Source organism: Spinacia oleracea, chromosome 6 (genome assembly GCF_020520425.1).
Source record: "Spinacia oleracea cultivar Varoflay chromosome 6, BTI_SOV_V1, whole genome shotgun sequence".
Classification (NCBI taxonomy): domain Eukaryota; kingdom Viridiplantae; phylum Streptophyta; class Magnoliopsida; order Caryophyllales; family Amaranthaceae; genus Spinacia; species Spinacia oleracea.
In genome coordinates, this window is record NC_079492.1 from 8472846 (window position 1) to 8544934 (window position 72089).

Consider the following 72089-nt stretch of genomic DNA (forward strand, 5'->3'; position numbering starts at 1 on the left):
CTTTAATCTCTCACACTTTTCCATTGGGACATTAAAATTTTCTCATTTTCCAATATCAGAATTTTGATAAAAGTGAAAATATTATAAATAAACGTAATTTATCTTATTTAAATAAAAAAATCGAGAAATCTCGATGCAAATTAATTAATCGTTAAAACGCGTGAAAAATACAATACGTAAAAAACAAAAATAGACGGAGAGAGTATTAAACTAGAATATTAATCGTCGAAATTGTGTAACGCAAACTAAACGATCAAAATGATACACCGCGTGAAAGGGCTCCAAAATATTTCTCTTCCCCTTTTCTTCCCCCGCGTTTTGATTTTGTGCAAATACGGATTACTTTTGGAGCACGTTGTAAGTTTTCAACGATCAATTTATTTCCTTTTTGGGACAAAGTATTGCGTACTCTGACCACTTGACATCTAAGTATATATCTAAATATGGAAATTCCACTTTAAAAAAAACTAACAACTACTCAAACTTTGGACCTGATCACAAGATTTAAGTGAACTATACCTAAAAAAAATTAACAGCTTGTTACTAATTTATTTTGGCATGTTTATTAAAATTATTATGGGAAAAAAATCAAATTAGTGTCATCAATACATGCTGACCTTGAAAAATGTGATTTTAGGTCACAATTCATTTTTAAAAATATAGGATCATTTTGATTTAAAAAATGTTTACCATGTCTAAAAAAATTGATATTTATTTGTATAGTGATATAAACAATAAAGATCCCTTGTCTATTAAAAAGGGTTCTAGAGAAAATTATTAATTTTTGGCCAACACTAATATTATGTAGACTATACACAAGAATAATCTTGACTCAGATAATTGACTTGATTGCATAAGTCTAGTTGTCTAGCCATGCTCAGATCTTACGTTTCAACACTGCAATCCTCAAAGAATATATTTAAATATTAAAGAATATATTTAAATATTAAAGAATATATTTGACGGAGGAAGTATTTTATCATAGTCACTATATAAACAATAAAGATCCCTATCTATTAAAAAGGGTCCTAGAGAAATTTTTTAATTTTGGGTCAAACACTAGTATTATGTTGACTGTATACAAGAATAATCCTGACTTGAGAATTGACTTGACTGCATAAGTCTAGTTGTCTAGTAGGCCTGGTTATCGGGCGGGGCGGGTCAGGGTCGGTGCGGGTCAAAAGAGGGTCGGGTATTGAAAGGGTCATTTTTAGAGGGTCGATAATGGGCGGGTCAAAATCGGGTCGCGGGTCAATAACGGTCATTATTGGGCGGGTCAATAAACGAGCAATGAAAAATGAAAAACAAAAGAGCCATGTGCAAGTACAAGTAAATACGAAGCTATGCATGTAATTTTTTGTATCATTATTATTTTTATTTTCAAACTAATTGTAGTATAAGTTTGACCCTATAATGACCCTGTCCAATAAAGACCCTGTCCAATAAGAGCCCTGCCCAATAAAAGCCCTATTAACTTAACCCTAACCCTATATCCATTGGACTACCCTGTCCAATAACCAGGTCTATTGTCTAGCCATGCTCAGACATTACGTTTCAACACTGCCATCCTCAAAGAATATATTTGAAGATTAAATCCTCTAAAAACAATGCAATTATTTACCTGGTTATAAATATCTCCCACCCAAATTGCTTTAGAAATCAGAATCATAAGAACAAGGTCCAAGGTAAAGCCTTCAAATTTCTACAACCATAATGACTACTTCAGGGCGAGCAAAGCATGCACCTCCGTCGTACCCTCTACCTCAGGCATTACCACTCCCTCCCTCCACCTCCACCTTCGCTTCCAACTCCGACATCAGTTACAGTTGCATCTCCTCAGACTAAACTAGAACCATTCGTTGATCATTTTCGTAATAGGGGTAAGTACTTTATTTTCAACTAGATTCTAAGCCCGTTCAATGAACGGGACAATTATATAGTACGTGCTTGTTAAGCTGTCTTTCAAAATGTTAATTTTTATAACCAATTACTTGTTGGTTCAGTAGTAATTAAGACTGACTTGTTAGGGAGAACTCGTGTTCGATCCTCCGCAACAACAATAGGAAGGGAATTAAACCTATCCCGCCTGAATTTCTCCCAAATTCGAATTTGCTCTAAGGGTGAACCGGGTGCTAAGACCAAAAAAAAGTGTTAAGTTTTATCGAGGGCTTGTGATTTTAATAGGAACATGATTCATATAAATGTGAAATTTAAAAGTTGGAAAAAAATATATTAAATTAAATGGTGAATTAATATTTAGCGTTAAAGAGGGAGATATAGTGAAAGATGTTAAATAAATATATGAATTAAAAGGTAAATTGAATAAATAAATATATTGATGTTGAATGACAACATTAGAGTGGAAGCGGTGTTGAAGCTGTAAATTAATTTGCATAACAAAAAAAAAAAAATTGAAAGAAAAATAAATAAATAATTGATGAAGATGGGGTATGACATTTGTTATCTAATCCTCTATGATTTTCTTTTTTAAATAATAGGTATAAGAAAAAATACTGAAAGAAAAATAAATAAATTATTAATGAAGATGGGGTATGACATGCATGTGTTATCTAATCATCTATGGTTTTCTTTTTTAAATACTAGGTTAAAAGATGAAAAAACCAAATGGTTAAACCCCAACTTTTGGCTACTCCAATATTTAAATAAAAATTTCTAAAAAGAAACAAGGTCCCATTTATTATCAAAATATACACTTATTGTCTTTTTAATCATAATTTTACCAATTAGTAAACTAGAAAGATGCAAAAATATCAAAAATCATTGCTCGTGTCAAGCTAGAAGCGGTGGAGTACGAGAGGTAAAACGTGCATAAATATATGTAGCATAACTATGTTTTTTTTTATTTTATTTAGATCACATTCATTAGTAATTTTCAAGAAAATCCTCATGTCTTCTTTTTTAAATTTTCAGAGGCAATGTCTTCTTCTTCTCATACAACAAAATGTACCACCTGCTGCAATTGTGCGATTTCTGAGATTGCCCGGCTCAAGAAGGAAATCAGTAAACATCAAGAAGAGAAGCTGAAGATGGTTGAAGAGATTGATGAGTTGAAGTCAAGAGTTTTCACACACATTGTGAGGAAAGGAATTACTGGTGTGCATTTGGCTATTTGTGCCTCTATTTCTGTACTTTCAAGTGTTGTAATTGTTCACCTTATGAAGTACTACTAGACCTAATAAAGTTAATCCGAACCCAATTACCCAAAGTGAGTTATCAAAATTAGACCTCATTCCCATTTAAAATAAAACCGAACCCAATTACCCAAAGTGAGTTATCAAAATTAGACCTCATTCCCATTTAAAATAAAACCGAACCCAATTACCCAAAGTGAGTTATCAAAATTAGACCTCATTCCCATTTAAAATAAAACCGAACCAAACCTACATGAAATTGACTTGATCAGTTATTGACCCGATACCCTTTTAAAAAATAGCCCAAATCCAAAAACAAAACCCAAACTTAACCAAACACAACACCGTCACAAATCTCACAATTATTGACCAATTGTGATAAAATTATTACTATCATTCAAATACATCGTATTTACTATGTTTTTTTTTTTTTTTTAAATGACACAATTATTTAGATACGTTTGTCAATGCATAATTTCAACCCTTAAGACCATGTGTATCCTTGACCTTCGGCCAAATGAAAAATAATTTCTCTCTCATCCTTCTCCTTCTTCCACCTCATATTTCACTAACTTGACATACCACTTACTTAAATCTCTCATTTTGCTTCTACAATTTTGACTCAAGGTCATTAATTTCTCTTACCTACTTTTTTACTTTTACATATACTCCACTTGAAAAATTAACCTTCAAACATAATTGTTAATTTTAACAAACGAAAAAAATATGAAATTAAATTAACATTACATATAAATAAAAAATGTAACGTATAATCTTAAACATACATATATAACACAATGAAGTAAAATTTATACATAACTGGATTGTTATCATGCAAAATGAAAAACAAAAAAAAAATAAAAAAATTAATTACATGCTTGCATTCGTGGCAGGTTCACATGAGCTCAACAACTTGAAATATTTGTTACATGCATACAGTATATAATCACGGTACAAATTACATCAAATATTTGCATGCAAACAGCCGATGTAATCGCAAGTGGAGCAGAAGTCGGTCCCACCTCCAATTTTAATGCACTTGACCTTAGGTCACATATGCGACCCGGGTCAAGTTAATTAAATTTTGACCCTTGTACACTGTCAACATTGTAGTCATTTTATCCTGTCAATTATCACTTGACCCAAGCTATATATCAAGGTTGTATGTGCTCTAATATATCTCATTATGTATAAGAAAAGAATTATGAAAATTTAATATTCAAAAAATATTTTTTGAGACTAATCTAATAAGGCCCCACACGGCTATTTTTTCTTATGTATAAATCGCAAAACGAATTCAAAAAAACTTGTGTGAATAGTGTCAAAATCTCAATTGTGTATATAAATAAGAACGGATGAAGTATTTTGCTAAGTGAAATGTATTCTTTATTCCCTTTTATATGATGTCGTGACTACTATGATTATAGTAATGATAAAATAATGAGATTCTGTCTAAATATCCGGACCATAATACGAGTATAATTTTAGTATTTGTTGATAGCCTTTAACGATTTCATAATCTTTGCACCCATAATAAAATAAAACAATCGAATCCCCGTTCTCTCTCTAACTTCCTCTCCTCACTACAAAATAATCATTTTATAGAGACGAGAAATTTCGTCTCTATATAGTCCAAATCCGTCTCAAAATGATGCTTAGAGACGGATTTGAGACATAAATAGGGCGTCTCTATAGAGGGCGTCTCAAAAAAATTTGAGACGGAATTTTTGCGAACCCATTACAAACTTGAGACGGAATGTTTGAAACACTATGTACAATTTCATCTCAATTTTAATTTAGAGACCAAGTTTTAGTAACTCGTCTCAAGTTTGAGACGTTGATTGTATCCGTCTCAAAATCCATCTCTAATTGATGCATAATTTTGTAGTGCCTCCAAAGAAAACCCTAAACCTCAAAACCCTAACCGCCGCCACCATAAGCTCGCTGGTGGTCGTCGCCTTAACGGCCGCCGACGAGCTTGTGCGTCGTTTCTGTAGTAGTTTTTTGTTGTTTCTTTAGTCTAGTAAGGGTTGTGTTCACTCGGTTGAGGGTTGAAAGAGGAACCAAGCATTGTTTCCTCCTCCTCTTTGTTCGTGCTCCTCTCGTCGGGTTTGTTGTTTAGGTGTCGGGAGGTATTAGATATCGCAGGAGTTTCTTGTTCGGGTTACCGGAGTATCCAAGCAAAGATTTGATTTTGTGTTCAGAGGTAATTGAACAGGTCAGAATTTCAACCTCGTCGCCGCTCTTCCAATCCCACCCTTTGACCCGCCTCTGTTTATCGGTGAGGTAATTTTGGTTAGGGTAAGGGTTTGTTGTTGGATTTGGAATTGTTCGTCTTGGTTGTTTCTGTTTGTAGGTTTAGGGTAGTACCCTATGTTGGCTTGTTTTCCCGGTCCTTTCTAATCGTCGTCGTCTTGTTTTGTGTCGGACCACCCTGATCTTGATGGTAAAGGTGACCATCGCCGTCCTGTAGTGTCGACTCACCCCGACCTTGACGGTAAATAGTTTTAGGATTTCAGGTTGTTGGGATTAAATTTCCATTAGTGTGTGCATGTTCTCCTCTGCTTTGCTTTGTGGTAGTCTCTAGATTAGTTGAATAAGATGCTCAGTTTTAATGATGCATTTTGGGATTTTTTTGTTGTTTTTTGTTGTTTTTTCTAAGATTGGTCCGTCTAAGGTTGTTGACATAAGAGGTCACCTGTGCGTGTTTCCTGGTGTTATCTGGGTTCTTCTTAAGAAGTTATCCAGGTTGTAGGTGGTTTACCCCCTTTGAGGTTCAAATTAGGGGGTTTGTTGGTTGGTTTGGGGAGTTATTATGTGATAAAGTTAGTCTCTCCGTTTCTAATGCTAGTGTTAGAATAATGGAAATTATCTCGTTTGAGTTTGAGAGTGGGCCTAGGGGTAAAAGTCTTAGTTGTTTTAGGAAAGGAGTAATGAGTAACAAGAAGGGTCAGTGTCCTCCGGTTTGGGTTGTCATTTGGTCGTGGAGAGTAACTTTTGTTATTTCTCCCTTTAGGTTAGCGTTGAGGGTTTCTCTTAGCGCTTTCAAAAATCTTTATTTAAACACCACTCCTCATTTTGTGGGGGTTTATAGTATGCTAAACAAGTTGTGTGTAGACACTTGTGCGCAATACACAAGGTGAATCAACCTAGCCTATCACATTGGTTATCTTTCTCTCCTATCCTTGTTCCCCATGTTTTGCATAACATTAGTACCATCTGCTATAAAGGAAACATAGATGCATTGTGCCTTGGCAATATAACGTCATGTAAGTGGCATGAGCAAGGCGTTTTCAACAATTACGGGCTAAAACAAGAAGAGCACAGGGCCCTTACGTTATCTATTAATTCGGTTTTTAGTTTAATTTTTGTAATTTTTGTAAGACTTTTTACTTTATGCAAGTTTGAGCCTATGTCAAGTAAAAAAAAATAAAAAAAATTTGTCTATAACTACGTTTCCATCATGTATTGCCAAGGAAGAGAGGGGGAATTTTTTTTATAGTAAAATCAATTAAATACTCCATAATAAGTAGTCAACTCAATCACTCCAATACTGACATTATTCTAGAACAATTTTAGTACGGAGTAAATTATGAAGGAAAAAAACCTTTGACGGAGCAAAAAATGGATACTCTAATGGATAATTGTCAAGTAAAGTCCACACGAGTTGGCACTAGTTCCATCTTCAACAAAATTCATTGCACCTGCTATAATAAACTAGTCACGTACTCGTCTTCCCCTTTTCTTACCAAGTAAAGCTTGGCCTAACGGAAATGATTTTCACCAATTCTTATTTACAATACAATAAATATTGTACATCGAAGTAAAAATATGCTTAAAAGTTACCTTTATATATGTAAAAGTTATCTATTTTTTAGTAACAATTTTTTTTATTTTAATTAAAAATAATCCAAATCACTAATAATGTATAAAATTAATCATTTAACCCCTTAAATGTTTATCTATCAATTTTTTGTTATAACATAAAAGTTATAAAAAACTAGATTAAAGTTACTAAAAAACTGCATAAAAAGTTAACTTGGTGTACAATAAATCTATTGTACAACTTATGCGCACAAGACCTTTCAAAAGATTTTACCTTCAAAAGATTTAACTTTGGAGGAGAGTTTCCCCTTATCCTTCCCTCCTCCTCCCAAAGTAAGTACCTCGGGCCGGGTTAACCCAAGAGGAATTCCAGACCGGTAGGGGCGTAGGGTCCTTCATCTTATTTCTGAAAATAAATAAATAAATAAATAACATCCCCTTTTGTTCCCACACGTTTTAATTAATACTGGATGATATGTCAACTAGTGTCCTATGTGATCAGCCAAAAAAGTCTCCAGTACGAAAGTAGAAAGAAATTACACTTGCTCAAGGGACAGGGGAGACTTGAAGTTGACTTCATTGTTTCAACACAACAGATTAAAAAAATGTTTAAACAAGCTCAAACGCCTAATCCAGTTAAAAAGCAATTATCTTTAGAATCATAAAACCAAGCTGACAGTTTCAAATTGTCTACAACTAGAGAAAGGCAGGCACAACAAGAACGCAACAAATGGCGAGTTCACCACAAGCAGAAGATGTACTTCCCCTGCAATCTCAACCTCTACCTCAGACATTCCCACTCCCTTTACCTCCGCTAACACTGCCACCATTACCGACATCAATTACAGCAACGTTCCCAAACACTAGACCGGAATCTGGTGAGTTCAACCTCTCTATAAGACACAAAACTTTTACTGGAGGTTTTTAGTTGTGTCAAAGCAATAAATATTGACCTTTTTGCTGCCCAAGTACCAAGAAAAGTTTAAAAATAGTAGAACTACAATATCACCAACCAAATTATTATTTTTCATTTTTTGTTATTTTTCACCTGGAGTCTTTTCAATCCTAGCACAGTGAAGTAATACCAAGTAATTCAGATTCGGCCTAAAATTTCGAAAGAGCAGAATAAGGCTTCGTTTGGTTTGCTGAAAACGTTTCCAGTGCAAAATGATTTCCATGGAAAAACATTCTCTAAGAGAAAACACAATTCCAAACTAGTTTTCCTTTGTTTGGTTCCTTAAAAATAAATGGGAGAAAATGGTGAAAACTGAGGGGGAAGAAAGAAGAGGGAGGTAAGAAAAATGGAAATGTGGTTTCCCTCCCTTTCAAATGGAAAAAGTTTTTCCACCTTTGAGGGAGTTATGGAAAATTGTTTTTCATCCCTTGCTAAACCAAATAATGTAAAATGATTGAAAAGAGGCAAATTGTTTTCCATGAAAACGTTTTACACCCTACCCAACATAACATAAGAGAAGACGGGACGAAAAATACAACAAAAGGTTTGGCTGGGTTTTGACAGTACAATGAAAAGTAAGGAGCTTTTGTGGGGGGGAACAGAACCAACAGAAACCATTACTGCAGATGAAAAATAATAATAAGGAATCTTGAGTAATGTTTGGCTGCATCATACATGTAACAGGGGCTGAATTCTTGGCATATGGAGTGAGAATATATCGAGCAGCACTTAGAGGAGATTGGTTAGAAATAGAACGTGTTGCCAGTATATCTCCTAAATGGATTCGCTCAAAGATCACCAAAGGTGGGGAAACAGTTCTTCACATAGCAGCAGCAGCAAAGCATCTACATCTTGTTAAGGAGCTGGTTAATCTCATGGATGCAGATTCTCTTACTTTAGCCAATAAACTTGGTAACACAGCTCTATGCTTTGCTGCTGTTTCTGGGGTGGTAAAAATTGCAGAAGTGATGGTTAAAAAAAACAAAGAATTGCCAAACATCAGAGGCAGTCAAGATATGACACCACTCCATATGGCGGTGTTGCTAGGGCATCAACATATGGTGTGGTACCTTCTTCAAGTAACTGATGATGAACAACTGACGGACCAAGATCGAATAGGCTTACTTACCAGCTCTATCGACACTGATATGTTTGGTAAGCCAAATTCCTATAGCAATAGTGAAAGCAGATAACTCAACAAGGGACAATATTTACTAAAATTCTTCTCTTTGCAAGTACTCATGCTGAATATTTTTTACTTACTAAAACATGAAAAAACAAATGACATATCTATTGAAAAACGGTAGAATTAGGTAAAAGCAATTTGTTCAAAATACTAATTCTAACTTCTTTACCTTCTCTCTTTTTTTTATGATGTTTCATAATACAGATGTTGCATTGCATATTCTAAGCAAGCACCGCTACTTGGCCCTTCTTCGGGATGCAAAGAAAGAGACTGCATTACATGCATTGGCTCGAAAGCCCCTAAAGACTGCTTACGTTCAATTGAACATTTAGAAGAGGTTCTCATTGCAATGTAATTTTCAAGACACTTACCTAGTCAACATCGCAATAAGCTACCAACGGACTCATGAGCATATTAAATAATATAAATTTATTTTCAGGGACCATCGTAGATCAAGGTAAAAGCATGGAATCAGAAGTTGCACTTCACTTAGTACAGAACCTTTGGAATGAAGTCATCAGACAGAAGGAAGAGGATATATCTGCACTGATTGGCTACCCATGGCGGTTACTATTTGTTGCAGCTAAGCTTGGGAAGGTCGAATTCCTAACAACATTGATCCAATCTTATCCTGATCTAATATGGAAGGTAGATGAAAATAGGTACACTATTTTTCATATAGCCGTGAAGCACCGTCAAGAAGAGATTTTCAAACTTATATATGAAATCGGAGCAATCAAAGACTTGATAGCTACTTACAAAGATGAGAATGGAAATAACATGTTGCATTTGGCTGGTAAGTTGGCACCTCCCCATCGTCTAAATTGTGTGTCTGGGGCAACTTTGCAAATGCAACGAGAGATCTTGTGGTTCAAGGTAGTTCTGGATAAGTCTTCCCATCAATTCATCATCAGAAAATTCACAACTAAGTAACTAACAATTGTTTGGTTTGCAGGCAGTGAAAAGGATAGTGAGGCCCGAGTACATCGAAGCTGAAAACAATGATCATAAAACACCTCATACATTGTTTAGTGAAGAGCATGAAGGATTGAGGACAAAGGGTGAGGAGTGGATGAAGAAGACAGCAGAATCATGTGCTCTTGTCGCAACTCTAATAGCTACCATGGTATTCACAGCAGCCTTCCAATTACCTGGAGGTGTAAATGAAAAAGGAATTCCGGTCTTTCAAGAAAAGGCCTGTTTTGTGGTTTTTTCTGTGTCAAATGGAGTATCGCTGTTCTCCTCTACAGCTTCAATATTGATCTTCTTGTCAATCCTTACTTCAAGATATGCGGAAGATGATTTCCTAGTATCATTGCCAGTGAAGCTCATGAGCGGGCTTATTTTGCTGCTCATTTCAATAGCAACCATGATAGTAGCCTTCACAGCTACGTTCTTCATCACTTTCCGAGAAGGTATAAAGTGGGCTCCTACTCTTATCGCCTTAATAGCCTCAATCCCTGTTACCCTTTTTGCCTTACAGCAGTACCCTCTCCTGGTGGACATATATCAGTCAACCTACAACTCTCATCAATCTCTATTTGAATCAAGTATATCAAAACTTTTCGAGACTACTTCTACAAAGGCATCAAATAATCTTAATCTCACTCATCTCCGGTCGCCAGCCTCTTCTCCGCATGATCATGAGTATGCTCCAACGACAACATCCCTATCCCACTCTACAAATGGTCCAACCTTTTCTAGTTCTAATGGATCTCACTTCGGCTATATAAAACATACAACACCCTCACAGATAGTAAATCCCATTGCATCAGAACATGGTACTCCTCTTAGACAAAAGTCAAGGTCCCAACTGCGGTCCCAATCACGGTAACGGTCGCAAAAGTGGAATCTTGCGGATGTTACAACGCTCTTTACGACCATTCAGGGGCATTGCACTGTGAATTATTATATTTAACAAATTCCACTTTATTATTGTAATTCAAGAGTTTTGGAAAATGTCTTTTAGATATATCTTTTAGAGTTTAAAACCTCTGCTTATATAGGGCGAGGATCCCAGGTGTCCCCTTCTTAGGTGCGGTCCCTTTTCACAGTGTGACTCCTATAAAAATGAGAATGGGTATATAAAAATGAGAGTAGGGGGGGTGAGACTCGGGTTTTAAAAATGAGTTGTCATCAATCCCATGTCATCAATAGCATCTGGGTAAATAATTAGAACTTTTGGTTTCAACTATTTATCATTTGAAACTAGATTTTACGATATTTTCTTTAACATCCGTCTCACATGCCCAAACCACAATAATTAATTATCTCTTGTTTTGTCCTCAATATCTGCAGCTCCAACTTTCCTCCTAACATCTTCATCTATAATTTATCCTTTAAAGTGTTTCTACAACATAAGCATGACTAATCCCATTTTCTCAGTACGGTCTTTCTAATAACAGACACCACAAAATGAGGTTAAAAGAATCCAGCCCCATCAGCTTCACTTATTCATCCTCTGCGGCTTAATGTAGATATAAGGTATCAAATTTCAAAAACGTGAAGTTTAGGTTTATTTTAACCAGCTTTTGTTTTTCTAATTTGTTACCTCGTCTAAATCCAAATTGACAGGAATTTCAGCTTTGGATAGCTTGCGTGTTGTAGTTTAGCTGCAACATGCAGAGGAGACGTCTATATACACACTGAGGTAGAACCAGAGTGTTCTCAACAGTTGGTCTCCAAATTCAAGATATACGTGCTATAGAGTATAGACACACTGAGGCCAAACCAGAGTGTTATCTACATTCAGAGAGAGCTAGTAACATGGCTAAGTTTTAACCTATTAAGAAGCAGAGAGAGCTGGCGGAAAGTAATATGGCTAAGGTTTAGCTTTAAATATTAAGAAGAGATTTGGAGAAAATAATTTTGTTAGAGAATTGGCTAACTCACATTTCAGATTTACCTTCACTGGATTTTTGTGATTATATTGGTAACTTACCAATAAATATAACATCCCTTCCTTAAATATCGAGTATAGAAGACACAAGTACTAGTAATACGGACTTCTGTGTCAAAATGTTCTCATGATATACACAACCTATGGGAATTTCTGGAAACTATTAGTCATTTCAATGCAAGGAAGCTAGAAAGTAAAACAAACAAAAAAAGAAAAAAAAATAGTTTGTTAATTCCTCCTTTTTGGTGATTATCATAACGATGCATGCACAAAAGTATGTTTCTCACATCAATTCATGGGTCAGCAGCTTTCAGAAGCTGAGAAGCTTAAAATTGAAACCTTCGATAAATACCAGGAGGAACTCAATGAACACAAGAACCAATGGCTTTTTCTATTTCGTCAGTAAATTGAAAAAAGAGATTAAATAAATTTTGAGTAATGACTTGTATCTCATTCGTACGCTACTCAAGCAGAAACTATAGGTAGAACTCAGATAATTGAGAATCAACATGAACCCTACTATTTACAGATTGAACGGTTACTAGGATTAGAGATGGCAATGCACACCTTTCGGAAGAATTCTGTAGTTTCACAATGTCAGAGCACGGGTAGATGCAGTTTGATGCCACTTTTGGTGTCTTGAGTGGAATAAAGCTACACCTGCCTGGGCCAAACTTGACCATACACATCCTTTTGTCTGTATTGACGTTCCCACGACCACGGAACATCTGCAGTTGAAAAGGAATTTAGAGACATGCCTGAAACTAACAAAGGTCCGGTCGCCTAGACGCCACAAGGGCACAAGCCATCATTCTTGATAAGAAATTACACGAGAAGTGACCTTCAACAATAAACAAAATACGAAACAGAAAAAGGGAAAAGGGCAAAGGGCAAAGGGCAAAGGAAAGAAAAAAAAACTGACCCTGAGAAGAGTACAACTTTGGAGGAAGTTCGTAAGGCACAGGAAGAGGAACTACTTCAGAGTTAGAATCATCATGATCATCTCTTCCTGGCCAAGTCAGTGAAACTAGTTTAATCTTCCGATTTCTAGAATTTGCCATTGATCCACTTGTATCCTGCATTAACATCCCAAAATCAGAAAATACAACAACTATAACAATGTTGCAAGAGCTCCCGAGAACAGAATAGAAAGAAAAAAATACCTTACAAGAGCTCTTATCCTTCGTGCAAGAAAATCCAAAACCATTTTTGACAACAGTAGGCAAAAACAGCACGCCAAGCTGGGTCATTCAGACAGAATAAACAGCAAGAATGAGATACATAATCTTGTAAAGCCCATGATGAGTCAGACCTCATATTTCTTTTAAACTGTGTTGTTTTTTTGTTGTTTTTTCAAAACTTAAATACTCCCTCCTTTCCTTAATCATGTCAAACCACCAATACTGGGTACGGGATTCAAAAAAGGTCAGAAAAATAGATTGACAACAACTTGCATTAAGAGTTCATTCAGGGTATAAGCCCAAATACATAATGCAGTTATGCAGGTAATCATGTATCGGTTACAGTATCATATGTTATGTCTAAATAAACATCTCCTTAGCACTCGACGAAATTGCAAATACCTCATAGGAACGTATCATCAATTGAGAGTTATTCTTTTGAAGGGCTCCCCAAGCAGCTTTGCTGAGGTTTGATGAAGTTAGCAAGAACCAACTGTTTTGAAATGAGTGGCACTGGTCAGAACCCTATGGTACAATTATTTGTTGAAAGGAAATAAAAAACTAGAAAGAATCAGAGATAAGGATAAATGTTCTTACGCGATATTTTGACCATTATAACGAACAAATGTCTTTATATGGGGCATTGCACGGCTGTAAACAAAAGAATGTCACCATCACTGTCAACAAGTAACATAATACATCAGTGTCTTCAACCATAACTAATAAACAGGCAATCAACTAAAGGGACGGAGGGTTTAATTTTTTGTCGGGGTTCTTCCCCTAGTTTTGCACCCTAAAAAAATAACTAAAGGGGCGGAGGAAACAAAAGTTGTATCCATTTTCCCTTCTGAACCTAGAAAACGCTTCTCAATTTGGAAACTCTGGAACAATCTTGGTCACACTAAATGTGTCATCAAGATTTATACAGCGTGTGCATCTATCGATCAAGCAACTGTGATATACCTTTACTGTCATGGAGAGGGGATCTGACAGGAGGCACTATTAATTACATCAGACTGATGAGTAACATGGGAACTCCACAAATTTGAATTGATTTTTCAAGATCTTTTGACATTGTTGATAACTGACAAACTATTGCTTTAAATGAGAAGAAAGATCAGAAAAAAGGCATAGTCAGGAGGACAAACCGCTGAGCAAGCTAGAACTGTAAGTCACAGAGCTCAACATACGAATATGAAGAACAAAACAACCAATATGTAAAGCACACAAATCTATTAGACAGATCTTCTATCATAGGGTCGCAATTCAACTTAAAATTATACCCATGGAATAAGAAACTAAAATGTTTGGCAAGGACAACTAGGTAATTTTAACAATCCCATTGGTTACTGTAGTTGATGAACTTGTCAATATGTCCGTTTTCCAATCCTAATCCACAGCAACAATAATGAGTAAGAGAATAAGACACAGGGTACTATTCAAGAGAGACTCCCAGCACGAATAGACAAAAGTTCCCCTATGCCAGTTCAAGTCTGATGAGCTAAATGACACAGATAAAAACTTTTTTATATAAAATAACCGTCCCAATTATTTTGACATTTCATGTTAACCGACGGCCGACCCCAATCATTTTGGGACTAAGGGTTGGTTGTTGTTGTATAAAAAAAACCATCCCTAGTACTGTAATGTTAACCAAGCTTGGTTGGTGAAGTTCGAGGCCCATTAACTACGTTATGCTTGGGAGTAGGATTCCCTTATCATCCCGCCTCTCTTAAGCGTTGACCTGTGTAGATAGGTTGGCTGATCTAAGAGGTGTTGGTTTAGTAGGGTCCTTCATCTTTCCGATAAACAAAAAACAAAAAAAAAACTGGCGACTTACCAACCGTATTAGGGAGTAAGAACTACCAGTCACTACTACAGTTTTGACAACTAATACAGCTGACTGTCATTTCATTAGAGAATAAAAAAAAATAAAGTAAAATTTTCAGCTTCAAATTTAGTCAAGTGGATAAAATAAAAGATGGTACCAGCGACCCGTGTGAGTAGCCTTCCACTTTGCCCAGTATTTCTTCAGAAATTCCTTCTCCACATTTTTAATTGGACTTGGGACAGCATTTCCAGCTGCATAACCCTGAACCAGAAAGAAAAAAGTAAGTTTTGTAACATCTTCATAAAAGATTTTTTTTCCTATAAACCATTCAGAACCGATCTGCAGCAGTTTACAAGTCTCTAAAATAACCGGTATCACGATGCAATAAGTAGCAAAGTCGGGGGGTGGGGGGGTGGGGAAGGAGGTAGAGACTTAAATTTACCAGACTATCATTCCCGACAAATATTTTTCAGGCATTCACCTAGTCTTCAATAGAGAAGTACAACGTATTATTTTAAAGACTTCATGAGAAAGCACGTAAATTTTTAGCTAGGAACAACCATCTGAACTTTCCTCATTTTCTGTCACACCAATTAACGCATTCAACAACATTACTAGTAATTATGAAGTGTAACAGGGTTTTTTTAATACTCAGAAGAAACAGACATAAAAATGTACACGTGAGTCGTGACAAGCTCCTCTATAAGCATGTTGCACTCATAATTTTCTTACAGAACCATCAATAAATCATCAGTCACTAAAATGAAACCAAGTCATATAGACGAACTAGTAATTCGTCTTTAAGGAAAGGGTATAGATATGAGATATAAGTGTATGACATTGGGAGGCCCAAAAAACATCAAGTGGTTCCCTGATGTGCCTGAAAGTTTAAGGACTGTCCGGAGAAACCCTAACCTAAATACAAAACAATACCACTAATTGTATGTCAATGCTTAACAATAGATCCCCCAGACAACGGCATCACATGGAAATTGATTTGTTTTAAGATTGAACAAACTTTTGAAGGGCAAAAATTTGAAGAATACTACTCTTTACAGATCAGCTTACGCTATAATTTAGGGAATTTCTCCCTATTTCTACTGTTACTTGGTTGGAGAGACAAAGTAAACTAGTAGTCTACATGAACCACGAAACCAGTTAAATTATAACAAGCTGTCAAAAACAAGTTGTCAGCAAGAGAGAAAAACATAAACCCCCCGTCCCTATTTAATTGTCGCATTAAGCTTTTCACAGAGTATTTAGCGATTAGTAGATATTAGCTTATCTATTATATTTAATTGAATGAGAGAGGAAGCAGGTGGGAAAAAATATGTAATAAAATATTATTGGTCCATGCCATAAAAGGAAGTCTGACAATTAAATTAAGATGGTCGAAAATTGAGACAATTAAATTGAGACGGAGGGAGTAATACAAATTATGCAACAAGCACCCAAAACAGGTAAAGCAATTAAATGTTACCTCCAGTGACCATCTCACATCTTCCACGGTAGGCCATATGATCCGTGGTTCGCCCAAACCTAGGGCGGATTTATCAGCTGACAAGCCAGATGACAATGAAGTTCTTAGTTCAGTCATCCACTTCTCATCCAGTGAACCAAGAGAGGAAAACTGAACCAAAACACAACTTTAATGAGAACGGGAGACACTTTAAAGCAGCCATTGTCTAAAAGGCCAAATTTCAAATATGCAACATGGCAACCAGAAACTGTAGGTAGGCAACTGACATCACCCCGTCTTCTCCAATTTTACGACGACAGCACCTTAGTTTTAAAAAGCGCAAAACTCACTGAAGCGCAAAAGGGCCCTGGAGCTTAAGCGCAAAGCGAAAGCGCACACTTTTCATAGGCGAAGCGCTTCGCTTAAGCGACTTCGTTTCGTGCTTAAAAAAACCCGGAAAGAAATAATAAAATTTCAAAAGTTCAGAAAATATGGAGAAGAAAGGAAAGATGACAAAAAAAAAATCAAAACGATGAAAGAAAAATTCAGAATCCCACGGGAGAAATCCGACAAGAAGGCTAGAGAAATCCGGCCACGGGAGAAAATTGCACTAGGGTTTTCAAAAACTTCCCAAAATATTCGCTTCTTTTAAAAAAGAAATCACGTGATACATTAAAAAAGAAGATTAGAGTCATGTTGCTTTATTTTTTATAAAAAAGAAGGGCTTGATGTGCTCATGTGCCCAGACTACAGGAAGCGCATAAGTGCCCAAGCGCTAGGAAGTGCGCGCTTCCTGTATGTCGCTAGGCTTCGGCTGGCAGAAGCGTTTTGCTGTAAGCTTTCGAGCTTCCAGGGCTTTAAGCGCAAAAAAGCGCGCTTTTTAAAACTAAGGACAGCACATACCTAAACCAACTTCATCTTCTCCCAAAAACGGGAAAATGATTTTAGCATAGGAGGGTAATTGATTTTAAAACTAAGGACAGCATATACCTAAACCAAGGAGTTTAATGCACCAGCATGAACTAAAACTTCACTACTCTTGATGTAAACTTTGTAGATTATGATTGTCAATTTTCTTTTTATTTCGTTATTAGTTTCGTGTGATTCAGGTTATTCTTTACTTTTGAGATCTGTTGTATTAGTGAGATGGAAGAGCTTTTTTTTAGCTTAGTTATTTGTCACCCGTTCGCCGTTTGAATGTTTATTCACCTAGTTCACTCTGAACAGGGGCTGGGGTTTGGCCAATGTCTGAGCTAGGGTTTTGTTGTGCTCTTTTATCTTCTTTTTTTCGAATCTCAAAGCGTTTTGTAATTCATCCAAAGGATGTTTAAGGTTGTCCGCCTGGATTTCTCTTGCTAATCAAAAATGATAATTGAACTAAAGCTTCAAATAAGTAAGTTGAATAGTCCACATGTTCCCCATTGATCTTCCTACTTTCCGTTTAGGTGTGTTCTTCATTGATCTGCCTACTTTTTCTTTATTCTTTTTGTGACAAAATAATTCTTTGACCCTCCCTTACCCCATCATATAGGTTCACTTATATTATTTTTAAAAACCCATATCTCTAAACAACTTCCACTGTCCCACCCGAAATAAGTCAAAAGGGAAACCACTTTCCACTAACTCCTTTACCCCGGTTTTTGATGCTACAAGTAATTAGGAAAACTGAGGGAGTAGCTATTCTCCCATTACCTGATAAATTAGTGGCGATTTCTTAAACTCATCATCGAAAGTACATTGCTCTAGGATAGAGCGTAGCTTCATGTGACCCCACTTCTTTAAATTAGACCCAGAATGATATCCTGGAACAGATGCAATTAATCTGACCTGGAATAACACATACAAACTAGTCAAAAAAAAAAAAATACAATACACACACATTTAGTGTCAACTGAAAGAAGTCACAAGAGAATAAGTGTACAAGAAATGAAAAGCTGCGCGTGAAAATAAGTTCCCCGGGCTCTTAAACATTGTTAAAGTGAACTCCTGGGCCCCAAAAGGTAAATAGAAACATGGGAGAAGAATTTCATCTGATGCCACTTCCATGCCCGCAGCCCACCCACCTCCCACGAAACAAATTCGCAATTTTAAATTTTTAATCTCCCATTCCCAATTCCAGTCTGCAATTCCCACTAACAAACATACTATCAGCAGGATACAAGAGATCAACTGCCTGGATAATTGAAGAGTCTACAACACATTGAAGATATGACATTGTCTATACCAATAGTTGAGTACCACTTCTACGCAACCACATTATTTAGAAAAATTCCAAATTATTGAAACTGTAATGACTTTGATGACTAACAGAAGCAAAAATAAATAAAGCAATTTTAGCAGCTCCGAATAGGAATAAACTTTCAGAAACTATAATAAAATAATAACTAGGAAAATAGAAGTCAATAGCCATGTAAAGGGAATCAACTATACCGCGGCATTTCCATAATTGAACTTCTTAAAGAAGGAAGCATCAATTTTCAGTCTGCCAAGGGCTGGAAAATTGGCAGTAAATTCAGGCAACTGAAAAAATACAACACATGGTTTAGAATAAAAAAACAGTCTACATATGTATTTACAATGATTGGAAAAGAAAAGTGGAAGAGGAGAAAGAAGGGAAGTTTGCTGTCCTTTCATTTCTTACAGTTTTGCATGCACTAAAAATCTGTAATTTAACAACTAAACATATAAACAAATCTTCAAATTCAAAATTGAAGTTGTATTTACATCATGGAAATAGCTGCAGATATTTTACCTCTCAGCAAGTCATGTGGTGATGTATAATTAAACAGAAAATTAAGTCTATAAACCTTAAAAGTGGCTGCAGGTCTGTAGTTCAGAAAAAATAAATTCAAACGTTCTCATCTTGTAGACTGCTACTGCTTTTAGGGTAGAAAACTAATTACCATTTTACTATGAAAAAAAACATATGTTACACTATTGTGATTGTTCTGATGTTAGATTTAAGCCTTTATGCCCAGTAACAAAGAAACAGTTTAATGCGTCCAATGTGATTCCATCTTGTAGACGCTACTGCTTCAAGGTAGAAAACTAAGCACCATCTTGTACACAGTTTAATGCGTCCAATATTTTACTATTAAAAATTAAATGAACATACTTCCTCCTTTCAAAATTAGTTGACACATTTAATTTTGGCACTCACTTAAAGGAGGGGTGGAAGAGAAAGCTAATAGACAACATTACCCCTACCCATTACCAACTGTTACGGATCAGGTTACTAATCCCAAGGTTAGTGACAGTTACAGCAGATTAAGGAAAACCGAAATAAGGAAGGGGAAGATTAGGGAAGACGGCAGAATTTGTATTCCTTAATCAAGAGTAAGTAAACAATTACAAATACCCCCGGGTCGAGCAGTGTATGGCCTCCCAAAAGTAATGTCACCAAAACAAAGATACTGTTGGCTTTACAATCCTTCCCTATTTATTCTACTCTTCCACTAACTTCTTGTGCACAGAACGAAGCAAACTTCTGACAGCATCCTTGCATTCCCTTTGCTACCCTTGTAACGGCTTCCATTTCAATAAGAAAAGACCCCAGCAAGGTTTAAAATGATAAGAGTGGCATGCTGGTTATTTCGAGTGGCTTTTGTATACCTATTTTTTATGAAAAATAATATATTATTCAACCATGAAGAGGGTAACGAAAAGACAAATTACTGATTAATCCAAGACCTTTGAGTATCCCCAATTGAATAATCCTTTTAAAACCCTGCTATCTTTACCCGGAAAGATGAAAACAAATTTACTTTGTCGCACAGCAAATCACACGAGACAAAGCTCCGGATAAAACACAGCCATGTCGTTGAAATCAACCATATACTCTACATTTCCACAGCTTCTTTTTCTCCATAGACTTCCTAAACCCACATTCTGAATATGCAACCAATGATACGGAGTTAATATTCAAAGGACAAACCCAAGTCTAATTTTGCAACTGCTCCATAGATAAAAAGACACCTTAGTACTTTACTGTTCGAAAACTGTGAAAAAGAATCTTTGTTTGATAGGGCGCTACATGCATATGTCTAGTGAGATTTCGAAGAGTTCTGGCGTCCAATTCTGGATGTCATTCTTATTCATCCTCCCAAAACCTAGCGTCCACATGAAAGCCTGCACTTGAGGTATTTTCACCTTAGTCTGCAAACCTAGGGGGCTTAGTAAGAAGTAAAGAAGGTTTTTCATGAAAAGACACCCGAAAAATCTCTCATCCAAACTCTAGAGTACCTCGTTCTAACAAATGAATAGGCAAGAGATCACATATATAAGCTAGCTCCTCTACCTCTCGGTTATGGGGTGGACTCCTAGCATGTAAATCCTACGCATTCACGAAGCTGATACTGGAGCATTGCATTATGAACAGTAGATAAGCAAATCCAAACGAGGGAATACGTTGTTCTCCTATCCAAATTTCCTCCAAAAATCAAACGTGTTGACCACCCATAGCTTTTAACTTTGTCAAATAAGGGAACAAAGTTGATACTTGCGAAATGAACTTCTAAGGACACTTATGAGTCATCTGTCAGCACTTGAACCATTTTGACACATCTATAAGTACGGTAGAAATCATTGTATCAAAGAGATTGAGATTCTTGAAGAAACCACCACCACCTCTTCCCTTCAAGAGAATATTTTATGTGATCACTTCCCCAAACCCAACCTTCCTTCCTTTGGACGACACACCTATTCCCACTTCACAAAAGGATCTTTTCCCACCTCCACAGTCCCCTCCCCTCCGACCATAAGAAGTCCGTCATAAGCCTCTCAATCTCATGTGTAATAACAAAAGGAATTTTGAACAAAGAGAGATGATAAGAGGCTATACTTGACAAACATGATTGAATTAGATAATGCCTCCGAGAGAGAAATACATCTTCTTCCACCCATCTAACCTTTTTAATATCTTTGAAATTCTCCCAAAGACATCAACCACAAGGGTGAAGAAATGGTGATAAAGGACCCTGATATAATCCCCTATAAGAGCGGAATAACTCCCTTCACCAAAAATGAAGGTAGTGGACAATGGACATGCAACCTTTTATCCAATGTCTCCACCACTCCCCAAACCCTTTCCTTCCAAAAATAACATCAAAGAATTCCCCACTCAACCAGTCATAGGCCTTCTCAAAATCAAACTTAAAATCCACCCCTTCATAGCCTTGACAACGAGCACCATCCACATATTTATTGGCCATAAAAATCACATCTAGAATTGTCTACCTTCTAAAATCTCATTCATTCTGTTACAACCAAACGCGTGCCACGAACAATTAGGAACAAACCCTACAAATACAATGTAAAACAAATAGCAAAAACAATAATAAAGGACACAAGTGTTTATGACAAATTTATATTTCCTCCCCTCAACTAATATCTTATTATTAAAGACAAATAGTTTTTTAACCACCTAAAAAAATCAAAAAATTATTTTTTACCACCTAAAACATTAAAACTTATATTTTACCACCTAAACAAAAGTTAAAACTTGTTTTTACCACTGGCAAAAAAAAAAGATGGAAGTCTTTATGTAGGGCTCACTAATTCAATTTTCCTCCAATTTTATACACTCCCTCTGCTATTTTCTTTAACTCCTTTACCCTCCTCTCTTCATTTCCATATAATTTTTTTAATTTTGTGAATTAATGAGAGAAAAAATCATGTAAATTCATAAAAAGAATAAAGTAGGGGAAAAGAAGGGAGTTAAATACATGAAATCGTGGAAAAGGAGAAAAATATTAGATATATTACCGTTATTGTGCCCCTCAACATAACGGTTTTATCTATTTTTTCCATTTTTAGGTAGTCAAAAACAAATGTTAAATTATTATTTTTAGGTGGTAAAATACAAGTTTTATTTTTTTTTGGTGGTAAAAAACAATTTTTCGATTTTTTTTATGTGGTAAAAAACAAATTTCCCTATTATTAAGTTCCTGCAAAATAGTATAACAATCCCCCAATACATGATTCCTCTCACCAATGTATTTTCCCTCTTATTTTCTAGCTAGGCCTAAACCCGCTTTTATAGGCCAAACTAGAAACCCTCGTCTACTAGAATTATACTTGGTCCACAATACTAAATAAGTCTAGAGGTTATTACATACCAAAATACTATTAGTTTCCTAAATAAAATTCTACATAAAACTAGGAAATATAATATTAACAAACAAGAAGCTTAACAAACACAGAGTCTTGCGGAGTGCGAAAATCACTTTTTCTCCCATGTGAGATATTTATACTCTAATACCAATTTCTACGAGATATCTTAGTTTGACAATAACCTTTGCTTGGCATGTAACCAAGAGTCCGATTTTGACTCAAATCTCCGACATGAGTTATTGTCGATTTAATTAAGTTGCGCTTAATTCCTAACACATTCAGACTAAGAGACATTATAGGAACGAACCTCTCACAAACAAGACAACAACACTTATGTGAACATTTTATATGCTGAGTAAATTTAAGAAAGGTAATCCTTGACTTTTACTCATCGATCCTTTCTAGGTACCAAGACTATAGAATTTGGATTTATACAATTTTTCTACAAACCAACTCGTCATCTTTAAACTCGTCCCAACAAACCTTGTAGAAAGCCATTGAAAGATCATGGAGCCTTATCCTTGTACATTCAAACACTGCTCTTCTAACTTCCTCCTCCCCAAAGTACTTCTAGCCACTCACCTACATAAGGAAGAATAGGATCCCTATCAAGACCTTCATGGTTGTTAAATCCACTCCGATGAGAATCGAGTCTTACATAACTGGGGAGTCTCTCCGTAGAAGGTGTTTCAAAAGTCACTCCCCATTTAATTAATGGAATTTTGCCTCCTCCCAATCACAACTTTGTAAAGTAGTTTGACATCTTTTCCTCTAATATTGACATTGTTTCTCCCTTAAAACCACCTCTTTCAACTTTGCCTTTAGGTTTAAACTAGTTTGTGTTACCTATTCATAGCCAATACGAACTCGTATATCAGTTAAAGCAATCTCCTTTAAAAGACATCATTTCCCTGCCTCACATCTCCAAAAAAAAACCTCCTTATTCCACCCTTTCAAATTCTATTGAGGAACTTTAACTTTTTCATAAACAAAAGCCCTCAATCCTTAAACATGAGAAGTCTACCACTATTCTCCAACTTGGACTTAGAAACGTGTTCAAAATAAAAAGGCGACGTCCCATTTGACCAGAGAAGATTAAAGGAAATAGGAAATTATCATAGCAAGGGAAACTAGCCAAGGAAATACCTCTTGAATAAGAACAGGGTTCACCTTCAAACTCATCAGTGAGCAAAAAATTATTGATCTTGTGTATTGTGCATTGCTCATTTTGCCATTACTTAAAGAAATGTCTTGAATTTTACGCTCTCTATTCTCTAATGAAAGAATTAAACTCAACCATATAAGTCATACCTCCTGAACAACCCAATCTTCTTCCCCATTCGCACTATATAAATCTCCACCAATAATCTACCAAGAAGAGCAATGCAAGTGCATTTAACTCTTACAAAGCAATGCAAGTGCAGTTAACTCTTACAACACCCTATTCTCAATGACGACATGGACAAAAAACTAATGAAATCCACCATCTCACCTACCCCAAACGTCCAAGTTCTCTAGACACACCAAGCCGAGAAACATCCATAACACCTTTTCCTTGGATGAAAATGGTGTATCCCATCCCACAAAGAATCCTCCTGGAGTTCCGAGAAAAGGTAGAAAACCCCATTCCTCATCTTACTCCTCCCATAAACTCTTAAGCAATGAAGGATCAAAAGAATCAACTTTTGTGTCATCAAGTAAAATATATTATGGGAGGTCTAAATCATTACCTCTTTAATCAAGGTTTGCTTTGAACGACACCCTAAACCATTAACATTCACCGTTTTGAACCCCTTACCTTCTAGAAAGCTTTTATTTTAGGTAGAAAAACAATGGTAAATAGAACGTGGAAAACCATACAACAATTCAATACGAGTTTAACCTTATCTCCTCTAAGGGTTAAAAAATAACATGCCTGTCAAGCTGTAAATCAAAGGTAAATAGGAAGAGCTCCAAACACCAAACCCCTATAACATTCCACTCTACTAAGCACTAGCCATATGGCTAATACTATAGAAGATATGATCATTGTTTATTAACCAACGCAACCAAACCACGTCCAGAAATACACATGCCCATCATGTAGATGAGCGGACAACATTTTTATAAGAAGATTAAATATTATATAAACTTCCAAAAATCCCTTTGAAACAAAATATCCTAAACCATACAACAACCACCACCTATTCACCTTGCATTGAACGAAAAGATGATACTAGTATACTACACAGTGCACCTATATATGCACCTTAACATCAAATAGCACAAACAGTGGCGAAGCCACATTGGATCATGGGTGGTCACCGACACCCCAAATAAAAACAAAAAAGAAAACTGGTCTTGTCGGTTTTCCCTCACTTTACACTACTCCCTCCGCCCAGAATACTCACACCAGTTTGACAAGCACAGAGTTTAAGGCAATTTAATTGGCTTACTATTTAATTAGGTGTTAGTTGATAGTTGGGTATTTTTTTAATATAGTTGGTGGGAAATGTGTTAATTTTTTGAGGGTGGTAGAGGGTGGGGGTGACTTTTTTAATGATTTTTAAGATATTAGGAATACAAGTGGGACCTTAAAACATATGATATTTACATAAACATCCGAGACGGTGATAAGTGAATTATTTACCATATATTTATTCCCTTATTTAAACCATACAATCATCTTTTATTTATTATTTTTTGGGTCTTGAATTACTTTTAATAATTATAAATATATTTTTCTTAGTTTCTATTTTATTGTTAAATTAGCTTAATTAGTACTCGTTAATGCTACAGGTAGTAATTGCTCGAGAAGAAAACCGAAGCCCGTGGATTCATACGAGACACAAAACTAATACAAAGATATAAGGAGGAACATTGTGAAGGGAATTGAGCCCACTAACTCTAGCTTTCATCCAAATGAAGAAAACCCAACTACAGCAACACGTGGGATGTAAGTGAATAATCCCACTACATTCCAAAATTAGTGGAGAAAGCCCAATACCTAAAAATCAAATATGTGGGTTGTTGGAGAACGAAATCTTCTTACGAGCAGCAGTTTCTTTGCCTTCCTTCTCGACGCAACAACAACAGAATCACACTACCGATCTTCTAGTTCCGATATCTCCGGTCAAAAACTAGGGTTTATCTCATATAAAATTGCAGCCCAACCCCTCAAATACACATACGGAGAGAGAGGGCATATACGAGAGCCACAAAAAAATATCGTGAGTAATTGGGTTATTATCGGGTTCGAAATTGGGTAATTGGAAAAGGAGAAGACAGCCATTGGAGAGAGCTTAGTCTCGAATCAAGGTCAAGAAGGACGACGGCGAGTTACGGGGTCGAAGCCGGAGCTAGCTTGGGTGTCCTTAATCTGAAGATATAATAAGTTCTTCTTCTACTCAATTGTTCCAATTTCTCATCTTTAATTACCATGTTGCTTTGTCATATTAAGTGATTAAGTTCTAGTATGAAGTTTTGGTTGAGGTTTTACAACCTACTTGAGTGATTATTCTGTTTTAATTATGAATTGGGTTTCCTTATTTTTACTTTGATTAAATTACAATTATATGTTTGATTGTTATCTTTCATTATGTATGATTGTATTTGATTGCTAATTATATGATTTGGCTTAGTTTAGATCGTATAATGAGTAGCACGTAATTTATAATGGAGCCTGCGATCATGGTGATAGTATAGATTAGAAAGTAAACTCAATCTAATTAGCCTAAACATTTATGTGATTAGATTAATTAGGACTAATGATGTCTCCAAGTTTATATTGCTGCCAATTTCTAAATTATGCAGATTGCGACCATATTTGTGTAAGTTAGAGTGGTTTAGGATCAATTGGGCTTAGTTCATAATTGATTACAAATAAGGGAGTACCGGGAGTCTTTGTTACTTAAGTCTCTGCAGTTAGTCTAGTGGATTAAATTGGTTAATTCCTCAAGTTTGATTATTTTCAAAGATTAAAGAATCTAATCTGGTAGAAAAACCATAAACTGAATCGGTTAAGTTGTGTCGTCACTTTCTGTATAATTGTAAGTAGTAGTCATTTTTTTAGCCATTACCAAGTAGTGGTTCGTAGGAATTTCACAACCCCCCCCCCCCTCTTTATGTGAATAGGTAAGTATTTGTATATAGTTTATGTAAATAATGTTCAATTTAGTTCCACTGGTTAAGCTTTGATGTTCAGTAGATTAATAAGTCTCCTCGTGGGATCGATCCTTTCTTACCCTTTTACTATTTGTTAATATTTTTGAAGGTATAAGATAGGTTTTAATTTAATACGCTAAACGACACGTATCAGACGGCTTCATAACGGAAGCGGGGCGAGTATTTGGTGGAGAGAGTATAATTTTGCTAATTGACGACACCCCAACTTTAAGATCATGACCACTGAGCATAAGCACAAACTAGAGAGAACACATTTTTACTTGGCCACTGCAACTACGAAATGAAAGGTTATTTCCCAAGCCTTAACCTTCGTAAAAGGACCATTGCCTTTCAAATGAATCAGAAACTTTGTTTTAAAATCGCGCCTAAAAGCAAGAAGCGGCTCTAGGCGCAACAAAAACGCTCTACCCTGCACAAGCGGAGCAACTACAAGAAGCGCGCGCTTCTATGCGCTTTTACATAAGCTTCAGGCGAAAAAGCGGCAACCCTTAGGTGTGAGAGTGTGCTTTCTGTTTGAATAGTGACCGTTGCACACCAAATAAGGGGGCATGTGACCCTGGCCCCACCCCAATCCCTTAGCTTGGACAAAAAAGGAAGGATAAAAGTAAAAAAGAAAAAAGGCCGGTTGAAAGTGACAGTTTTTGGTTTCTTTTGTCATTTTCTTCTTTTAACATTGCTAGTTGTCAACAATTTGCCCTTTTTATGTTCTTTCAGATGACCCTTCCCTTTCTTATCTTTGTTTTTTCTCTTTTTAGTTTAGCATTGGATTTCTACTTTACACCATTTTTCTTTTTTTTTTCAACTTTTTGTTGTCCTTCCCCTAAAAGAATAAAATAACCCATTGTTGTCTACTCTACTTGTGTAACTTGTGGGCATGTGACCCTTTTTCCTTTAATTAAAAAGGGATCTTTTAACAATTTGCAAAAACTGTTCTTTTTAATTAAAGTTTATATCATATAAGATTTTTTTTTAAAATAATTGAAGGTGTGCCTCGCCTATGAAAAGCGTGCGCTTCGCTTTGCGTCCAGCGCCTAGGCTCCAAGGATCCTTTGCGCTTAAGTGCGCTTCACGCCTTTTAAAACTAAGATCGGAAATAAGGAAGCTTATTGGATTGGAAGTTTTCAATTGTTTGTAAAAGGATCATGAGACAAGTTGCCAAAATAAACGGCTTGCGAATAGGATGATCATAGAAAGAGGGAATCCATAAACCCCAACAGGACGTCCATGTCTTCTAATTTCCTATTTCCTACCTTAGTGGCTAAGATGTCAATGGAAGCCAAGCTTACTCTATATCACCCTGCATTAAAGGGAGTCAGACTTCACACATAAGCACTAACATCTTAAACAAATTGGATACCACCTTCCCAAAACCCAAACTATGTTCTTACGAGAAACTCGAAGTACAAGCAACAAGACGATTTCTCATTTCCTCGTCACCCTCGCCACCCCCCCCCCCCCCCCCACAACAATATCCTGCATATCTCTAGCTTTTTCGGCGTCCCTCCTTTGAGAGGAAAAGGTTAAAAAGAGGATATAAGAAAAGACCTGGTAAGAGGTATCCTCTTTCGAAGAAAAATATAGGCCCTCTTCCACACATCTAATGTCATAGAGACTTCTCAACTAGAAAATCATATCATCACAAAAAGAAAGAATCCTAAGATTAGCAAAAAAGGAACCCCAAGATACCTAATAGAAAAACTCCCAAGTCCCAACCACATAAACCTCAAAGCCAGATTAAACAAATCCAATACCGCAAATTAATGACCTAATAAGATTAAGCCTAAAGACCAATTGCAGGCTTCAACCCCTAAAGTTGAGTAACGACATTCTTGAACTTAAAAAGCCATCCAAGAAGTGTGTGTGTCACAGCAAGCGGGAAATAGCAACTACCCTTATCGCAAAACATTTAGGCCCTTAATTTTACCAAGCAACACCTCTGGAAAAAAACAACTATCAAGGACATCCACGACTACACTAAAATATAAAAGGAGACAAGGGGTCATATTGCCAAAGGACCCGCGACACACCAAACCAACTTGTAGGCGTTCCATTGATTACCACATAGGGTAAAGAACAGTAATGAGACTTCCCAAAATTCAAGGCCTCCAACAACTCCCAAGTCCCAAACCCCTTGTATGCCAAAACTCTATCAAGCAACTTTTTACTAACCTTATCATACGCTTTCTCAAATTAAGCCTTTCTCACATCAACAACTAACAACTACCCCCATCCCATTACCAAGGTAGTGCCCAAAATATAACAACTGTCAACCAATGAACTAGGCACCTTAGTTACCGTACTAGAAAACACCATCCCAAACTGATTTGCAACACCTTAGTCGTAATCGTTTATACATTAGTGAGTTAAGTCATAACCTAATCAGCCGAAAGCCATCTCGATTTCTTGGACCTATCCCTTATGGACAAAATTGGGGGAAAAAGGATGTCAGTATGTCACTCTTTCCGACAATATCAGTCTCAAAAACTCACCAAACGAGATATTTTTTAAGAAAAAGAAGATAAATATTTTTTGTTTTTGGAAGTATGAACATCATACATAGGTTCCTTCAAACGGTATCCTAAGGTAACAAAACCATTAGGATCAGGGACTTTCGTCCTTTACAAGACACTTTCTCTAATCTCCTCCACATAAAGTCCTCAAATCGGCACTCCAAAGTCCAGACAATGGCTTCATGAGATTTGGGGCTCAAATCCGAAACCCAATCATCACACAATCTTTAGCAATATCATAAAATCAAAAAGTTGCAAAAATGGACTTCTGATCCAACATAAGCTCAACTAATCTGCTTCAAAACCCTTAACTACAATCTCGATTATTTTTGGTGTGTAGACTTCGGTAAAGCATGTAAAATTAAATTCCAATAAAAAAGATTTTTTTCACTAAATGGGTAATAAATTCTTTGGAACTTTTATTTATTGTTGTATTGATCCTATCAATTGTGATCAAATGTAATAAAGAAGCAAATTAATACTTCCAACTCCAATGTAGATTAGGAAAATATAAAAGAAAACTAAAGGACATAAGACATGTATTTTTAATAAAAGGAGAAGGGGACAAAGAGAAAAGAGGGAAGAGGGAAGAAAACCCTCCCGCTGTTAGACAATTTTATAGTTTAACACTTAAGCATGACCAATAATAAAACAAATAATATAATATAATAGCAAGGGATTATATTATATGCACTAAACCTTCCACTTAGCACACAAAATTAAGAAAATATAAACCTTTAGAGCTTGTAGATAATCAATAAGATCACTTTCAAATGGACACCCCTTGCTTGCCTCATTCTGATCTTTCCAAGGGAAATCTTGCATCCACAAGCCTTGACTTTTATTATTCCAATCGACATTAATCAAGTTTGCTGTATGCACAATGACCCTCACTCCTCGAGGATACACAAGAAGCATAGCCTTCGAATGGTGTGTCCCGTACGCGATGGGTAATGGGGGTTTGTGTAAAATCCAATTGCTGGGTTTGTTCCTCTACAAAGAAAATGTATCTGATGCTGAGTAAGTACGTCAACTAGATACTCAGATTCCAGATCTGGAGCATTATAAGATATTAGTCCAAATATTAGTCCACGCAACATACCTTCATGTAATCAGCGGTACCGTCACTTTCTCCATGAACAACTAGCACCTGAGGAACTTTTTTAAGCATTGGGCATGCTACAGAATAAAACAGAAGATGAAGACAATAAATGTCAGGAAGGGCTGAGCTGAAAAGAGTGACGTAGCAAGTAGTACTACAAAATAGAACACATTCAACAGTTGGGGGTACCCAAGGATGAATAACAAGATTTCCATATTAAATCCCAACCAGAAGTCAACTAGGATTTCACTTGAAAACGGACAAAACCAAACATTTGGATTCTATGAAAACAAATAAATAAACATTAGCTATCTCGTACGATGAAATGCTCAAAAGATCTAAGACTAAAAATCACCAGAACCCACAAGCACAGAAAAACCAACAGTTGTAATCAAGGCTGCAATAATAGTCAATGAGTTACAGAGACGGCATTAACAGTGTTAAATTTTGCGTCATGGTTGCCATGGCCTGAATTGAAAAGTTGGAAACGTTCACTTCAACATCATACGAGTAATATAAATATTAAAATATATTTTTATAACATACGATTATACGAATACTTGATAAAATCCTTTCCAGCATGCTAAAAAATAAGTGGCTGTACATTTATAGTGACTATATTTTGAGTCGGAACTTAATGTATCCATTCAAAAGTGTCAATCATGTAAGCTAATGTGGTAACATAGCCTATAATTAACATTGATGTGTCATTGTACGACAGATGTTATGGGATAGGTTTTAGCAACAAGGAAAGTCGAAACTCCTTTACAGAACTGCCTTTATATGTAACTAAACAACCTTCTACATAATCGCGTACCCACAAGCACCTTCAAGAATATATCTTTCCCTGTAAAGTAGCAACTGCAGACTCTAATGCAGCAAGGATTACTTGAAGAACAGGGAAGCTGAACGATTAAAAATCAAACCTTTTTCAAATCCACAAAAAGATTTTTTTGCAGGGGATTATATATTTAGATGTAACTGTGTAATTGTGTATGAATTGAATTTTCGACACCCCAATAATTATTCCAACATAAAACAGCATAGAGGCAAAGAGACAACAACGACAACTCAAATACTATTCCCCACACAACAGCATTATGCACTATATGACCTGATTCTACTATAAGTCTATAACAACTTAAAAGCGAGCTTCCTGTCAACACCTTACGCTCCATAATAGTTGATCTGACAAACGGCACATTCAAAGGAGTGAATTTATCAAGGTTATTACCAGATAACAACCAGTCTATGTCCACCATGTAATTTGAAAGTACAGCAACAAGCACATCCCCCTAAATAAAAGATCAACAACCAGTCAGTCTGATAACTTCATGAATCACGAAGCACATTTATCTATTCAGGAAATTCATCCAACTAATATACGTCCTAGTTCACTTTGCATGCTAAGACAGATGTCAAGCACAAAAGTGAAATAAAAAAACAACATGAATGGATGTGCCTAAATATATTTTCAAATGATTTGATAGTATTTTCTCCTAAAGCTCATAATAAATAATTGAACAGAGACTCACTAGATCAGTCAAATAATGTTGAAGGCAATTACATTTTCAATCCAGGTTGTCAACAACATCATAAATTCATAAATTCATAATCTCATTAATCTACAAGGACCTTTGCCTAAGATCGATCACTTATTCCTCAAACACGAGGCAAAAATAAATATTCAATCTACAAGGACCTTTTCCTAAGATCGATCACCTCAAACACGAGGCAAAAATGAATATCCAATTACTCATAATTAAATGTCAACCTTGATCAAGTGCATTCTAGCTATTCATGTCAAAAATGTCTTTCATGCAAACCATAACACGTGCAGCTCAACGTTCATAGTACACATTACCTCAATCACATTGTCAATAGATACACAAGAGGTGTTCGCCCATTCTGGTAACCCTTGTACTTTCATAAGACGAAAGGTTAAAGGCAATACATCATCGGATACATGGAAATGACGTATCGCCTCCTCGCTATTCCCAGAGACTGAAAGATTTTGTTTTTTTGATTCAACACTTACATTATCTATATTTTCTTTTAATTTTCTCCCAATTCCATGCGGAAGCTGTACAAATACACAAAGCAAAAGAGCAGGTAAGAGACAACTAGCAAATTACTATGCAGTTTGCAGGTAAAGTTTTCTTAAACATATTTATAAAAGTAATTTAAAAGAGTAAGGAAAAGAGAGGGTAGGAATCACTAATGTCAACCACTATACTTTACATAAAGAAGTGAACTTCTGTCTCTCTTTGCAAAGGCAATTTCTCTTTTTCTGTGAAAATGACAGAAGCCACTAATATCCAGCTATTCAATAACAAGTTGATAAAAAATATCAAGTCAGCTCAATCGTCTTTCTCTTGACTATAGTCCTCTTGAATATTCTTTTTTTATTTGTGTACAATTATAATGTGAGTTTTCTTTAAAATAATTCACTTATAGGAATTTATCTTGTTAAGACCCAATGAATCGCTTGAACCCCCAGATTCATACTGGAATTTCAAACAAAACCTCATACCAAAAGCTTCGACTTAAGCGAATACCCATTTTTTACTTCAGCAATTTCCTATAATTTAATGCATAACAATTTTCGCATTGAATCCATAAATGTCTATATTTTATTTTACTTCCTCAAAAAAAATGTCAATAATTTTGAGTTATATCAAGATTATTAGAACTTTCCTTCTAGTTAAATTACTAAGGGCGATTTCCATTTTCAAGGAAGAAATGATTAGCCTAGAATATCTTGATCCACTACAAAGGGAATTACCAGATACGAATACAAATACAGTTGGAGATCAATAAGCCAAAAGCTTTAAGAAAGCTATGGTAAGGTCAGATTACAGGAAGAGGACGATTCAGTCTTCTGAATAAGTTCCCTTCCCGTCAGTATAGGGCGATCTGAGGAGAAATGCCATAAGAGGAAGGGGAGAAATCTATGTCATATTACTATGCTCAAGGGAGAACACAGCTGACATCTATGAATTGGAGTTGGGAACTAAAAAGGAAGTTGACGAATACAGTGAGCAATATATGATGTGAGGATTCAAACAGCAGAGAGTACCGTTGACTGTTCTGTAGAAGCTCCAGCATTCAAGTCTTCTCGTGCTCTCTTCCTGCCATCTCCAACATTTGTACATTCACTAACATCTTCACTCCTTTTGCTAACAGCGCCGGGGTTTCTCTGATTACTTAAAATTTCATACTTGAAATAGTGACTCCCTGGAATCAACTCCAAGATATCACCATTTCTAAATGTAACTTTTTCCCCAGAATTCAGTAACTTCCTCTGATCACCAGAATTAATCACCACAGGATTCATTCCTTCCTGCCAGGTCATTCATTAAAGATCCAAGATAAGAATGAGCAACAATGTTATTTGGACATATTATTTTCAATTGAAAAGTTGGCCAAAAGTGATGGTGTCTAATCCTCGGAATACAAGTGCCCTATTAAACAAATACGGAGTAGTGTATAGAGAAAGTCCTTCAACATAACTTAAATTGACCCTTCAATAACTTCCCAATATCTCAATGAATAGGGCACAGCTTAACCAATTCTGATTAGCCAACTTTCAAGGACTTACATTACCACTTGCAAACTTCAGCCTAGAAGGAAAACACATTGTCCTCAAAACTTCAAACAACACATTAGCAGCTTTCGCTGAACATTACTGATACCATCTCTTGCATTCCAAATAAGAGAACACTTGAGAATGCTAATCATAGTTTCGCAACTGTCCAATTTCTCCTTTATACTTTCTTTTCTAATGTTTAATAATGCACATAATGTAGAGTGAGATTGCACATTGCAAACGGACCTTCCCTCTTGAAATTAAAAGCTTACACTTCACGTAAAAAAACTACAGCTGTTTTGTACTTCTAAACGAAATGTATCATGCGTAGCTATTTGCTTCAAACTTACATGTTACGAAGTATAAGCTAATATAATTATTAGCTTAAATATTCGCCAATCGCCACAACTTCAATTTGTCCAAATCCGAATGAAGGTCAAATATTCATTTAAATTAAATGAAAAATTGAAAAGTAAGCTTCAACTTCAGTATTTTAACATTGCATCAATAGCGATACAACTCATACAAGTACTATCAATTTTCTAAATAATGACTCATCATAAGTAGATAATTCCAATTTCCAATCACAAGCAAAATTCAGACAAAATGCACCAAATGAAACACGTAAATGAGAGAAGTTCAAAAATTATACCACACGCAAATCAGTAGAGCCACCAGATGAAGCGGACAAAATGAGGTGCTTGCGACTGAGTCTTTTATCAGTCACCGGAACATTATTACGCCCTATCACATTATCACCTTCAGAAATCGGAAATTCCGGCAACGATTTCTCCTTCTCCAGGTTCTTGTTCAACGGAACCAGAATTCCTATCTTCAAACACCAAAAACGTCCCATTAAATTCAAAATTACGAGGAGAGAGAGAAAGGGTAACGAATGAGAGATACCTGAGAAGACGCCATTGAAGAAGCTCCGAAAGCATGCGAGTGGAGAGAAGAGATAATGGAACCCTAAGAGAGAGAATAGTACAGCCTCAGAACTTGAAATTACTCAGTTGCCGCTTTGCCGGTGCAGTGGCAAGCTTTTAATAATTTAATCGCATTTACAAGGAAAATTCTTCAGTTACGTTATTTCCGCGCCTTTCTTTCAGAAGCAGGCCGGTTTATTTTTTGTACGTTGAAGCGTAACGGATGAACATTCACGTCTAGTGGCGTTTTATTAAACACTATAGACCCCTGGCTGGAGCCGGAGCCGTAGCTTAACAGTTCCTAGTCAAACAGGTCTAAGGGAGGAGATATTTTAAACGGAGTAGGATCAATCTTATTTATTTTTTTGGACGGATTTGTCTTATGAAAACTATGTTTATAGAGAAATTCAAGATGCACCTCAGCATTGACGATGGTGTTAGGTTTTATTTGATTTGGTGTAAAACATTCGAAGGAAAAATAAATTTTCCATGGAAATCTTTGTTGGAATTTCAAACTAGTTTTCCTTTATTTGGTTCCTTACAAGAAAATTAATAGAAAAAGAAAAGTGGGAGAAAATGACTGAAGATTGATGGAAGAAAGTTGATGAGGTAAGGAGGAAAGATGGAAAAGTGATTTCGCTCCATTTAAAATAGAAAAAAATTTACCTTGGAGAAAATTATAGAAAATTGTTTTCCATTTCTTAACTGCTTACCCATTTGTTTGTTAGCAAAGTCATTAAGTCAATGCAAAAAATAAACAAAAAGTACAATAAGACCACGTTTAATAAGATAGTGATTCATGTACAAAGAAAAAGCACAATAATAAAACAAAAAGGAGGACAAATTAAGTAAAAGAAATAAATAAAATAAACAAACATCATCTTCATTTCTAAGACACCATCATCTTCAGCAGTTACGTTCTTTCACCATCGAGCTTCCATGGCGTTTATTTTCAGAGCATGAAGAAATAACAACAAAAACATAAATTAAGGCTCGGAATCAACACGTAAGTCCTTCTAAAACAAAAGCCCCAACATATTTTATCTTCTTTCGCCTTCCAGGAAATTCAATCGCTAAAACTAGGGTTTTTGTTTGGTTCGTGAAACATCGCGAATTGGATCGCCGGCGAATCGAGAATCGGTACAAGCGAACCGGTTCGCGGTTTGCGGGGGTTAGGGCGAACCAGGAAACTCAGACCCCAGCCCCCTTGAAAATAAATTCTTTTCTCTAGTTAACGGGGTTGGGTGTAATCTATCAGTTGTTCATATCTAGCTTTTATGAAATCACTATATCTCTCTTCATTGTCTGCTCTTGTTGGAGTGAGTTCTCTATATGTTTTCTTGGTTGAAATCAGATGTGACTGTAGTTCTGGATGAAAAGCCTTTATCACCCATTTGTTGTGTAGCTCCAAGATTGTTCAGTATATTCTTGTTCTTTGGCTGTTGTGTGGGTAAATACTCTGAATTTTCTATCTCTTATGTGGTTGCAACTGAAATTTATTTGAAATCAATCATGTGCATATTATGATATTCCTAATAAGCAAACAGATCATGTAAATGCTTGAGATCTGATACTTTCCCACCCCCAGTGTTGGAAGAGATGACCCCAGTTTGCCCATTTGTCAAAGTTGCTCGTCCTGATGATGCCTCTTCAAAAAGAAGTGGTGAAAATCAATGTAAACATGCTTCAGAACATGAGAGTAAAGCTAAAAATGAGTCTGTTGCTCCTGGCGTAATTGAGCCCAAGTGTCCTCTTGGATATGATTCTCATTCGTTTAAGATTGGCCCTCTCAGCTGTGTGCTATGCAAAGCCCTTTTGTTTGAAAGCAGCAAATGCGTGCCATGCTCCCACAAATTCTGCAAGTAAGCTTAATTTATTTGCAGCAATTAGTGTTTTCAGCATCCGTGTTATAGAGCAAGTATCATAAGTATTATGTTACTGTATTCTTTACTAGGTTTCTTATTCTTCTTGGCAATACAGGGCATGCATTTCACGCTTTAAGGACTGTCCATTATGCGGAGCTGATATTGAGAAGATTGAATCTGATGAAGAAATTCAACAGCTTGTTGATAGGTTCATTGATGGTCATGCCAGAATTAAGAGGTCTCCTGCCAGTACAGATGCCGGAGAGGAAGTTAGCAAAAATAAACCTGTCATTTATGAAGATGTCTCACTAGAGAGAGGTGCTTTTCTGGTTCAACAAGCTATGAGGGTAAGTTGTGGTGGTTTTTGAAATTTGAATAGTTAATTTAAAAGGCATGCCAATAAGCATGGAGGTGAAGTTAATGAACTCTTAAGTATAACTGCTATCATTTGAAGAGAGTTCAATCATGTGTTTTCTGTTGAATTTGTAGGCATTTCGTGCCCAGAATGTGGAAAGTGCCAAATCCAGGCTCTCACTTTGTGCTGTCGATATCAGGGAACAATTAAAGGAAGCTGGTAACAAGCCTGAGTTGTGCTCACAACTTGGGGCGGTGCTGGGAATGCTGGGAGATTGTTGGTATAATCTGTCTCTATTTCTCCCTCTTCCCCCCAGTAGAATTTTACTATGTGCAAGGAACAACTCTTTTACTCATCTGGATTGCTCATCCTTTTAGCGCCATCAGAACTTTAGAAAGCTACCTCAATATGGCACCTTAATGATTTATATTCAAGTATTGCAAGATATCAATGTTGAAGTAACCCTTCATACAACTTAACTGTTTGAGATGACAAGTAAAAGGATCGATATCTAGATATTTGATGGGTTAGATTTACATATAGTTTAAGGGAATGTAACAAATGCATCACTGAAGTGTTTGACACGACTCACTTAGGCCCTGTTTGTTTTGAAGGAATTTTTTTTATCAGAAAATGATTTCCCCATTTTCCTTTGATTGTTTTGTTAAGTGGTGGTAAACAATTTTCCCAAGGTGGAAAACATTTTTGTTTTGTAGAGAAGGAATGCGACATTTTTTTATCTACTCCATTACATTTCTTTTTTCACCTCCCACAGATCCTTTCCACTTCCATTTCCTTTTTCTCCATAACTTTTCTTCTAAGGAAACCTAGAAAATTGTGTTTTCCCTTGAAAATTATGTTAACATTGCTGTTGAAACAAACAGGCTTAGCATTAACTTGTTTAGGAGGCTTGGTGACTTCCATTCTGTGTTACTTCGACCCTCCTATCTTGGGCTCATACCCGTGTCGACCCAACGCGACACTGATCCGGGTATGGAACAGTGTTTTAAAAAGCGCAAAGTGCACTAAAGCGACATGTGTCCTGGAGCTTAAGCGTAAAGCGCGAGCTTCATTGAAGTGAAGCGCACTTTTTGAGAATTCAAGGTTTCTTTACCATTATGAATATATATCTTTCTAAAATAACCACAAAACACATAAACATCAGATTTTCTTCCCTATTGCTCCTTGTTTTAACAAAATAAAGCATATAACATAGTGTGTATCATGTAATATCCACTAGGAAACAAGTATACTCTGCTATTTTCAAAAGGATATGTCATCTTTTTTTTTTCTTTTTTTTTCTTTTCTTTTGGATTCTTGGGCCACTTTCTATTGTTAACAATTAATAGGATGTGGTCCAATAGACAATAACAACATATAAAAAAAAGCTTTTAACGTGAAAAATTAAAAAAAAAAAAAAGAAATTCAATGAAGCTCAAAAAAGCGCGCTTCATACGCTTTTTGCGCTTCATGCGCTTAAGTACGCTTAGGTGCGCTTTTTCACAAACGCTCCGCTCATACCTAATTAAGCCCTTTGCCCCTAGAGCTTCGAGCTTCAGCGCTTAAGTGAGCTTTAAGCGCCCTTTTTGAAACACTGGTATGGAATCCGTACCGGATCCTTGGCCGGTCAGTCAAACATGGCTGGTCAGCCCCTGTTTTAAGAAAATTTCCAATCTAGTTTTAATTAACCCTAGATCTGTTTAATTAGGAATAAAATTCACTTTGTTTTTTGTTTCATGTCCCCATACCCGTGTCTAAAATTAGGACAGGGTCCCCGTGTCTTGAAATTTTAACTTTACTCGGCCCGACACTCGAATCCTTACCCGTATCCGACACCCATACCCAAGTCCGAGTAACATAGCTTCTGTCTCTTTGTACTTGTGCAGCTTTGTGATAGGGGAATGATGTAGGGGTGAGTATTTTCCTACTATTTTGACATCTCTGTTAGTTACAGATCTTAGCCTGGTTCAAGACATTAGTATGGGTACATTAGGCCTATCTTAGAATCTGAAAGTTTTTAAATCTATTTTCATTTTACGCCTTGTTTTTCCAAGATTAGCTACATATTTTATGGTTTCTTCATCAGCAAGCATTTTTGTTGATCTTCTGTTATGTTTTGAACAGTCAGAAAAATGGGTAGTACCATATAGTAGTAGAGTTTTAAGTTTTGGACAGAGAGATTGCTGGTACTATTACTTGAGGAATTGCAAGTACTATACGCACTAGTTGAAGACCTTAATCAGGCTTTAACCATCTGTGTCGTATTTAGCACATGACCTCCAAAAGCTACCCACTGAGGGAGAGCACCTCCGTTAGACGTGTCTAGAGAGGCTGTATCCCCTTCTTTATCAGGTGCCATTTCCTGTACAAGAGGATGAGAGTTAATGTTATATTTTTTGGCTGACAGGAAAAGGCTGGGCACATCTTAAAGTCCTAAACATGGGTCATTGAGGGTATTATCTTCTTTGTTATTTCTTCCAATTTATTACAGATTATGTTGTCATCTTTCTCAGCGTCTGTCCTGTGACTCCTGTCTCAATTTGGCCAATTTTGTTGCTGGCTCTATTACTTGAAGAGTTGTAATTGTACTCAGCACTTGACTTCCTTGTTAGCTTTTTCTTTGTATACTGAACTTGTTGTTAGCTTCTTTTTCTTTAGCATTTTTAGAAGAATACTGACATATAACTTATGTTTATAACCTAAGAAATATATTCTAAATTCACCAAGCTTTTTGCAGTCGTGCAATGGGAGATGCTGGATCTGCCGTGAGCTACTTTGAAGAAAGTGTTGAATTTTTGTCACAAGCGCCCCCCGAGGATATGGAGGTGATATATCACGTGACTGCTGCATGTTAATTTGTAATTTTTTACTGTATTAGAAACTAATAGATAATGAATGTAATCTTTGGCAGATTATACACACTCTTTCGGTTTCACTGAATAAAATTGGAGATTTGAAGTACTATGATGGAGATCTGCAAGCTTCAAGAACTTATTACCTTCGATCTTTGGATGTTCGTCGTAATGCCATGAAAAGTCATTGTGATTCTGCTTCTCTGGTTAGCTCCTGTTTCTACCTATTGAATATATTATGTCATTGCTGCTAAGTTTATTGAGTTCCGGAGTCCTAATATAATCTCTTTTGCGACTGATGTTCGTAGTGAAATAGGAAGGCAGAGCAGGTTTTCTTCTCTTATCTGGTGGTATAGTTACAGGTTTATTGTCAAATGTTGGTCAATGAGTGTTATCACAATAATTATTTGTGTATTAATTTGTACCCTGTCTCTATCCTTTGTTAGATGTTCAATGTCATGAGAAGTGAGAGAAAGTTGCCATTGGTCATGTTCGATGAAATCTCGAGTTGAGAAACATAAAATACATTATGGATCCAAACTCTGTCAGATTTCTGGCCATCTGGAATGGACCAAAATACTTCCGAGAGATCTTCTGTTTACTCCTCAGCTAAGACTGTTTATATGGTTGAAGCTTTAATAAAACCCATTCTCCAACAGAAAAGTTCCTTCAGACCTGTATTTATCAGCTTGTGCCTTCATTCTGTATTATACTCTAGTCAAATGAAATTTTAGTGGTCATACTTTCCCTTCTTTTCCATTGGAAACAACCTATCTGCAATTTCAGGGGTAAGGTTGTGTATGACCAACCCCCCTTACCCCGCTTGGTGCGGGAGCCTCTTTGAAAGCAATGGGGTAATGATGATGAATTATTATGATACTTTATTTTCTTTGCATGCTCCTGTGACCCTGTCCACAATGCTGAAGACTCTTCAGCTAAATAGGGCAAGTACAAAAGTGGTGGCTGATTGTAGACTACCACATAAGGAGTCATCTGAATAGCAGCCACAAATACTATCCTTTTGGCTTTTCTCCACAGATACATCTCAAAAGGTCTCTAAACACCTGTTAGCTACTTATGTCCATCCATCTGTCTCAAGATGATAAGCAGAAGATAGTTGAAAACTTAAAACTCAAATCCATGTACATAGAACAACCCTTTCCAAAATTGACTTCCACTTTGTTTGGATAAGAGGAAATGGAGAGAAAGGCAAGGAAGGGAAAGGGAGGGGAACAAGCTCCCTTGTTTGGATAAAAGGTTGGGGTAAGGAAGGGGATCCCTTCCTCTTTAATGTATATCATCTCTCCAAAATTGGAGAGATTTGGAGGGAAAACAGAGCTCACCTTCCCCCTCCCTTTCTTTCCCCTCCCCTTCCTCCTCTTTTCCTTCCCTTCTTTTCTCTTCTATCTTGCTATCCAAACGCACCATTAAGAAGATAGCATCTCTGTCACTTACTATACTTCTAGCCCAACCATATAACTTGAAAACATTATCCAAATATACCTGGGCTACTTAAATAGCTGATTAAGGATGTGACAAAGACATCAAATGAGCATACTTGCTCAGCCTATTAACTTCCTTAAACATCACATTTTCCCCCGTAGACTTGGGTATCGATGGATATGTCTAACCATACTTCTTCAGGGATTGGCAGTGGTTATAACAAACCTGGCTTAGTTGCATTATCATAGTTGGAAGACTGACAAACTGGACATCTCCTTACAAATTGTCTTACAGCCTTAGTCGGGCCTTTCCAATAGAATAAGCTCTTCATCTTTCTCAAGATAACATCCGTTCCTGAATGACCACATTTCTGGTGAAGCATGCTGCCAATTAACAGTTTTGTTCGCAGATTTGCATCAGGACCGACCACTATTCTTTCTTCCCGGATAACTTTTCTTGAATACTGAAGTTAGGGATCAGTACATTCTGCTGCAATGATTCAAAATGTTCAAAATATTGTCATCTAATTGATACTTGCCTTGATCAAGCTTGTCAACTCAGATGAAACAACTAAAATTGTCATACAAAGTATCTCAGCACCTTGAACTCTTGATAGGCATCAGCGGCTACATTCTCCTTCCCACACTTGTACAGAATCTCATAATCAAAGCCTGTCAACTTGGATAACAAGAACTGGGGGGTTGAGACTTTCTGTTATAACAACCACGTCAGGCTCGCTTTTGAACTGTCCTCATCACAAGATATCCAGCTATCACGAACAATTCTTTCTCATAAACTGATAGCTTCTGTCATCTTGGACTAAAGATCTGCTAATTAAAGCTAGAGGATGATCTTGCTGCATCAAAGCTGATCCTGTGCCCATCTTAGAAGTGCCAGTTTCGAAGACAAAATGGTTTTGTAAAGTCTGTTACAGTCAATACAGGAGCAGAAGTCAGAGCTCTTTTCAAAGCTTCAAATGCTGGTTGAGCCTTATCATTCCACTCAAAACCTCTCCTTTGAAGAAGATTGGTCAACCTTTTGCTAATTAAACATTAATGCATTGTTCTTTAAAAAAAGATTCTTATAATACCCAGACGACCACAGGAGGCTCCTCAAATCCTTCACTGAATACCTTAGTTGAAATAATGGGATCAATTTTCTATAGCATTAGTATAGCAGTTTAAATAAAGGGATCAATTTTTTTCCCCTTAATGAATATCTGAATACTATTTCTTCACAATTGAAATTTGTGGAATCAAATGCAGCTCCAATGAAACATAAACAGCTGCATACCTTTTTATTACTTGCTATTTTATGTAGATAAGTATCTTTTCTTTTACTTCGTTTCCTATATATCGTCTTTCTTCCTGTGATTGCAGACTTTAGATGTAGCAGTTTCTTTAGCAAAAGTGGCTGATATTGACAGAGGGCTTGGTAACAAGGAGAGAGCTATTGCTGGCTTTCGTGAAGGTGTAAATATGTTAAAATCCTTGAAGATAGACTCTAGTCAAGTAGCACTTGAACAAAGGGTATGGCTTCTTGGTCTAAGTGTGCTATTCTTTCTTCCCGGATAAATTTTGGTTTTGGTGGAAAATGTATTTTGTATCGAAGCCAATGTCTTTACCTTTTTAAGGTTAGATATCATCTTCTTGTCTAATTTTGATAGCCAGAACACTAAACACTAGTATTCATGGCTACTCAACCAGATGAGTTGCTGCTGAATGACTTAAAGCAGTCATTTCCAGTTGTGGATGGTCGGACTATATAAAGTATCAACCCACTTCCCTGTAGAATCATAATGGAAGTTTCTTAACGTGCTTGGTAAAAAAAAGTGTCATGGGGGATTTAAACTTGAGAATACTGCCTCTGTTATGAAATTATACTAAATAAAGCTTACCTTGAATTTTGTTTGCAGCGCCAATCAGTGTTGGAATTCCTCAATAGCCAAATTACAGAAAAACAACCTGATCAGACCAATTAGAAGTCAGCTGCTTTTGGATGAAAGATGTGACACATACCTCTGTGTGATTCTACTTGGACACATACCTCAGTTTTTAAATAGTGACCCTGCTATCTTGAATTTCTGGATCCGCTACTGCTTGGGTAGTTATTATATGTATAATAGAAGCTACTGTTTGTACGTCATGGAGATGGAGAATCTGCAGTTGGAGGTACCCTTGGTAGAACTATTTGGAAGCTCAGAAACTTGAAGAGGCTATGCAAACAAACAACCCTTATAACCTAGTTGTTGTGGGTACGTTATTTGCTGTTTTTGTGATTCTGTATCCTGGAAAATATGTTACATTTTCTCTCAAATTGTCACGATTGTAAAGAAAACCACGTTCCTGTACTGATGACCTTTATGTTGTAACATACCAGTGTCCGAAACTCTTGAAAGTATCTTCATCCTGTGATTTCTCAATATAATGCCATCTTCATATTCAGGCTTCATAGGCCCTTGTTGTGTTTGATAAAAAGAACTATCCGTTCAACGGAATCATAAGCGTGGTGAAGCATCAGACACCGTGACCATCTCGCGTCTGAGAATCCAAGCAAGGTGGTGATGTGTTTGATATTTCTGCTGTTGACATTTGTTTCCAAACTTTGATGATGCAAACTTGGAGGAATATGATAGTGAAGGGACCGTTTGCATCTTTAAAACAAAAGGAGAGGCAGCCTTCAGTAGGTAGTGCTGGAGGGATTTTTTTGCAATACCAAGTTTTTATTTTAAAAAAAACACTCCACTAGAAAACGAATTTTGCACAAAATCAAATGTAATGGAAAAACAAAAATGTATGCTATATATATGTTCATTATGAATAATGCTCTCTAATTTTTTTAATTAAAAAATAAAATCACGCTCTCCTTTTCTATCTCCTTCCAAAAGTGCTTCTAAGGGGTCGCCTGAATTGAAAGAACATTTTAAAGGGGAAATAAATGAGGGACTAGAGGATTAAGGGTAAATTATTTAGAGGATAATTGTTCATTTCAAAGGTTTGGCTCATGAGTAATCTTTACTCCCCTAACAAGACATTAAAAAAAACTACCTGACTCAACATTTTATCTTCAACAATGGAGCTTACAAATAAGCACCACCGTGCACGGCGGTGACACGGCAGCGGCAACCACAAAGTTAGTGCTTTACTGCTTTTGGATGTTAGTGACATCAACAAGCACGAAATTCGAGTCTAATCTAAATGGTGGAATTTGTTTTCCAATTTCCTCACAAATTTTTGTAGATCTACAAATTTTAATTTGAATGATAAATCAAGGAAGAGTCGTAGGTGGCGATGGAGGTTGTGATTGACAAATTCGATTTATAATTTTGTGAATTGAGGGCCTAAACAAGTGCCCTTGATGATCCTCAATCGACGGGCGACAAATTGGTGGTGGTGATGGAGGTTGTGATTGACAAATTCAATTTATGATTTTGTGAATTGAGGGCCTATACAAGTGCCTTTGATGATCCTCAATCGACGGCGACGACAAATTGGTGTTGGTGATGGATGTTTATATGGCGTCAGCAACGAGCGTTGACGGCGGTCGTGGCAACTGGTGTTGATAATAACGGAGGAAACTGGTGTTGATGATAGTGGCGACCAACTGACATTGATAACGGCGGCAGAAAGCTGGTGGCAATGACGGCGGCGAAAAACTGGTGGATGTGGTTGTTGTGTACAAGTTAGATGATGACGGAGAGAGAAAATGACTGAGATGAGAGAAAGTAAGAGAAATTATTATCCTGGAGATTATTACCCTAGTGGGGGCCAGGGGAATTATTTACCTCCTAAATAAGGGGAATAGACCATTCCATAATTTTTCTCCCTCAATCCAAACTTTAAAAATGCCCAAAATAATTACTCCTTTAATTATTCCCCCTCTTTTACTCTAATTCCAGGCAACCCCTAAAACTAGTTGGTTTGATTTTTTGCATAGTTTTAGAGCTAGTACTCATTCCAGGCAACCTCTTTTACCAAATACGTATTATTTTTAACTTTTGTTTTTTTTTTTCTCTAATTCTAGGCAAAATTGTCAAAAAGTACCTTTTTTTTGCCTCACTTTGTGAGCTAGTACTTTATATTTTCAGTTTTGTCAAATCATAACTTGAATTCAAAACTTATTTTAAAAATTGTACCTTGTTGCAACATTCCACCCAAAAGTATAATTTTCCGGCCATTGATTCCGGTTGTTGCCACAATTTTAGAGGAAAATCATTGCGTGTTCACACGCGCTTATCATCTTACCAAATTCAAAGTACTTCCAGCATCCTTTCTTGTTCTCATTAATTCTTCTGTCTCTCTGCTCAATTGAATTCCCCCATCCACCATTATCCAGAGATAAGAAGATAGAAAATCATACATTTGGATCTTGAAATCTGCTTTCCCTCCAAAATATATGAGTGTAGATCTAAAATTTTTGTCTAAGTGTTGTTGTTCTGCGGTTCTTATAAGAAGTTAACATAGGTGCGCGATTTTTGCTAGGTTTGTTACCCACGCACAGTTTTTTGGAGGGAAAGTTGAAACAATGGCCAAAACATTGTGATTTTGGCCGGAATATTGCAACAAGGTACCATTTTTAAAACAAGTTTTTATTTCAAGATACTATTTAACAAAACTGAAAATATAACGAATGAGCTCACAAAGTGAGGCAAAAAAAAGATTCGTTTTGACAATATTGCCATAATTCTATTTGGAACACAAAACTTTGTTAAAATGTATTGTACTTTCTTTTCTTTTTACTTGACTATAATCACTTGGCACAACAACAGAAAGAAAAATTACATCAACAGAAATAGACTAGCATGTTATAGTTTGTCTCTTTGAACTTATGTCAAAATAATAATAATAATTATAATAATAATAATTATAATAATAATAATAATAATAATAATAATAATAATAATAATAATAATAAATAAATAAATAAATAAATAAATAGAAAGGTACTTGGTTTTATAAATAAATAGGATCGTCCAATCCTTTAGCGATAAGTCAACAATCCTGCAACCATTTAAAAAAAAAAGTAAAATTGGCCGAACCAGACGTACTGGTCCCACACGACCATGGCCGGCCATTGCCGATCCTATATATATGATCCTAACTAAACTAGACCACTCGAACTTAGTAATGAACTAGTATAATACTCGCGCGATGCACGATTTATAATCTAAACATAAATTTATATAAAATCTGGTAGACGGTTATCATTAAAATAGAGAGATTATAGTTATTCTCCAAATTAGAATTATTGATGGATAAATTTGTTATTTCTCATTCGATGTCTTATTTATTAAAACAATTAAGAAATTTTATGAAACACTAAATTAAACTTTGGACGTTTTGTGAATTACTACCTTATAAAAAGTTCTTTATAATTTGCTAACTTATAAGTTTGTTAAGTTTGAGTAACACTACCTTGTAACATAAACCGTCAAATTGTTCCATTTGTGGGCCCCACCCCCAACGATTCCCTCTATTTTCAGACTTGAAATTACACCTATCCTCCCATTCACTTCCCAACCAACTTTCTATCATCTCCTTTCTCTTTCCTCTGTCATCTTTCTCATCCTCTGTACCCTCTCAATTATTCGTCTCTCTCTTCTCCTTCACTCTCAACCACATACGCAAGGCTCCATTAATGATAATGTTGTAGGTCTGAGTCATCTTCAATACAAGAGATTCTTCTCTCTCTTACGCACAAAATGGTATTTCGGAAAGATGAAAACGACAGGCAATGGTCCAAAAGATAAAGGAAAGGGGATAATGATGGCATAACGACAAGGAAGAGCCTAAATCAGGTATTAAAATGTTAAAATATGGGCTTTAAGTAGTATAATACGAGATTAGTGGTGAATTAGTTTTTTTAATTAGAAATCCCTAATTTTTTAATGCCACGGTGAAATTTTCAATTAAAAAGCCTAATTTTTTTTTTGTCATTGAAATCCACGAATTAATTATTTAATGTTGTTGGAAACCCTTATGTGATTGTTTAATTGAATGTTTAATGTGAAAATGATTAATTGATTGTTTAATTGAAAACCCTCTAATTTACATTGTCTAGGGTTTTTGGTTTAGTGTTGTGAAATAATTGTTTGACTCATGATTTCCATGTGGTTACTTTTTTGTTCGTGTTATGTAACCGAGTCGGGGCTTGGACATGTACCCGATTCGGGAATTTATATTCACTGTTGATTTGCAGTTAAATTTCTTATTGGTAATTATAATTGTAGGAATGAGATGTTGGGTTACATTGATCTTGCAATATGGATAGGGGGGGGGGGTTGTTTTCAATAAGGGAAAAACTGATTATGTTGGTGGAAAGTTGTATACAAGATTGACAGTGTGGTTGCATGAGTTAACTGTTTTTAGTTTGAGGAAGCTTGTAATGAAAGGGATGAGTGGAACCATAGGGAGCATTATTGAGAATTTCAGTGTATGATTTAGGCTACATGGGATGAATTTGACTAATGGTAGGAAGATTATACACACTCAAGATGATATAGGGAGGTTATTGGAGACGAAAGATGTAGCTAACATGATCATTTTGTACATAATTGAGGAATCCAAACCCCCTTCTATTGGTCCATTTATTACCTACCAAACTGCCACCTTTAAATCGCCAAGACCACTGAAATAGCTCACACAAAGCAAACCTTCTGGGCCACAAATAACACTGACCCAACCCATTAAAACCAAACTTACTGGCCCATCAACGGCGAGCCTAAAACAAGTGAAAATGGAACCACTTGATTCAAAGAAGTTTTCCCCAGTTAGGAGAAGCCCAAGACTTCGTTTTGATCCAGAAGTGATTTACATGGGAAAGTGTACAATGACAAGTGAGAATCCATCCACTATGAAAGCACCCGAAAAAACGCAAAAAAAAAACCAACTGCTTCAGCCACTGTCAAACCCATTGCCTCAGCCACTTTGAAAGCTAGTGTTGCTAAACCTACTCCCTCAAATCTATCTTCAGCTGTTCCACACATTCCAGCCACACAAACACCTTCATAAAACACTAAAATCTCTCCCCATACCATAATTTCTCCATCAAAGATCCCCACAACTCCCACAAAGACTTCAAACCCACCTCTTCTTATATTAGTCCAAATTTGAAGAACTCTACCCCCAGGAGAAAGAGTGTAGTATAGAAGGTGAAAAAGAGGAAAGGAAAAGTAAGAAAAGCAGGAAAGAATAAGAGAAAGAAAAAAGATCCTGGGGACTGTTTATTTGAAGATGAATGCAATGATGAGTTTGGTGATTGGTCTGAAAGTGATTTGGACTTTTCAGATTTAGATGTGGACTTTGATCCAGGGGAAGAGGAAAAAAAAAAACTAGAGGAGGATGAGTTGTTCTGTGCGCCAATGTTTCCTGTTGTGAGGGGAAATAAGAGGGTAGATAAGGTGGCAGTACCTGAGGTGGAGGTAGATAGGGTGGCAGTAAAGGAGGAGGAGGTAGAAAAACATGAAGAGAAAGTAAATCAGGAGATAGGAGAGCAGTCTAGACCATCAATTGTAGAAGAAAAAGTGGATCTAGTGGAAGAGGTGGACTATGATTCAGAGGAGCTTAGGAGTCTTTGTGGTTCAGATGAAGAAGTAGATCCATACCCTACCTTTAACCCAGAGTGAGAATTCAAAAAAAAGGTTGTGCTAATTTTGGGTTTGAAGTTCCCGAGTGTGTATTGTCCATAGGATAAAAAACATGCAATGCTTGTAAAGTGTGATTGTGTGTGTGTGTGTGTGTGATGATCCTAATAATTGTAGGTTTAAGATTAATGTCAAGAAACTAAGGATGGAAGAGACGTTTCAGATCAAGTCTTTGAGGTTAAAGCATACTTGTGGTGTGGTTCATTCAAGTTCCAAAATCACATCGGAGTGGTTAGCTGAGAAGTATTTGGAGGAGTGGAGGTCAGAACCATATTGGAGGCTTGTGAAGTTTAGGGAAAGGGTTTACAAGGAAACGGGGATACTGTTAGGTTATGAATAATACAATAATATAATTCATGCGGAAAAACCATAAAGCCAGAATCCAAATTAATTGCTACATAGTCAATTAACATAATTTAGGTTACATGCAATGTGATGCGTGCCTTCCCTAGCTGCTCCCGAACCGAACAAGAACAAGTCTTTAGATACCCTAACGTTGTCCCTCCGTAGAAAGTCCACAGCATGTTCGGATCCGCCTTAGGTTTAACCAACTAGGATTTTACTTAAGGTTTTATGTATTCGGGTATTATGTTCTCCCTTGAACACAATGAGAGTAAAGAATATGATTTTCAATGTATATAATTATGAGGGCCTAGCCTCATATTTATAGGGTATGAAATAAGGAATTTGAGTCTTACTAGGAAAAGAATTACCAACCCTACTAAGATTGAAATTCTTATCCAAAGAGTTGTAACATTAATTAAACTCTTAATTAAATCAATTCTAGTAGGACTAGGAATACTTAATCCAAAGTTACTTGGGAATTAAGCAATCAGACTTTTCTTGGAGCCCAAGACGAAGCAACCAACGCAGCCACAATGGTCCACGTTGGTGCGCGCGTGCCTGCCTAGGCCCAACCGCAGCCGCAGCTGGCCAGAGGCCCAGCGCGCTGCAGCCTTGCCTTGGCGGGCTTGCATCGCTACTGACTTGCTTGCTTGGCGCGGCCTAGTCTGCTGCTCTGCCTTGCTTGGTTGGCGCGACCCACTATGCTGCTGCTGCCTTGCTTGCTTAGCGCGGCCCACTGTGTTGCTGGCCCATCGGTTGGGCGCTGGCGCTGGGCTTCATGCTCAGTGCTATGCGCTCGGCCTTTGCTTGTCGAGCGATGGGACGACTCGCTTGTCGGCTTGTCGCTCATCGAACTTCCGATTCGTTTTCCGATTCCGGAATCCATTTCCGTTTCGAACAAATATTTACGTTTCCGTTAATATTTCCGATTCCGTTAATATTTCCGATTCCGGTAATATTTCCGTTTTCGGCAATATTTCCGATTCCGGCAATATTTCTATTTCCGATAATATTTTCCGATACGAACCATGTTTCCGTTTCCAGCAACATCTACGACTTGGATAATATTTATATTTCCGTCATGAACCATATTTCCGTTTCCGGCAATATCATCATATTCAGAGGTATTCTTTATTTTGCCTTTTGAAGATTTCAGCTCCCACTGGAACCGAGATCCGTCGTTTCTGAATGATCATAAATGGAGTATTTAATGATTAATATATTCACTTAAATGCTTGATCCGTTCACGTACTATTTGTTTGACCCTACGGGTTCAGTCAAGAGTAAGTTGTGGATTTAATATTATTAATTCCACTTGAACTGAAGCGGCCTCTATCTAGGCCTTCAGTTCACTTGATCTCACTGAATTATTAACTTGTTAATTAATACTGAACCGCATTTGTTAGAATTAGAATTGAATTCATACTTGGACCAAGGGCATTATTTCCTTCAGTCTCCCACTTGTCCTTAGGGACAAGTGTGCATTTCCTAATTCCTTTGTCTCTTGATGCCTGCTCATGAACATAAGGTAAGAGTAGTGTAAAATTGCATTCCTAGTCTTGTATGTTTACGACATACTACTTATTGGAAATGACATTCCTATGTTGGAGTCTGTAAAGACTTGGCTTGGAAAGTATTTCTCAATGAAGGACTTAGGAGAGGCACAATACATATTGGGCATCAAGATCTATAGGGGTAGATCTAACAGGATGATTGGACTAAGACAAAACACTTACATTGACAAAGTGCTAGCTCGGTTGAATATGATGGAAGCCAAGATAGGTCATCTACCCATGTCACACGGCATATACCTAAGCAAGACTCAGTGCTCCAAGACATTTGATGAGCGTAGAAAAATTAGTACGATTCCGTATGCTTCGGCTATTGAATCGATCATGTATGCTATGATTTGTACAAGGCCGGATGTTTCGTTCGCACTTAGTGCAACGAGCAGGTACAAGTCAGACCCAGGAGAAGTGCACTGGACTGCTGCCAAGATATCCTAAAGTACTTGAAAAGGACAAATGATCAATTTCTAGTCTATGGTGGCACATATGAGTTGATTGTTAAGGGTTATCTGGACCCAAGCTTTCAAATCGACAGAGTTGATTTCAGATCACAATCTGGTTTTGTGTCCTGCCTTAATGGCAGAGCATTAAGATGGAAAAGTGTTAAGCAAAGCACTATTGTGGATTCTACAACTAAAGTCGAGTACATTGTTGCCTCAGAAGCAACAAAGGAAGCTGTTTGGATTCGGAAGTTTATTGAAGAACTTGCAGTTGTCCCCTCCATAAAGGGACCGATGGCTTTATATTGCGATAATAGTGGATCCATTCCCAGGCTACATAGCCCAGGAGCCACTAGAAGTCCAAGCACGTACTGCGACGATTTCACATACTTCGAGAAATCGTTGAACGGAAAGAAATAGAGATTTGCAAGGTTGGAACTGAAGACAACGTCGTGGATCCATTGACCAATCCGTTGCCACAAGTGAAGCACAACTCACATGTAGCAACCATGGGAATCGAGCATGTAGGACAATGGCTTTGATTTTCTAAGTTTTTTTTAGAACATTTGTTGGATATGTGTTTAAAACAATTGGTTTAACCATTTCATATTTATGAAATTCTTTATTTCATATTCATTTAATTTTTGTTTTGTATTAAATGATAAAGTCAAAGTGATTTAAAACATTCAAATGGAATGTCAAGATGGATTCTTTGACAAAGAAACACCCATAAGTGAACTTGAATATTGAAGTCACAAAAGGATCCCTAGTCCAGGTCATTGAAAGGTTGGATGACCAATGACTAATGAAGATTAGATTACAAGTAGATTTATAGTTCAGTTTCTTGAACTAGATGGACATGGTATGTCAGAAATATTTTGCATAGATACTTATTGGATCTTGTATCGTGATTAATAAGTTGAAGCTTTCACTTTTGAAATGTTTCCTTATGATAATCATCATTCAAATATTTCAATAATTCTAACTCTGTGCAAGTTCAAGGATGTTTGGAAAAGTGCAAACCCTTTTCTAAACTAGAAGTTATGAGCATACAATCTTTTATGTTCAAATATACAATCTTACGCATAATATTCAAGGATGTTTAAATGGAAACCATTTCCTTTAAATTAGAATTAATTTCAAGTAATGGAGCATATTAAAGGTTAATTCTTTTACATAAAAGTCTTAATCTTTAAGAACATAGTCTCCTAATTTCAAGTTCTGTCTTCAATATTCAATGTTCAAGTTCAATATCCATGCTTTATTTCAATATTCGTATACAAAATCAATGATTCTTTTTAATGAGCACCTCATTTTAAAGCGAAATTATTTACACGATTGGATATGTGGGGGAGCCAAATCAGTTTTGAGCAAGTGTTCTTTAATCGAATTTTCAATATTCAAGTTATTCAATTTCTATCATACAAGTTCAATGCTTTATTTCTTTTTTATTGCTTATTTCACGCACCTTTAAATATTGCACCTTTCAATTCTGCACCTTTAAATATTGCACCTTTCAATTTCGCACTTATTATTCACGCTATTTTACTCGCCTAGTCCTTCTAGGCGATGTGGTTTACACCTAGTCCTTTTTATAGGTGGCGATGCATAATCTTTACTAGTTCCGGATTTTATTTTTTATTGTGATGATGTTTTACTTGTTTATTTCTTTCGTCACCCAACATGCTAAATCAACACAATACAAGTTATAATCATTCTTAACTAGGATAATTTTTGGACAACCGGTTTAGGCTCCCTAAATTTGACTTAAAGCGAAGTGATCACCATACAAATATTAGCAATTTCAATGTCCTAAATATGCATGCTCACCCACCTAAAAGTAGTGTCATGATAGGATTTTACTCCGAAAAAATGATGCTTGTCTTGTATGAACCTATTGCAAATTTCACTCAAATAAGTGCCTCGTTCCCTTACTTGAGTTTCAATAGGTTTCAAGTCCTAGCCTTATCCTGAGTCAAATTTGGTCTTTGCAAACCGGACCCGAAAACTTGTTTGGTGGTGATTACGCCGAAACCCAATGTTCAAAAACCGTAGGGGTTAATTTCTATCTTATTTCCTTTAATTTGGGTTACCTATTTTCTAAATGCTAAATTCAATATTCAATCATTTAATCCAACCTTGGAATCCGACTCCCCTTTTGGGGTGGGATTGAGAAGATCAAGTCGAACCCAAGTGTTAGGTTTCTTGATTTTAGTTGACCGAGTTTGTGTTCTTGGTATGTTCTAATCGAGACATGTCAAGGTCCCAAAACTTGCATTTACAAAATCCGAAATACAAGTATCCGGAATATGAATTAAACAAATCCAAAACACTAAAAACAAACCCTACAGTAGTTGTTTCTATATTGGTTTGAATTTAGTGAACTAAATCCTTAATCAAAACATATAAACAACATACACATGCATACTATACATACACCAATATATAAAAGCATATGTAAATTTGGTGAACTAGTATGGCCCCATTTACTTGGTCTTGAAGCATCCAATCTTCAAACTTCAGCTTATTAGCTTGGCACCGTCTTGAAAACCAAATGCTAACTTATTTATTTTTAAATAAGCTGCCTAGAAGTACTTGAATTAATAATCTAATTATTACAACAAAATTTCATGGTACGTTGACCATATTTAAAAAAAAAATTACATTCAAAGATAAAATGGTTTGCACACTAAATTTAACTATCCTGGTTGGGCCATACTAGTCACCTGCAATACATAATTATATAGTATGCATTTACCCATTTGTATTCTAAAATAAATGGCCCACGTAAGCTTACACATAATTACATGATTAATTAAAATCACGTTCATGTAAATTTGCTCTAAAAGATTAATCAATTCCAAATTATTAATCCTTAATTATATTCTAATCAAATATTTATTTAATTAAAATGATTTTCCTACGAAAAATTAATTAAATTAATTAATTTCCATAATTTCATTGAAAGGCTCCCACTTAAACCAATACCTTTTAAACTTTTAATTTTAAATATTTAAACTCACGGCCCAGCCCAAGTAAAATAAAATAATATATAAAAAATTCCAATGTTAGCCCCTATATGCAAAATAAGCCCAGAGCCCAAAAATTATGCCTTGAATTAAAAATAAACCAAAAATACACAAATCGATGCAACGTGTGCTTCACTTGCGCCCAGCCCGCAAGCCCACACCCTGCACTATTAGGTTATGATACATATGAATAAACATAAATCATGCGGAAAAACCATAAAGCCAGGAAACATATTATTTACACATAATCATTTAACATAATTCAGATGCATACACTTTGTAGCGTGCCCTCCCTAGCTGCGCCCGAACCGAACAAGAACAAGTCTTTAGGACTCCTTAAGGTTCTTAGATTTTCGGCTATTTGGGTGCAAGTGTTTGGCTGATTTTTTGCTTAAAAATCTTACCTTGAATACTTCAATAATCGTCTGTTAAATATGTGACCCTAGGCGTATATTTATAGAGTTTATGGAAAGGAATTATAATCCTACTAGGATATGGATTTATTAATTAGAATCCTATTAGAACTCTAAATAATAAATTTAATCTCTTAGGATTAGGATTTAATCAATGCACGAATTCCAATAGGATTAGGATTCGTTACGAACACGAGTGTTGCACGACTACGAGGAACGCACGCACCCGCGCAGGCCTTGCGGCCCACACGAGCAGGCGCTGCCTCGCAGCCCACGAGCATAAGCCCGCGCGCGCCTTACTGGGCCTGGCCTTGCTCTGGGCCTGGCGAGGCTGTGGCAGCTCCGTGTTTGGGCGCTTGGCTTGCTGGGCGCGGGCCTGGCTTCGTGCTGGGCCTTCGTCTAGCAAGCCTCGTCCGATGCTAATTCGTACGATGCGCTTCCGATTAAATTCCCGGTTCCGGAATTCATTTCCGATACGAACAATATTTAATATTTCCGATTCCGGAATTAATTTTCGTTTCGAACAAATATTTAATATTTCCGTTTCCGGAATTATTTTCCGATTCCGATAATATTTCCGATTCAGACAATATTTTCGTTTCCGGCAATATTTCCGATTCCGGCAATATTTCCATTTCCATTAATATTTTCCGATACGTACCATGTTTCCGTTTCCGGCAACATCTACGACTTGGATAATATTTATATTTCCGATACGATCCATATTTCCGTTTCCGGCAATATCATCGTTTCCGGAGTATTCATTTGCTTGCCTTTGACGATCTTAGCTCCCACTGAAACCGAGATCCGTCGATTCCGAATATCCATAGATGGAGTATTTAATGCCATTAAATACTTGATCCGTTTACGTACTATTTGTGTGACCCTACGGGTTCAGTCAAGTGTAAGTTGTGGATTAATATAATTAATTCCACTTGAACTGAAGCGGCCTCTAATTAGGCATTCAGCTCACTTGATCTCACTGAATTATTAACTTGTTAATTAATACTGAACCGCATTTATTAGACTTAATATTATATGCATACTTGGACCAAGGGCACTATTTCCTTCAGTCTCCCACTTGTCCTTAGGGACAAGTGTGCATTACCTAATTCCTTTGTCGCTCGATGCTTGCTCTTGAACATAAGGTAAGAGTTGTCATCCTTATTATGTTCAGAGGTGTTTCTCGGTTTCAGAGTTCAACTGATCAAATAAACAGATAATCATAGCCTATGATTCATCCGAGCACGGCCATGCATTTTACAGTTTCTAGCTCTCCGGGTGGCCTTGTACAACTTTTAAGCATCTCATCCCGATTTATGGGAGGACAATCCCATTCTTGCGATCTTGAGATTAGACTTCATTTGATAGGTGATTACCTGAGCGTTGCCTTTATAGCCTCCTTTTACGGTGCGACGATTGGTCAACGTCAAAGTAACCAGTTCTCAAACAAGTAATCTCAAATCACTCAGGTATTGAGGATTTAGTGTCTAATAATTTTAATGAAATTTACTTATGACAGATTTTCATCTCTTACAGTAAAGTTTCATAGGTCTGTCCGATACTAGTCTTCCCAAAGTAAGTATCTATGCAAATGATTATGACATTGCCATGCCCACATAGTTCAAGAAACAGAACTACTAGTGATCTTGCATTCTAGTCGTCTAACGTTTTCTATGCGTCCAATTTTATAGAAAACTCCGACCAGGGACCATTTTCAACTTTTGACATTCAAGTTCACTTGATAGACATTTCTTAGTCACTGGACTGGTCCTAACAGTCTATCTTGAATATATCGTCAAATTGAAGGGACTCATCATTTAATACTAAACCAAGATTAAATGGAATATGAAAATACATTTCATATATGATAAATGTTCAACCCCAATGTTTTACAACCATGGGCCTCAAACCCATCTTTAAAATAGTTCATGGAATTCAAAGCTATGCTTGATTTCCAGTGCTACAACGTGAGTGTTGCTTCTCACTTGTTGCATAGGTTTAGTTATCATGCTTTGCTAATTTTAATATCCTTTTCATCGAATGTTTTTCGAGATAGGATGATAAGATCTTTTGAGTTTGTTTATTATATGATCTAGTCTTTCTTACTACATTAGTGGTTCTACGCATTTTGCAATGAAGAACCATTAAGTCAATAGACATGTGATTTTCCCAAGTTCAATGAAGAACTCATTAATATAAACAACTCTGTTTTATTGCTTCTTAGGCAATAAGTACTTTTACTTCAACTGTTTAGGTTGCTAGTGATGCTTTGTTTGGATTTACTTATCCAAGCAGTTCATAGATATGCGGAAGACTTTCCAACTATATCTTAGAACATAGAAATTAATATTTAATTCCCCACGCAACAACTCACGGTCTCCAATCCATGTTGCCATTTCAAAACACGATGCTCTATAGCTTGTCCTTGCCAATGGTTAACTCCAAAGGGTCTTGCTTGATCCTTTGCCAGTGTTTATGCGTGTAGAATCAATATTTAGCATATCTTTATTTCCTTGAATCAAGAACTATCTATGTACCTTTTCAAGTACCATAAGTTTTTCTTGATCTCAATCTAGTTGATCTTCACTTAGATCAATAGAGATTGGTATATGTTCGTCATGCCTAAAGTTATACGATACGTTTTTGGCGATCCTCATATTATATCATACATGATAATTTCTTTTGCAGAATTATTCCCAATTGAATTCTATTCATGTAACTTTAGCTCATTCAATTTCAGTAGATACTGAATCCAGCTAAATTCTTTGATATATAATATAGGTTAAGGATCTTATCTAGATCCTTTGATGTTTAACTTAGTAAATGCTTATACATAGTTCAAACATTCTTTACTTAGATTTATTCATATGGGTCGAATATCTCCAATGGAGTCTTTCGTGTTTGATTTAGTAAATGCCATTACTTAATCCAAAACAATATCATAAGATCTTTGTAAATAGATCTTAATACCCAGTATGTACTAAGTTTCGCCTTGGTCCATCATTGACGAATAATTTCGAACCTAAGTCATTAGCATTTGAATGTTATTTCACAATAGAGAGATATGTGTGTGATACACATAGGACCAATTAAGTTTTTATGTACTCCCACTAAACTTCTTATACATCTATAAGAATCATGTACATTTTATGAAACTAAAATACTTATTAGCTTCACTAAAATACAATTCCAACTCCCAATTGCTTGCTTAAATCTGTACTTAGATTTCATAAGCTAGCATTCATTTCAAGCATTATTTGGATCCACAAATCCTATGACATGCCATGTACATAGTTTTCTTCCAACATTTGATTGAGGAATACGTTTTGTCATCCAATTGCCATATGTACCAATATGCAATCATTGCTTGAATTATAGACTTAAGCATTACGATTTTGCATGAGGCTTCAACACAATCCACGCCGTGAATTTGCTTGTAACCTTTAGCAACTAATCTAGCTTTGTGTGTGAACACAATTCCATGTTTGATGGTTTTTATCCTTAAACAAACTTGCAACCAATAGGTGTGAAACTATTCTTGCAAATCAACAAGATTTCAATTTTGTCATCATAACATTGAGTATGTTTTATGGCCTCTAACCATTTAAAATATTTGAGTCTATATATGGCCTCTAACCCTTTTAGGGAATCTGGGTTTCGTCATAGCTTTCTCACAGGTTATAAACTCATTAATCTACATGATAATAGTTTGACTGCAAGTTGTAGGTTTCTTCACTATCTAATAGAAGAATCGCATAGCTTCAGTGACCTGAACTCCATGTTTCTTCACTATCCAATAGAAGAATATCATAGTTCCAGTGACTTGAACTCTATGCCTACTTGGGTATAGAACATCAAACAAATAGAATATCAATAGCCACTTGAAAGTCCTTTGAATATTCTGTTCTCCTTGAAGCACTTGTAAAGTCTTCTAAGAGATGTCTATTCTTTAAAGCCACTTCTAAAGTCCTCAAAGAATAAGTGTTCGGATTTTCTAAAGAACTTCGAAAAGCCTCCGGAATCTCCGTTTTATGTTTGTTGTTCGCCTCGAAGACTTTCGAGGTCTATTTTCTCCCACTTGTCATTTTGGAAACGAATCTCCAAAAGGACATTATTTCGAGCAAACAAACATTATGTTCTCAAAATTCGTGGTAGAAACAATACCCTTTTGAATAAATCACAATGAAACATATATCTATACTTGGGCCTTAGTTTGTTGAATAACAAACACTAAGCTCCCACTGAGTTTAGCAACTCTTTAGATATATATAATTGAAAAGATATCCTGAAATTACTTTTCAATAGCTTTGACGAATTTGGTTTAGTTTGGTGGTAGTTGTGCATTTTGTTTTAGAAATTATAGGAAAAGTCTTTATGATTCATCATTGACCGAATCAAGTGCTAATTGATTTCGATAATTCCACTTAGATATGCCATATCTCATGGAGCTAGATTGTGAAATTACAACACACAATCATTGATGATCATTTTTGGTCTCAAGCAATCATTAACATGATCTATCCTAGATCTTTATGATTTCTTACCAAGTGGGATTTATACTTCTGAATCTTTGAACTAGCCAAACAGATTCAAACTTATATCACATTGAGTAAATAAACCTATATTCACTCAAATCTGTGTGAAATATTAAAGTCATAAAACCTTTCTTTAGCTCTAAACTCTATTGTCTAGGCATTCTAACAATAGTTCATATCTTTTGTTACTTTCAACAAGTAAGACTAGTTGTCTTAAATTGATCTAGAAATCAATGAACTTTCAAAAGTCCATCAAAATAGAGCTTTTGAATGTTAACTTGTTGATATGGTCTAAGCAACAGTGCCAAAGATTAGTGGAACTCAAATCAAGGGGTTAATTTGAACCTAGTAAAGTTTTTATTGTTAAAGAGTTGTTTGTTTTAATCAAGCATATTGACTCAACCCGTAATAGACCATTTCACTCAAATAAACAAACAAACATTGTTTTTGTTTTTCTTGAATGTGAGTCTTTCTGTGTTTGAAAACAGAAATTTAGGTATGCTGATTATGGAACAAAATAGCCATTAAGTTCCAGCCTTTGAAAGGACTTAAAACAAACTAGATGACCCTACAACTAATGTAGCATTGCCATGCTTCATTTCCCACTTGTAGGCCATTAGTGTAGCCTAGCTTTCATTGTTTGAGTTATTACCGAAGTAAGAACCTCAAGCGGTATATGATACCAAGGAAGTTTGATTGCTAGGTCACTTCTCTTTAAACATAAACTTATAGGTAGAAACGGAATCGTAAATTCCTTTCATTTGTTCCTTTGTTTTCCTATTTCTTGTACCCTTTCTTATAGTTTTAAGAATTGAATTCTTTAGTGTTGACTTTTATACTTTGTTAGACATGTCCAATGTCACTCCAACAAGGTTCTTACCATTTAATTTATTTTGTTTCAACTAGATGATCTTACCAGAAGCTTCTAAAGTTCTCTAAGCATCGATCTATTCGAATGTCTAGGGACTAGACTCATTCGAGAATTAAATGGACAAAGATATTAGGTTGTTAACCATTGGTGAGGCTGAGCGTTTAAACTCAATGCTTCATGATCTCAAAACTACATTGTATTTTGAATTCACAAGCACCAATCGGTTTGCCATTCGACTTTGAAAACAACCATAAAAGTCGCTAAAAGAAACGTACATTTTAATTTGCTCACATCTCTCATTTCCGTGAATCGTTCTTGGATTCACTACCAATCGAGGAAATTTACTGTTACCTTTCTAAAAGGATTTATTGCAGTGCAAGATATTTAATTATAAACAATAATTAAAACATTCATTGAAGCATGCAAAGTCTAAACATTTATCATGAAAAATAACTTGAAAATTAAAGCAATCATGCAATTTAAACAAGTTATTAACATTTTATTCGAATTTATTGTTCCGGCAGATGTGAATAAAATGATTCCAAGACCCTAAAACCATTGAAGAATTAAGCACATTATGTATTTTGACTCAATTCTAAAATATTTTAGGTAAGCAAAAGCCTTTTGCTAATAGTCTAGAAACTACTCTTGGTTGATAGGTACGTCTAAGAACTTATTAGGTAAACCTATCGATTTTTCCACGAAATAAAAGGACTCCTTACTTATATCGTTGAGTTTCACCAAAACTAACATGTACTCACAATTATTTGTGTACCTTACCCCTTTAGTATCGATAAGTAACACCTCGCTATGGCGGAAACCTATTACTAAGATCGATGAAAAAAGGATATCCAAGTAAGTGTTATTTTGGCATGGCACCTTTTAACTCAATTTTAAGTTTGGAACTTAAGGCTCTTACTATGTTGGTTAGATTTTAAGTGAACTAAAATCCTTAATCATGCAACATAATCAAGCCACAATCTCATGCATATTTAAGACATATTTAAAAGCAATAAATAACTTAAAGCATGCATAAGATAAATGTGATCTAGTATGGCCCGACTTCATCTTGAAGCTTCAACTTCAAAGTCCGTCTTGAAAATGGATTGGAAACTCCGTCTTGAATTTTACCGTGGGAGGCGCCATTTTCTTCTAATAGGATAAGCTATAATTAAACTAATTACAACTATTTGATGGTACGCAGACCATATTTGAATTGAAAAATAAATTTGGTGCTTTAGACCAATTACATTCAAATTAATGTTACGCAGACCATATTTTCTATCCTATTTGGGCCATACTAGTCACTTCATAACCTGCAAAACAGTACATATACAATATATGCCATTCACCCATTCATTATCATGAATGGCCCACATAGCTGGTTAGTAAAATTGCTCCCACTTAAACCAATAAATTCATATGCTTTACTAATTTTAAACATAAAAATGTATTTCTAGTATAACCGGAAACATACAAATTTAATTAAAATTTAAAGCTCATATAAATTTATAATTGAATCCACTTATTTAATTTATTTTCAGTCGAATTTAAACTAATTCAAGGTTTTTAATTTTAGTAAAATAATTAGAATAAATTAAAATTTATAATAATTATAATATTCAAAATTAAAATCCAAGAAAACAATTTAAATTATTAATTTAAAAATTAATTAAAAATTACTTGAACTGAAAACCTCAAATTAAAATTTAAAACGCGACAATCGTAACACGACGAGCACTTGGGCTTGCGCCCAAGCCCCGTCGAGTGCACGAGGCTTAGCGCCCCTCGACTGTTCGTGTAGCAATACGCAAGCAGGCCACACGCAACGCAGCAGTGCAGGCCACGCTGCGCGCGCCCGCTCGCTCGCCGCGCCTGCTTGCCTCGCGTCTGCTTGCTTGCTGGGCGTGGCAGCGCGCTGACAGGCTTAAGTCGTATCACCTAATAAAAAATAACCTAAGTCCACTAGCTAGGTAGCAAGGGAAGTCAGGATCGAATCCACAGGGAAACAGTGTTCTTTCTACTATTAATCAATCAGACTAGACTATTGGGAACAAGAGTTGGTTTGATGGTTTGCTAAGACTACTACGATAATTAAACAAATAAGAATCAATATATTAAGGAGTCTAGGTTATATGTTCACCAACAAATAACAATCCAGGACAATAAACAATCGCGATAATCAACAAAGTAATTAATTAGACTAGCATGCTCTCTCGAATCGATACTAATCATAGACTTAGAATTAACGGGCTCTCGCTACGTATTAACTCTAATTCCACCTATTGACACAAGCCTAAACATCAAATTGCATCTTTCGAATCTTAACTTGATATTGCATAACTACCACAATTAAACATGCGCCAATGTAATTGCATAGTGAGATAAACCAATCAATAGGAATTAATTACAATGCCAACAATCACAATTATTCAATGTCCCTTCATATTGTTCAAGGATCCCCAAACCCTAGAAAATAAATTACTCAAGCATAATAACAAATAACAAAGTAATCAACATAATGGAAAACATGATCAAAAGTAATTAATAAAGCAAAATGGAAAGCAATACCTAAATGTAGAACAAAAGGATGAACTAAAAATTGTAGCTTTGATTGAAACCAAAAATAAGTGCTTGGAACAAATTTGAGAGAAAACTAGATTAAGAGAAAATAAACTAAGGGTCTAATACTAGAAAATAAGATGTCTCTAAAAATATAAGGGGCTAGTATCTATAGTTTGCCCAAAATACAAGCCAAAAACCGGAAATAAACACGCGCATAAGTGCAGGAGGTTGGCGTCGCCCGATCGGGCGAAAGGCTGCCCGATCGGGCATTCTGCTCGACTCCACCCGATCGGGCGGAATTCCGTCCGATCGGGCGGTTGCGAAATGCCCAGAACAGCGCCCAGAATGACCGACCAAACCGGATCGGGCGAAGTCCGCCCGATCGGGCGCGTGTTGAAACTGCACGATCCTCTATCTTCAAAACGCCATATCTCCTTCGTTATTCGTCGAAATTAGCCGAGTGACCACTTGTTGGAAAGCTATTGAAGTCTAAAATCCAACCCAATTAGAATTACTTCATTTGGAGTTGTAAAACTTGAGTTATGATCAAAATAATGGACTATACTCATTTTTCTACTTCTTTCGTTATTCGCTTTGCTTCAAAACTCTTCCAACTTAATGTTTGTGCTCTCGAAAGTAAATAATCTCTTGTATTGATTCAAATGAGTAGTAAATGCACAAAAATATGGTAATTCCTACAATGATGAACCTGAAACTACAAACACACTACAAGGAGCACATTAGTACTAAAAATCGCTCCGAAGAGCTCATTTGAGATCAAAAAGTACTAAGGGACGGGGGTAAAAGCACTATAAAATATGAACATATTGAAGGAAATAATGCCCTTGGTCCAAGTATGCATTCTATGTTAAGTCTAATAAATGCGGTTCAGTATTAATTAACAAGTTAATAATTCAGTGAGATCAAGTGAGCTGAATGCCTAGCTAGAGGCCGCTTCAGTTCAAGTGGAATTAATGATATTAATCCACAGCTTACTCTTGACTGAACCCGTAGGGTCACACAAATAGTACGTAAACGGATCAAGTATTTAATGGCATTAAATACTCCATCTATGAATATTCGGAACCGACGGATCTTGGTTTCAGTGGGAGCTAAGATCGTCACAGGCAAGAAATGAATACTCCGGAAACGATGATATTGCCGGAAACGGAAATATGGATCGTATCGGAAATATGAATATTATCCAAGTCGTAGATGTTGCCGGAAACGGAAACATGGTACGTATCGGAAAATATTGTTGGAAATGGAAATATTACCAGAATCGGAAATATTGCCGGAAACGGAAATATTGTCAGAATCGGAAATATTACCGGAATCGGAAAATAATTCCGGAAACGGAAATATTAAATATTTGTTCGAAACGGAAATTAATTCCGGAATCGGAAATATTAAATATTGTTCGTATCGGAAATAGATTCCGGAAATGGAAATTTAATCGGAAGCGTATCGTACGAATTAGCATCGGACGAGGCCTGCCGGACGAAGGCCCAGCACGAAGCCAGGCCATCGCCCAGCAAGCACGCACGCCACAGCCCAGCGCGCACAAGGCCGCGCATGCGTGGGCCGCGCTGCGTGGGCTGCTGCTCGCATGCGTGGGCAGCCCTTGTGGCTGCCGTGTGTGTGTGAGTTTGAGCTCATGCGAGATTCCTGAATCTGCAAGAGTCAGTGTATGATTAAATGTCTATTCCTATTGGATAAATTGATTAAGTAGAATTCATGTAGAATTCTAATTCCAATTAATTCGCATCCTACTAGGATTACGATTCCTTTTCCATAACTCTATAAATAAAGGCCTAGGGGTCATAATTTATATACAAGTTTCAAAGTATTCAAAAGTGAGTTTTTTGAGAGAAAATTAAAACCCATCTTGCCCCAAAAGTGCCGAATTTTCTGAGTACCTTAAGGGCGATTCTAGTTGGTCAATCTTAAGGCGGATCCGGACGTGCTGTGGACTTTCTACGGAGGGACGACACTTGGAGTCCTAAAAGACTTGTTCTTGTTCGGTTCGGGCGCAGCTAGGGAAGGCACGCAACAAAGAGTATGCATCTAAACTATGCTAAATGATTATGTGTAAATAATATGTTTCCTGGGTTAATGGTTGTTTCCGCATGATTTATGTAAATGTCATATGTATCATAACCTAACAGTGGTATCACGAGCCCCTTATTATTTTCATAATCTAAATTGCATGAACATGGTTAAATATTACAAATTTGCAAGAATTAAAAGGGGTGATTAATTTTCGTAATTGTTAATTAATTGCAAATTGCGTTTATTTAATTATATGTACGCAGTTTTTCGGCAGTTTCTTCATTACTCATCCGAATTGAGTGATTTTTGTGTCAATTCCGCATGTAAAAGGCATTCTAAAATTTTGACAAAAATAGTATTTTTCTGCCGAACCCAGAATTCTCAAATTCGAAGCCTAACTATGACTTTTCGAAGGTTTTAGTTTTTCGGATGCAAAATTTCGTAAATTTAAGATGTTAAATTAAATATTTGCGATTCTTGTTGATAAATCTTGAATTTTTGATTGACCTACTGCATATGTTTAACAAGTTTGAATGCCTAGTCTTGTTAATTATGCAATCTAATTTGTAATTATGATTAATTTGTTGAAAATTAGAATAATTTAGAATTAATTTGATTTTCATAATTAATTGTAATTTAATTAGAAACCTATGATTAAAAACCACCATAAAAATTGTAAATTTACGATAAATTTTAAATTTTTATGACCTAGACTTGAATCCATATCAATCGGAAATCAATTGGATAATAAATTTTCGATTTTTCGCCCTAAAATTATGAAATTAATATTATTTATTAATTTGTCATTAATTTTAAATATAAATTTTAAATTTTTATGCGATTCGTTCAAATAACTTGCACGCACGAAGCAATGGACGCTTCGTGTTACCCTTAAGGGGTGTTGTATAATGCGGGCATGCGACGACGAGCAAGGGAGCTCGTCGCCCGTGCGGCACGAATGCAATGAGCAAGGGCGTAGTGCACGAGCGCAAGGCAGCAGCCCTGCCTTGTGTCGTGTGCCACGAGCAATGAACGGATGGGCATGGGCGAGGGGCGAGCCAAGGCAGTCGCGTGTGGGCAGCAAGCGAGCTGCGCCACAGCGCGCGCTGCCTCGCACAACAGCGCGCAACCTCGTGCGCAGCGAGCGCAAGCTCGCGTGCCACGAGCGCTGCGCACAGCATCACTCGCGCGCACAGCGCGCGACGTCGCCCGCCCAGCGAGCGATGTCGCGCACCAGCGAGCGATGGCTCGCGCGCGCGCAGCGAGCGATCTCGCGCGCCAGCGAGCGATGGCTCGCGCGCACCAGCGAGCGATGCAGCGCCCCAGCGAGCGATGGCTCGCGCGCACCAGCGAGCGATCTCGCGCACCAGCGAGCGCGGTAACGCGCGCGCGCTGCGAGCGATAGCTCGCGTGCGGTGGGCGCTGTGCGGAGGCTTGCGTATGGGACAGCAGCAGCTATGCAACGAGCGCATGGGCTGCGCGCACATGGCCAGCAATGGCTGTGTGCGTACAGCCCATGGGCGTGCAACGCATAGGATGTTTGCGTTTCGATTAGATCGTTTTTGAATGTTTAATTTGAAAATTTCAGTTCACGTAATTTTAATTGATTTTAAAATTAATAATTTGAATTAATTTCTTGGATTTTAATTTTGAATATTATAATTATAATAAATGGCATTTATTCTAATTATTTTACTAAAATTAAAATCATAAATTAATTTAAATGTGACTGAAATTAAAATTAAATTTTTGGATTCAATTATAAATTTATATGAGCTTTAAATTTTAATTAAATTTGTATGTTTCCGGTTAGACTAGAAATACAATTTTATGTTTAAAATTAGTAAAGCATATGAATTTATTGGTTTGAGTGGGAGTGCTTTTAGTCATAAACTCTTGATTAGGTCTACAAATCCTTAAGGTTAAAACAACTCGATTAGAATTAATAAGGACTGAATAATTGGTAGATTATTGGTGACCTTGATTAATTGCTGCAAATGTTTACGTGATGCATAATGTGTTTTAACTAACCAGCTATGTGGGCCATTCATGATAATGAATGGGTGAATGGTATATATTGTATATGTACTGTTTTGCAGGTTATGAAGTGACTAGTATGGCCCAAATAGGATAGAAAATATGGTCTGCGTACCATTAATTTGAATGTAATTGGTCTAAAGCACCAAAGTTATTTTTCAATTCAAATATGGTCTGCGTACCATCAAATAGTTGTAATTAGTTATAACTTATCCTATTTGAAGAAAATGGTGCCTCCCACGGAGATTTTCAAGACGGACTTTGAAGTCAAAGCTTCAAGATGAAGTCGGGCCATACTAGATCACAAATATCTTATGCATGTTTTAAGTTATTTATTGCTTTAAATATGTCTTAAAATGCATGAGATCAAAAGCTTGATTATGTTGCATGATTAAGGATTTTAGTTCACTTAAAATCTAACCAACATAGTAAGAGCCTTAAGTTCCAAACTTAAAAATTGAGTTAAAAGGTGCCATGCCAAAATATACACTTGCTTGGATATCCTTTACATCAATCTAGTAATAGTTTTCGCTCAGCGAGGTGTTACTTATTGGTCCTAAAGGGGCAAGGTACACAAATAATTGTGAGTACATGTTAGTTTTGGTGAAACTCAACGATATAAGTAAGGAGTCCTTTTATGTCGTGGCAAATTCGATAGGTTTACCTAATAAGTTCTTAGACGTACCTATCAACCAAGAATAGTTTCTAGACTATTAGCAAAAGGCTTTTGCTTACCTAAGATGTTCTAGGATTAAGTCGACAAACTGTGCTTAGTTCTTCAATGATTTTAGGATCTTGGAATCATTTTATTCACACCTGCCGGAACACATAACTTGAATAAAATGCTTAATAAACATTGAATTATGCATGAATGCTAGAATTTAAGTTTATTAAGAGAAACTGTGAATGGTTATTTATTTGTTTATTCTTTTCAATTGTAGTTTTTAATATGGCAAACAACAATTCATTCAACATTCGATCAATTCTCGAAAAGGAGAAGTTGAACGGGAAAAACTTCCTTGACTGGCAAAGGAACTTGCAAATAGTTCTTATGCAGGAAGAAAAGGAGTATGTCCTAGATGAGGCGATGCCCGAAGCTCCAGGCGACGGGATCACTCAGGCAGCCCTCAATCGTTGGATTGATGCCAACAAGGATGTGAAATGTCTAATGCTCGCCACCATGAGTGCGGATCTGCAGAAAACGTTCATCAACTCAGATGCTTTCACAATCATCAGTGAGTTGAAGAACATGTTCCAAGATCTGGCTCGAGTCGAAAGATTCGAGACTCATAGGCAAATTCTTGAGACCAAGCTTAAGAGAGGCGAGCCCGTAAGTCCACATGTTCTCAAAATGATTGGACTCATTGAGAATATGAGTCGGCTGGATCAGCAATTTTCTCAGGAAATGGCTATAGACACCATCCTCCATTCTCTTCATAGCGGGTATGATCAGTTCAAACTGAACTACAGTATGAATAGTCTGGACAAAACGCTCACTGAGCTTCACGGTATGCTGAAGACCGCTGAAAAGACGCTCAAAAGTGATAAGCAGGATGTGCTTATGGTGCGTGGGGGCAAGTTCAAGAAATCTGGAAAGAAGAGGAATGCTAAGAAAGGTGGCAACAAGGCCAGCCCAACTAAGCATACTGGCGCCAAATCTGCAAAGAGGAAGGTCAGTCAACCCACTTCTGAATCCGAATGCTTCTACTGCAAGAAGAAGGGGCATTGGAAGAGAGATTGCTTGAAGCTAAAGGAAGATCAGAAGAACGGAACAGTCGTTCCATCTTCAGGTATTTTCGTTATAGACTGTATACTTGCTAATTCAACTTCTTGGGTATTAGATACAGGTTGTGGCTCACACTTATGTTCCAATCCACAGGGACTAAGAAGAAGTAGAAAGTTAAGCAAGGGAGAAGTCGACCTACGAGTGGGAAATGGAGCACGGATTGCTGCATTAGCCGTAGGAACTTACTATTTGTCGTTGCCCTCCGGGCTAGTTTTGGAACTGGAAGAATGTTTCCATGTTCCAAGTCTTACTAAAAACATCATTTCAGTTTCTTGCTTAGATGCTAAGGGATTTTCCTTTATAATAAAAGACAATAGTTGTTCGTTTTATTTTAAAGAGATGTTTTATGGATCTGCTAGATTAGTCAATGGACTTTATTTATTAGATCACGACAAACAAGTATATAACATAAATACCAAAAAGGCCAAAAAGGATGATTCAGATCTCACCTATCTGTGGCATTGTCGATTAGGCCATATAAACTTGAAACGCTTAGAAAGACTTCAAAGGGAAGGAATTCTAGAACCATTTGACTTAGAGGATTATGGTAAATGCGAATCATGTTTACTTGGCAAAATGACAAAGCAACCTTTCTCTAAAGTTGGAGAAAGAGCAAATGAACTATTGGGTTTAATCCATACAGATGTATGTGGACCAATGAGTACAAATGCTAGAGGTGGTTTCAGCTACTTTATCACTTTCACTGATGACTTCAGTAGGTATGGTTATGTCTACCTAATGAAGCATAAGTCTGAATCCTTTGACAAATTCAAGGAATTTCAGAGTGAAGTAGAGAATCAATTAGGCAAGAAGATCAAGGCACTGCGGTCTGATAGAGGCGGTGAATATCTGAGCTATGAATTTGATGACCATCTGAAAGAATGTGGAATTCTATCAGAATTGACTCCTCCTGGAACACCACAATGGAACGGTGTGTCAGAACGGAGGAACAGAACCTTGCTAGACATGGTCAGGTCAATGATGGGTCAGGCCGAACTTCCATTAGAATTTTGGGGACATGCACTAAATACAGCTGCACTCACTATAAATAGAGCTCCGTCTAAAGCTGTCGAAAAGACTCCATACGAATTATGGTTTGGAAAGCCTCCAAATGTGTCTTTTCTTAAGATTTGGGGATGTGAAGTATACGTCAAACGATTAATTTCAGACAAACTTCATCCAAAATCTGACAAATGTATCCTTGTGGGCTATCCAAAGGAAACAAAGGGGTATTACTTCTACAATACATCTGAGAACAAAGTGTTTGTTGCTCGAGATGGTGTCTTTTTGGAGAAAGATCACATTTCCAAAATGACAAGTGGGAGAAAAGTAGACCTCGAAGAAATTCGAGTCGAACAACAAACTCTAGAGAATGCTCAAGATGACATTCAGGATGAAACTCAGAGATCTTTAGAAGAATCTGGTGAGAATCATGGTCAATCTAGAAATGTTACCCCGCGTAGATCGCAAAGATATAGATCTCAACCGGAAAGGTACTTAGGTATTTTGACGAACGAGAGCTATGACGTTCTATTACTTGAAAGTGATGAACCTGCGACTTACAAGCAAGCTATGACGAGCCCTAGCTCCAAGCAGTGGCAAGAAGCCATGCAATCTGAATTAGACTCCATGTCTGAAAACCAAGTATGGGATTTGGTCGATTTGCCAGATGGCTACCAAGCCATTGGAAGCAAATGGGTTTTCAAACTGAAAAAGGACAAGGATGGGAAACTTGAAGTTTTCAAAGCTAGATTGGTTGCGAAAGGTTACAGGCAAGTCCACGGTGTGGATTACGATGAAACCTTTTCACCAGTTGCAATGCTAAAGTCTATTCGAATAATATTAGCAATCGCTGCATATTACGATTACGAAATATGGCAGATGGATGTCAAAACTGCTTTCTTAAACGGCGTTTTAACAGAAACTGTGTTTATGACACAGCCTGAAGGTTTTGAGGATCCAAAGAATGCTAAAAAGGTATGCAAGCTAAAGAAGTCAATCTACGGATTGAAGCAGGCATCCAGGAGCTGGAATATACGTTTTGATGAAGCAGTCAGTGACTTTGGTTTCATCAAGAACGCGGACGAATCTTGTGTATACAAGAAGGTCAGTGGGAGCAAAATTGCTTTCCTAGTATTATATGTCGACGACATATTGCTTATCGGAAATGACATTCCTATGTTGAACTCTGTCAAGATTTGGCTTGGGAAATGTTTTTCGATGAAAGATCTAGGAGAAGCACAGTACATATTGGGCATCAAGATTTACAGAGATAGATCTAAAAAGATGATTGGACTTAGTCAAAGCACTTATATCAATAAGGTGCTTGATAGGTTCAAGATGGCGGACTCCAAGCGAGGCTACCTACCCATGTCTCATGGAATGACTCTAAGCAAGACTCAGTGCCCAAAAACACTTGATGAGCGTAGACGAATGAATGGGATTCCATATGCATCATTGATTGGTTCAATAATGTATGCTATGATATGTACACGCCCGGATGTTGCGTACGCACTCAGTGCTACGAGCAGATACCAGTCAGACCCAGGAGAGGCGCATTGGACTGCTGCCAAGAATATTCTGAAGTACCTGAAAAGGCACAAAGATGACTTCCTGGTCTATGGTGGAGATGATGAATTAATTGTTAAAGGCTATACGGACGCAAGTTTCCAAACCGACAAAGATGATTTCAGATCACAGTCTGGGTTTGTCTTCTGCCTCAACGGAGGAGCAGTAAGCTGGAAAAGTGCTAAGCAAAGCACCATTGCGGATTCTACAACTGAAGCGGAGTACATTGCTGCACATGAAGCAGCAAAGGAAGCTATATGGCTAAGGAAGTTCATAGGAGAACTTGGTGTAGTCCCCTCCATTAAAGGACCAATAGCCCTGTATTGTGATAATAACGGAGCTATTGCACAGGCAAAAGAGCCTAGACACCACCAGAGAGTCAAGCATGTACTTCGTAGATTTCACCTTCTACGAGAGTTCGTTGAAAGAAAAGAAGTCGAGATAAGCAAAATTGGAACTGATGACAACATATCAGATCCATTAACTAAACCTCTGCCGCAAGCGAAGCACAACTCGCACACTGCAGCTATGGGAATCAAGCATATTGGAGAATGGCTTTGATGTCTCTGTTTAATGTTTTAAAGTTTTAGAGTTTAAATCTTTGTAAAACATTATTGGTTAATCATTCACAATAAATGAAAGGAATTCATTTTTCCATTTAATTTGTGGTTTATTAAATGATGAGTCCCTTCAACTTGACGATATATTCAAGATAGACTGTCAGGACCAGTCCTGTGACTAAGAAATGTCTATCAAGTGAACTTGAATGTCAAAGGTTGAAAATGGTCCCTAGTCGGAGTTTTCTATAAAATTGGACGCATAGAAAACGT

General features: G+C 36.6%; 2 protein-coding genes and 1 pseudogene across 5 annotated transcripts; 2 read left to right on the forward strand and 1 right to left on the reverse strand.

Annotated features, from left to right (window-relative positions):
- Positions 1 to 3922: 3922 nt before the first annotated feature.
- On the reverse strand, positions 3923 to 35100 carry LOC110776166 (tyrosyl-DNA phosphodiesterase 1). Of its 3 annotated transcripts, XR_008922704.1 has the most exons (18): positions 34871 to 35100; positions 34617 to 34796; positions 33455 to 33718; positions 32240 to 32458; positions 31610 to 31670; positions 30376 to 30452; positions 30009 to 30266; positions 18919 to 19008; positions 18181 to 18315; positions 16510 to 16659; positions 15187 to 15290; positions 13796 to 13849; positions 13601 to 13691; positions 13181 to 13258; positions 12940 to 13093; positions 12585 to 12745; positions 7252 to 7383; positions 3923 to 4250 (listed from the first exon to the last, which is right to left on the reverse strand). XR_008922704.1 is itself a non-coding variant. In XM_021980720.2 (16 exons), exons 1-16 carry the CDS (start codon positions 34883 to 34885, stop codon positions 12672 to 12674), a joined length of 2004 nt encoding a protein of 667 aa, XP_021836412.2. In that variant the 5' UTR covers positions 34886 to 35100; the 3' UTR covers positions 12239 to 12671. The 3 variants fall into 3 exon arrangements, 1 of the variants encoding a protein (XP_021836412.2); XR_008922705.1 differs by lacking the exon at positions 7252 to 7383; XM_021980720.2 differs by lacking the exons at positions 3923 to 4250; positions 7252 to 7383 and having other exon boundaries at positions 12239 to 12745.
- Positions 7396 to 11217, forward strand: LOC110776165 (ankyrin repeat-containing protein ITN1-like; annotated as a pseudogene).
- Positions 35101 to 35711: 611 nt separating the features above from the next.
- LOC110776168 (protein NCA1) lies at positions 35712 to 43856 on the forward strand. 2 transcript variants are annotated; one of them, XM_056830657.1, is made up of 9 exons: positions 35735 to 35896; positions 36245 to 36340; positions 36479 to 36752; positions 36871 to 37102; positions 37245 to 37390; positions 39848 to 39935; positions 40022 to 40168; positions 42785 to 42934; positions 43321 to 43856. In XM_056830657.1, the coding sequence occupies exons 3-9, from the start codon at positions 36490 to 36492 to the stop codon at positions 43384 to 43386; spliced, it is 1092 nt and encodes a 363-aa protein (XP_056686635.1). In that variant the 5' UTR covers positions 35735 to 35896; positions 36245 to 36340; positions 36479 to 36489; the 3' UTR covers positions 43387 to 43856. The 2 variants fall into 2 exon arrangements, with proteins under 2 accessions (XP_021836415.2, XP_056686635.1); XM_021980723.2 differs by lacking the exon at positions 36245 to 36340 and having other exon boundaries at positions 35712 to 35896.
- The last annotated feature ends 28233 nt before the right edge of the window (positions 43857 to 72089 follow it).

Bases quoted from the DNA above. Each gene is read 5' to 3' on its own strand.
- LOC110776166 (XM_021980720.2), bottom strand. The intron at 13,259-13,600 runs GTATTTGCAATT...TGAATGACCCAG, and splicing joins TGATGATACGTTCCTATGAG to CTTGGCGTGCTGTTTTTGCC. The intron at 12,746-12,939 runs GTCAGTTTTTTT...TTTCAACTGCAG, and splicing joins AAAGTTGTACTCTTCTCAGG to ATGTTCCGTGGTCGTGGGAA.
- LOC110776168 (XM_021980723.2), top strand. From the start codon at position 36,490: ATGACCCCAGTTTGCCCATTTGTCAAAGTTGCTCGTCCTGATGATGCC. The intron at 37,391-39,847 runs GTATAATCTGTC...AGCTTTTTGCAG, and splicing joins GGAATGCTGGGAGATTGTTG to TCGTGCAATGGGAGATGCTG. The intron at 40,169-42,784 runs GTTAGCTCCTGT...CTGTGATTGCAG, and splicing joins ATTGTGATTCTGCTTCTCTG to ACTTTAGATGTAGCAGTTTC.